This window comes from Prosopis cineraria, unplaced genomic scaffold (genome assembly GCF_029017545.1).
Source record: "Prosopis cineraria cultivar Desert tree isolate PC_DT_omini unplaced genomic scaffold, ASM2901754v1 PC5, whole genome shotgun sequence".
NCBI classification, from domain to species: Eukaryota; Viridiplantae; Streptophyta; class Magnoliopsida; order Fabales; family Fabaceae; genus Prosopis; species Prosopis cineraria.
This window is the reverse complement of record NW_026555336.1, coordinates 26,279,759-26,351,847: the sequence shown is the minus strand read 5'-3', so window position 1 is coordinate 26,351,847 and position 72,089 is coordinate 26,279,759. Positions and strand designations below refer to the sequence as shown.

At 30.0% G+C, this 72,089-nt stretch overlaps 2 pseudogenes; both read right to left on the bottom strand.

Moving 5' to 3' along the window:
* Nucleotides 1-4,199: 4,199 nt before the first annotated feature.
* On the bottom strand, nucleotides 4,200-5,841 carry LOC129310300 (7-deoxyloganetin glucosyltransferase-like; annotated as a pseudogene).
* Nucleotides 5,842-56,616: 50,775 nt separating this feature from the next.
* Nucleotides 56,617-59,387, bottom strand: LOC129311814 (7-deoxyloganetin glucosyltransferase-like; annotated as a pseudogene).
* Between the last annotated feature and the right edge of the window lie 12,702 nt (nucleotides 59,388-72,089).

The following is a 72,089-nucleotide window of genomic DNA, read 5'->3' as shown; positions in this document are numbered from 1 at the left end:
ACATGCATTTGTGGCTCACGAAATATGAAAAGCAAAGTGAGCGGCCTAATTATTAAAGTAACAGCAGAGGCACGTATTATTGTCAATAGTAGCAGTTTGTGAACCGCTACAAACCTAGGGGTGAAGTTCAAATTTTCAAATATTGTAGCTATTTTAAAACGGCTACATTCCTCTTGCCAAAATATTTCAAATTGATTTTCGAAATTTCAGGTCATATTTAGTGGTGATTTTCAGGTAGCAGTTACACAGCTTGTAATATTTTGACTTTTGTTATATCAATTATAAAACCGCTACTATATCTCTTGCTATATATCAATTATAATTACGGTAGTGATTTTCAAAACTGTTGCAAATATCATTGCTATAATTTTTTTTTTGTTGTAATATAACTCTGTAAAAATTCCGTCCAAATCTAACATTGAAATTAATTAAGCATATTTTTTGTGTTAATAAGCATATTTTATTTTCAAATCCAAACCAATCCAAAAAAAATATAAAACACCCAAATAATAAGCAAGAGTTAATTTATTTTATTTTGCAAATCAACTCTACCAAAAAAAATACTACCAAAAAAATTATAGTAAATAAGCATAAAATAATTTGACCATTTATTTTTAAATGAATAAATCTGATTTGAATGTCAAATAGTTAAATCTACAATCCAAGAAAGATAGGAGATGTACAATTGCCACTCATTTTTTATATGTGTAAATAAATAGTAAATTAATCTGATCCTATCTCGGAACTTGAATTCGAACGTGACCCTGAAACACATAATAGCAGGAAGCTAAGCACACCAAAGCTACCCTTAGTTATAGATATATATATATAATGATTTATTTATCTTTAGTAAAATAGGATACTATGCTATATCAGTATCTTTTAAAATATAAATTGGATACATGATTTGAATTTAAATTATTATTTTTTTGTTATTTTTAAGGCACTATAAATAGAACTAGGATTCTTAGTTATATTTGACTTCTGATAATTACTGAATATATAATTTCTGAAAATCTATCTTTTCCCTCCTCCTTAATATTTTCCCTCTCTTTTCCCTTTCTATATTTTGCATCAATTTTATATCGCAATTGTAGAAAATTCCTCAGTCTAATCATATCACTATGAGAGAGGATTCTCTCTTGCACCTCTCCTTCTGAATTTCTTTGAGTTCTGTTGGATTTATTTTCAGTGCTCATTAGGAGATGAGTCACTCCCGATGAGATCTAAACCATCCAATCTAAAATTAATTTAAATAGTTTAAATTTAAAGTTTTAAATTTATATTTTATTTTATATTTATTAAATACAAATTATAAAAATTTGATAAATCGGTCAATTTAGATTTAATTTAGATAATTTAAATTTAATGTTAAAATTTTTTAAAATTTTTATAAATCTACTATCCAAATTTACTTTGGATGGTTTATATTAAAAAATTTTAACTTACATTTTTCTAAAAAAAATTAAAAAGTTTCAATTATGATATTATCTTTATTTTTAATGTTCTATTTATCAAAATAAAAATTATAAAATTTATAAAAAATTAATGTTAAAATTTGGAATGTCTTGAATATAGCTTGATAATAAATTTATAAAAATAATAAAAATTTAATATTAAATTAAATTATCTAAATTAAATCTTTGTGGTTCGAATTTAGATTGTGGAGATCTTATAAGGGACAGTGAGCGCCAAACGCGGATTCACCTTTGTTTTTTTTCCCCCCCAATCACTTGCCACCGCGTGGCAAATGATATATTGGGCAAAGCCCACTTCTAGCCATTCAAATTGGGCCAAAGTGGCCTAAGAATATCTATAACCTTATTCTAAGCCTCGAGGTCCAATAGGCCCAACAGCATCTATTAACTTCGAGTTACCCAAATTAAATTACCAATTTGCATGATGTCCCCACCCCTAGTTTACCCTAACCCCAGTGGCAGAGCTCCGAAGAACAATTGCCAAGTCAAGCCGAGGATCTGATTTTGCCCGCACTATTTTTTCTTTTTTCTTTTTTTTTTTTTTCATACACAAACTTTTTTGGCCTCTGTATTTATAGACTCAAGCTTATCAATACCCTGATGGGCAGTTTCTCCAAATCTAATGGTCAAAACGCACAATTATTCACATCTCTCTTTAGTAGTAATTCTTTTGGATATGGTGGGCCCATGTGGCGATCAAATTTTGTTTTTTGTTTTTTTGTTTTGGTTTTTGTTTATTTCCTATAGGTTGTCCGAATCCAAAATTGACTGGTCAACGCATCAGAAAATGGCAAGGATTACTGACATCATGTTTTTCTTTTTCCTGGACTTGGCTTCCTGCGCTGCAGCTGGAGATAAATCTAGATCATTCCCAATTTTTTTTTAATATTTTTTAGCTGAATTCAGGAGATAAACTTGGACCTTCCAGATTTTTATATTTAGATGACCACGTTTAATATCTTTTATTTTATTTTATCAAAATAAAAAATTATATAAATTTAATAAATCTTTTTATCAATTTAAACAATCTAAATTTAATATATATGATTCAGGTATAACATTAAAATTTTGTATTTTTTATAAATTAATTATTTAAATATATTTTGAACAGTACAGATTTAATATTAAAATTTTTTTAATATTAAGTTTGGACTAATCATACTAAATCTGCTTTGTCAGACTGATAAATAGATTTACTAAAAAAATTTTATTCCCTCCATTAAAATATATAAGGTATTTTTAATCGAATCTCACTCCTAAAAAATAGTTACTTACTTTTAAATTAATCCTATTTTTTCATATTTATTCCTATTAAACACCCTATAATAAATATAAATCATTATTAATAGGGTCACTTTTGAAAAAAAGGCAATGATTATACTTTGAAAGACTAAAAATGTCTTACATTTTTTAACATTCAATCTCTCAAAAAATACTTTATATTTTTAAACGAAAGAAGTATAATTTATATAATTTTTTAATTTTAATAAAATAAAATAAAATAATTAAATTTAAATAATTCAGATTTATTGGAGACTTCCCTTGCCAAGTTCGTTCTCCCTACACCTTCCACAGAATGATTCATGTTGGATTGAGAGATAACGATGGAGGGTATTCTCCCTTTTATAGGGAGAACGACAAATAAGTCATTTCAAAATATTTTTTTTCCATTTAAAAATATAAAATATTTTTTAAAAAGTTAGATATTTAAAAATATAAAATATTTTTAATCTTTTAAAATATAATTATTGTCTCTTTTTTAAAAGTATCTAATGAATGGATTTATATTTATTATAGAATATTTAATAGAGATAAATATAAAAAATAGGTTAGTTTAAAAATAAATAACTACTTTATTAACGGATAAAATTTAATTAAAAATACTTTATATTTTTAATGGAGGGAGTAGAAAAATGACAATTTGGTTCTCTTAAATATAATAATGCCTGTTAAGTTTTTCTTTTTTGGTTTATAACTTTAATTTTAAAATTCACAACTTTAATTCAATAAATAATTAAAGTGGTTTAAGCATTCACAATCTTTTTCTTATAATTTTTTAATTAATAAAGTACAACATTTTTTTGGTTTATAATTTTGGTTTTAAAATTTACAACTTTTAATTCAATAAATGACTAAATTATTTTGGGCATTTGTAACATTCTCTCACTATTTTTCTTTAATTAGTAAAGTGCAACAAAACTTTTTTTCATTTACAACTTTGATTTTAAAATTTACAAGTCTAATTTAATAAATAACTAAAATAATTTAAACATTTACAACTTTCTTTCAATATCTTTCTTCATTCTGTTTAAATTAAGGAGTATTTGTTTGATTTTATCAAAAACTTTAATAACAATTAGGTTTTTTAAATACAAATGCATCATTTTTCATATATAATTGATGTATTTTAATAAGAATAGTACTACCTTTAAACCCGAATCACAAATTACATCTAAATTCCAAGAGGACTCGACCGCAATTTTTAAATTTTGTAAAATTTATTTGTAAATAAATCTCTTTTACAGATGTATACATAATTTTTCCTAAATAGAACTGTTATAAATAAAATTATAAATGGAATGATTCATGCTGGACTGAATTTGTGAAAATGAAGAAAGTATTTTATATATGTAATTATTATCACCGACTGAAAGATAAGATAACATCATAGCAATGCAAGGGCGTTGGAACACATACAATAAAACTGGCATATGATGTAAATGGAAATGGAAGCTCGTAATTAACACTAAGGTTTAACAAAATCTAAATGTTCTGATTTAAAAAAAAAACAAACAAACAACAACAACAACAACAACTACAAATCCCTCTACTTGGTAATAGTTTTACTTGCCAGAAGAACTTGTCGTACCACGGTCTCAAAATTCTGAAACGAAGATCCACCAGGTCTACAGGTTGCTTCCCCTGCCATTTTCATCCATTCAAGAGCCGCCTTCTTCATCTCTTTCCCCTTGTCTCCCTCCATTAATTCCTTCACAAGCTTCTCTACTCCTTCCATATTCACATCACTCTCTATCTCCAACCCAATTCCCCATTCTCTGCTCGCAAATCTACAATTCGTCTGTCGCTCTGCGAAGAACGGCCAACATGCCATAGCCACACCACCGCAGATACTTTCAATAGTTGAGTTCCATCCACTGAAGGATGAGCCAGAACTTGTTCTTGTGGACAACAACTTGATAACAGCCCTCTGTTTCTGGTTTCTTCGATGAATTCTGGAGGAAGAACTGCGTCATCGCCTGTAACAAGATCGGGTAGGATTACCCATAAGAAGGTTTTGTTGCTGTTAGCAAGTCCCCATGCAAACTCTATCATTTGCTCTCTCGTCATCACTTGATGCTCCCTAAGTTGACGTATACAACAGAGTCTGGTTCTTTCGCGTCTAGCCATTCCAGACACTCTGGTTCTTCCTTCCACAGCTTTGATCCGATTTGCTTCAAGTTCTTGTCAGTGATTTCGTTGGTGAGTAGATATAAGGGACCGATGGAGTAGATTGGAGGCAAGATGGATGATAGTCCTTCTAAAACGTCATGTTCTAGAGCATCGATCGTGTTCAAGATGATTGCAGAAGCTTTCTTAGCCCTTTCACACTCGCCAAGAATGAAGTCGAGCATGAATTCATCTGGGTTTGTGGTTCTCACAAAGCTTGGGATGTCCCTTAGCCGGATTTCCTTGATTCCTGGAATCCAATCTATCACAGTACTCTCCAAATATTAGAGTATGTTATATATTTTTCAACAAGATACCCAACAAGCAACAAGTTCTATTAAATACATAAAGCATAGAAGATAGTCTACCTTTGAGTGGTGTCAAGCCTTTGTCCATGAGTTGGCGGTAATGAACGTAGCAAAGAAACCCACAAGCACTAGTAGTCCAGAAAATGACCTCTGGGATGCCGAGTTCATCGGCAGCGGCCACCGTGAAGCTCATGACTCCATCGGAAACTATGGCGGTAACGGGAGGGACATCAGGGTAATTGTTGAGTTTGTTGAGGAGGTTTCTGAAGGGAGCTAAGCAAGTTATACGTGTTGACTCGCACAGGGAAGGGATGTCCTGTGTGGCGTCGACGACGACTTCGTCGGAGTCCGTAAGGCCGCCGGGGATGGTTTCGAAACAGAAAGAAGAGAGGCCATTGAGGGAATCAGGACCTCGCGATTTGAGAAGACGTTTGTGGTTGAACTCAGTGTTAACGAAGGCGATGTGAAAGCCATGAAAGTGAAGAAGCTTTGCAAGCTTAAGCATGGGATCGATGTGGCCCTGTGCTGGGTGTGGGATACACACAACGTGAGGCTTCCTTGAAGCAGGCAATGAACCCATTTTCCACTCTTATTATTATTATTTTTTGGTCTCCCTCTCTCATACAACTCACTCGAGGAAGATGATATATATATGCGAGAGGTTGTCTTTGCCCATGCTTGTGTATTTATAGGAGTGGGGCATCGGAATGACTGTTGTTTCCACATCGAGAAGACCTGATCTTGCAGCCGCAACAAAAACAAAGAAAAAACAATCTGAAGATATCTCTCTGGTATTACCGGTCAGGGCCATCAATATTAATTATATTGATGCGAACAGATAGCTGGGTACTATAAATTAATGTGAATTCAGTGTGCTGGGTGGCCGCTGGGTGAATAGCTTCCCCCATTGTTGGCATGGTGCAGTTTCCTTTGACTTCCATCGACATACTATGAATAAAAGTAAAAAAGGACAAACAAAACAAAGTTCAATCGGTGACGAAGTTTAATCTGATAATTACGCGGAGCTTACGATAAGAAGAGAAATCAAATAATAATTTTTAATTATATTTTTAAATCAAAGATTAAAGGGCATTTTTTAAGTTCTAAAGTGGGCGTAAAGTCCTAGATATTTTTATCCCTCAATTATTTTTTTTAAAAAATATTTAGTATTCTAAAATTACAAAATTTCCCTTTTAGCATTTAAAAATTATATTTAGACATTCTGCCATTAAAAAAATACACCTTTAACTATCAATTAGCTTAAAAATTACAACAAATGATAAAAAAATTATAAAAAAAGATCCAAAAAATTATGCATGGAAAAATGACAATAAAATTCCATCAAAATATAAATATATAAATGATAATTAAATATCTTGAAATGCCATAAGTCTTCTAAAATTTTTAGATACGTTTCTGACATAATGATTTTAAGTTGAATGATTAAATTGTCCCTTGTTTAAAATTAAAAAAAAAACAAGTTCATATGAAAAGTTGTGATTTTTTATTCCATTTTTACAATTCATGGAATCAAAGTTGTCTTGCTTAAACAAAAATTGTGACCAATTATTTTCATAACTTAGACTTCAATAATAAAAAAAAATTTCACATGAGAAGTTATGATTTTTATTCAATTTTTACAATTCACATAAAAAAATTGTGATTTCTTATTTCAGAACTTGGGCTTCAATAATAAAAAAAAATTTATGTAAAAAGTTATGATTGTTTTGTTTAATTTTTGCCATTCACATAATCAAAGTTGCTATTACTTAAACAAAAATTATAATTACGACTGGTTTTTTCAAAACTTATTTACCAATCATAAAAGAAATTTCACATGAGAAATTATAATTTCTTATTTAATTTTTGCAAGTCACAAAACAAAAATTGTGACTACTTAAATAAAAGTTGTTATTGAAAAAATAGAGTCAAACCTATTATAAATATTATAAACAAGGGTAGTTTAGTCATTTAATTTAAAATTATTAATGTAAAAAAAGTACCTAAAAACTTTAGCGGAATTAAGACATTTCAAAAAACTTGATTATCATTTATATATTTAAGTAATATTTTATGTCATTTTCCCATTAATAAGTATCCTAGAGAAAATCAATATCAATTAAGTCTCTTAAATTACATATAAATATTAATATACAATTTTTATTTTTTAGTTATGTAAAATACTAAAATATAATTTGACCAACTAATTTAATCAACTATTAGACAGTCAAGGGATCACAATTATTGACAACAGCACTAATAAAAAAATTAAAAATATTATATATTTTTAATAATACTATACAATTTAGATGTTAACAGTTAATTTTTTTTTTATTTTTATTGATTTCTACAATAATTATATTTTTATTTAAAAATAATACAAAATAACAACAACAATTTTACGATTCTATCATTAGCACTACTTTACTTAGATAATTTACTTCAACAAATTCTAGTTTCGGCTGTTATAATACGTAGCATATTTATTTTCAAAAATTACTTTTACATTTGTAAATATTTTTTCAAATATATTACTGAAAAATGTATCATGAATAATATCCCTTATGTACAGATTCTCTAAAAAATATTAATTTAGGATGAAAAAGAATTTGATTATTTTGTGTTTTTGAAAATTTTAAAAAATCACTATATTAGATTAAAACAAGTGTTAACGGGCCATTTCACCTTAAGCTATAAAACCAATAGTGTATGGGATTCTAAATTTAGTTTCTAGTATAATATTTTCTTTTAACTTTTGAAATTGTTAACAACAGTTAATTTTGACCATTAGTGAACATTATAGAAAATGATATAAAAAATTACAAAAAATATCATGAGAAAATTACTTATTGATCATTTCTGTAGTTTTTAATGTCTTTTTCTATAATTTATTATTAATTAACTATCAAAATTAACATTTATTAACTATATGAGCAATATTACATTATTTCAAAATGTTACAGGAAAATATTGCATCAAAACCAACTTAAAATTCCAAATAAACGTATAGCATAACGTTAAATTTGTCATTCAACTCCTAAAAAAATTATTTTTTTTTTTGAAAAGGTGAGTTTTTTTTTTTTTTTTTAACATCATGACAAATTGAACCATTGACTTCTCATCACACATAAATCCTTCCTTACCACCTAAGTTATGCCAGATAGGTTTAGAATATGCTCATTTTTCTCATATTTGGTTGAGGGTACCGTGTAAGTCAATACAAGTCAGATTTGTCTAGCTGTCATCTAGGTCCTTTATATTATTTAAGGGTGAGACTTTAAAAATGTGAAATTTTGATATATAAAAAGATTTATGATCAAAAGAAAAAGGATTCAATTGAAAAAAAAAAAGTTAAAAAAATAAATTTTTTCTTTTTAATAGCTTTGAAATGGAAGTAGAATTACCCTTCTCTTCTTCTCCTTGAAACCGGTGTTCATTTTTTGATCCCATTTTCAAAGAACTAAAAATAAAAATTTAGAAAAAAAAATCTTTTTCTAGTTGTGAAAGTGTTAAATGAAAGAACAAGATTTTTTCTAAATATCTCAAAAGAAACAATACAATAGATCATCCAAAGTATTCTCAAAAGGATTCTATTTCTAAAAAAAAAAAAAACTATCATTATCAAATCTTTTATTTATATTTGGATTGAGAAAAATATATGAATTGAATGAAATTCAAAAAGATTTAACAAAAAGTAAGAGAAATCCAATGCTTTATGAATCCGCCATTCCAATCTATTAATTGGAAGAATTGTTCATTGACAAAAAAAAAAGATATGATTGATAGAACAAAGCAAATCATACAAAAATAAAAAATTTAAAAAAAGAAAAAAAAGGTTTAGAGAGAAATATTTGTTATAAGAAAACAACTTATGATGATAAAAGATTAAAATTATAAAAAAATATTTGACAGATATTACAAAAAAAAATGTTTGATTATCTCGCAAATCACATTATTTTTTTGAAAAAATTATAATGAGGTCCTATAGAAGAGACATAAATATAGTCAGGTCTCAGAAATAAGGTAAATTATTTTAAAGTCTCATGGTCCTTAGGGGTGATTAATTCTGAAAGTGAAAAGATCCATTTGCCTTTGGCTGATTTAAAGGGAAAAAAAACAAAGGAAAGAAGAAAAAGGACTCATTTTTGAGCATGGTAGTACCTATTTTGAAACTTCCTACTCTGCCAATTATCGAACTCCCTCTCATCTTTGCACTGTTGCCTCTTTAATGTTCCCCTTAAAGATCAAGAAGCATCCTCTTCTCTTCCATTTTCCTCTTTCGATCACACCTAGAGATTGAAAGTAAGATAGAAAGTCAAACATAAACCTTTCACGTCTGATCTTCCTCTAAAATCTAGCTATGTTGCTCTATTGCTCTACCATTTATCCCTTAAACTGAGATCCATTCATCCCCTTGTTCCTTGCTCATTGTGAGCTTTATGAGAAGGGAATCTTAAATTTGCAAAAGATGACATTAAGGATATCGAAAATAAAGCCATTTATTATGAGGGAGAGTTCGACGACACCAAATCGATGCTTAAATTGAAAAATGACATCGTGCATGAAGTCGATTAGGTTGCTGTGGCCATTGTTAGGCAATTACTAAAAGGATTACTATGGTGTATGTGTTTGATTATTATTGTGTTTTATGTTTATCTGATCTTTGTTGTTGCATTGTTATTTGAAATTAAATTTTTTTCATTTTATTTTTAGATTCTGGATGTATTTAAACTTTGTGAGGCTTAATGGAGCTAGTATTATGTTTTTGGGTTGAAGTGCTTTTAAACTTTCCTAAGGTTTCGTAGAATGGAATCATATATATGAATCATGCTAGCTATGCGTGATTTGCATGTTGAGTTGTTCTATTATGGCTAAATACCAACATTTGTGGGATAAATGCCAAATTTTGTTAAAAGATGGTCTTAAAAGATTTGCATAAGTTATAATGTGTAGGTTATAACACTATAGAATCTAGATAGTTGTTTAACTTTGAAATTGATGTCCTTTGACTAATCAATTTGAATCACTTTATCAGTGTAAAAGAGGAAGAAGATAGGTTCTAATTGATTTAAAATTTCCTCTTAACTACTTTAGAAATTTATGGCGTATATGATTTGAAATAAGTAAACAAAGTGTGGCTACTATGAAAGAACCCATTTACTCATTTTTCCCCTTAAGGAGATATTTTTAACATCTTCATATGCAAACTGAGAGTAGGGAGAGTTGATGTTTATGGTATGTAATATGTCTTACAGTTTTGATGAGATAGCCATTGTTGTATGCCCCTGTGTGTGGAGATTTAAATGCTTCATTCTCCTTATAACATGCACAGACAAACATGTTCATGCACTTTTGAAAGAGATGGTATCTTACCACCATCATGTGTCCTTTTCTTTTTTGAGGATTACTTTAGTACAGCACTAAGTTAGCTCTCAGTGACGTGATGATTGATTATTGTGATTTAAATTATATAGTTATCTTGAAGGCCTTTGTCATTCTTAAGTCTTTGGTTTTATTTCTATATTTTGAAATCTAAATTTAACTAGTAGACTGAGAATCTTGATAAAGTATTTAATGGTGAGAAAACTTAACACGTGTGTGTGTGTGTGTGTTTATACTAACTATATATATATATATATATAAAATTAAGTAAACACGTATTTGCTGGTGATTGGTGATAAGTATGTTATAGGTAAATAACAAGTTCACTTAGAAAATTGACAAGCATGCATATATAGTTGTACATTGAGGTGGTAAATGTATGTCATATATGTTGTGATTCTTATTTTCCCTAATATTAAACTTTGTGAATTTTTCCTAATATTAAATATTAAATAATTATCTACTGGTGACAAGTAGGGTGAGGATAATAACAACTTGACTTAAAAAATTAACAAGTAGTATATAGGGAATAAACAAGTGAATGGTTATTTGCTGATGATAAGTAGGGTTAGGATATTAACAAGTTTACTTAGAAAATTGACAAGCATACATATATAGTTGCACATTGAGGTGGTTAATGTATGTCATACATGTTGTGATTCTAATTTTTCCTAATATTAAACTTTGTGAATTTTCAATTAATTGAAGATGAAGGGAGAAAGGAAGGTAGATATTTTTGGTTATGCAAAATTTGTTGAAGAATTCTATAAGAAGAACAAGGCAAGTATAAATTAATTGGGAAAGGATAGGAAGATTTGACAAAGGCGTGGGAGAAGTTGTCAGAAGTAAAGAAGGAGGAATATTCAAAGAAAGCAAAGGAGGAAAGAGGAGAGACATTTGCAAAATATATTGTTCCCTTCTATACTCATTGCTCTCCCAGTCAGTTTGCAAAAGTTGCAAAGTATGTTAAGGGAAAGGACAAATTAAGAAAAAGGTGCGAGAAAATTGGGTTTGACAAAATGCTCAATAGAGAATGTAAAAAAAATACATAAATATATTTGTGAAGAGTTGATACAGGCACTTGACCTCTCAACCTAAGAAATATGCATTAGAGGGAAAGCGAAAAAATAAATGCAAAGAATGTGCAAAATTTGATGAGCATGAGGACTGATGGCAAGGTGGTAATTGGAGAAGTAGATGTTAATGACAAATCATTCAAGAAATTAAAAGAAACTTACTTTAAAATGCCTTACAAGAAGATTTTAAAATGATAACATTTGAGAAAGAGGATGCTCAATTTGAGTTGTTATTTCTAATGTATACTTTGAGAACTCTATTGTATTCAACAGTAAGTATAGGGGTTAGTGACTGTGTTTTGAAAGTTGAAGGTTGTACATGAAACACGTAAAATAATTGTAAATATGACTGGGCAACATATATGTTTAATGAACTATACAATGAAGTGGATATGTAGAAGCAACAACTCAGTAAAGGGAAGATAATTGGAAGGAAAAATGTTGGAGGATGCATCTATTTCCTCATGGTAAGTGTATGGTTATAATTTATAAATTGATAGAATGCAAATCGTTTTATCTTGAAAGTAATGTATCAAATCTTATGCAGGTTTATTGCTTCTAATATTTTCCTCTTGTCCAAGAAGAAGTACCTAAGCCCGATGATGCCCTCACATATTAGGATGAGGAGAAGGTTGTTGAAAGGATAAAGGTAGATAAGTAGAGAATTTGAGGCATTACATGATCCCATGAGCACAAATGGTAGTTTATTTGCTAAGTTTTATCCAATATGTACTTTTAGTCACCTGATATGTACAGAAAGTGGTCCTTTATTCATGTACCAATTTTCACATGCTGAGACATAATTTATTTTGTAGGAAATAAGGAAGATGTATGCAATAGTAGTTTCTACACTTGGTGAGGAGCTGATAAACCTACAATTGAAGCTTCTAAGGGATTCATAAACTATTGAAAAGACAGAATAAGATGGTGATGAAATAGAAGAAGAAGCACATAAGGATTTTAAGGTGGATAATGAAGAAGAGGTAAAGAAAGCTGATGAGGAAGAAGATGGTGAAGGAAAAGATGAAGAAGGTGATGAGGAATAAGAAAAAGATGAAGAAGATTATATGAAAAGTTTGGAAGTGGGTAAAGAAGAAGATGAACAAGCAAATGAGGAAAAATTTGAAGCAAATAGGGATGATCGAGAAGAGAAAGAAGCAAAAGGGAGAGGAGAGCAGACAAATTCTATACATGAAAGTATAGATAAAGAAGAGAAAGAAGCAAAAGGGGAAGTAGGAGAGGTGAATATACATGAAGATAAAGCAAAAGAAAAAGAAGCAACAAAAGGGAATAGATAACCATAGATTGTCAAAGGAAAGGAACCTAAGAAGTCACAAAGGTATAAAGGACCTGTCATGAAGTCTCCATAGGTAAGACCTAATTAGAAGAGAAAACTAGCTTAAGAAGGATCACTTATTTCAAATGTGCATAGCATCTTGTGATGAAGATGAGGGAGGGAGGTAGGTTCTCACATTTGATGAAAAAACACACCAACTGAACTACGCTTCTAATGAAAGTCTCTTTGTTTTCTTCAACGGTACTTTTGTGTAAATGTATGCATATTTCTTAACTCGTGCTAAACTTCAATATTTTGGTAGAACCAGATGAATTAGTGATAGGATATGAAAATTATAGTCACTAATTTTTTGCTAATGTATGGATATTAACTTATTGCTCTTGTGACACTATTTTGCCAATTATAGTTTATGACAATGATCGCTAGAACATTGGTCGAAGACCAAAAAGAGAATGAAAAAAGAGTTAGTAGGCACATTTTTGGTTCAAAGTTCATGGTCAAAATGGTAAATAACCTTTGGACGTAGACCGTTGAAGACAACAACAAAGAAATACTGCTTGAGTATTTAGGATATAATATTAGAGATTGTGACTTTATATTTAGTCTTGCCCTATTCGTTAGTCATTAGTGGTACTATGTGTTCGAGATCAAAACGAAGAACTTCTATGTCTTGGATTCATTGGTTAGTATTTCTAAGAATGAAAGGAGAAAGAAAGAGAATGAGAGTGTTAAAAACGGCAAGAAGCTAGTTGAGAAAAAATAGGATAAGCAGATGTAAAGGAAAAGCTGGCATATACTTGTGTATGTTTGAATTGTCATTTACTTCATACTTACTTATCATTTCTTTATGCATAGTTGTTAATAGACATTGTTAACTTTTAGGCAAAGGGACTGCTTCCACTAAATGCTCCTTGCTATTAAACTAGATTTATTTAACAATGACACGAAGCCAGATGTAATATGGTCTAAAGTTCAAGTATAGAAGGATATGTGAGTATTATTGATTCAGTACTTATGTTTGATTTCCTCATGGTTATAATTGAGTTGATTGATTTAGTACTTATGTCATAAATTTTGATTATAGTCATTCTTATGTTATTAATGTCATCACATGGTTACAATCATGGGATAAGACTTACTTGAATGAGGATGGTTATATCATGCTAGAATACTCAGATATATGAATGTTTTGTCAACCACTTGAGTATAACATGTGAACTATAGATTGGTGATATTTTTGATATGACTGTTTTGTTCTTGTAGGATGACCTTTGATAGAAAAAGGTTGAACTATTGTGATGCCTTGTCAATCATCGCAATAATGAGAAAGAACCCATTATGATGTCTATACTATCAAGATCCTACAAAGACAAAAAGAGAATATAGAAGGGCTACCCAAGCCATGCATATTATTTTACGATCATTTTAGAATTACTTTGTAAACATTCTTAGTTTGTAAATGTACTAAAGGTATACTTACTTTATTACACAATGTCATCACCTTTTTAGACTCAATGATTATAGATATTGCACTTTCTAGTTGTTAAATATCAATTTGATTTCTAGTTTTAATGCTTATATCATGGTATTCACAAGTTTAAAGTTTTAATTAGGCCATTCACAACTAGGCCAGGGGGATTGACAAGTTGGTTAGCGAAATGACAATTGGGTGAAGGACATTCATAACTTACCAAGTTTTAGGTGTGATAAGAATATAAGCAAAGGCACAATTATTACATGGCAATCATTAACAACTATACAAGAGGGAATGACAACTGAGAAAGGGGAATTGATAAGTTGGGTAAGGGGAATGACAATTAGGTGAAGGACATTCAAAACTTATTAGGTTTTAGGTGTGAGAAGCATTTGAGCAAAGGCACAATTATTGCATGGCAATTGTTAACAACTAGGCAAGAAGGAATGACAATTGGAAAGGGGAATTGAAAAGTTGGGTAGGGGAATGACAACTAGGTAAGAGACATTCACAACTTACCATGTTTTATGTGTGACAAGCATATCAGCAAATGCACAATTATTGTATGGCAATCGCTAACAATGGAGATAGGAGGAATGACAACTAGGAAAAGGAAATGACAATTGGGTAGGGAACATTCACAATTTATCATGTTTTATGTGTGACAAGTATCGCACCCAAAAAATGAGACATGGACGGCGCCCGAGCGGAGGTCCCGGCCTTCGCAGTGGGAAATGCATGAACGAGGAGTTGCTACCAAGATTTTAAGGTAAATCTCGGGAAACCGATTAATAGAGGATAAGGGTGGTTTGTGAAATCAAAGAATAGATTCAGGAGTCAGTTGAGTGTGGGGAAGGTGTTAAGCACCCCTCAACACCCGTTCGTCAAAATGGTTACCTGAAGTTTGTTGTGCTATATTAATATGGTTTTAAAATTATTTTAATTATCCCTTTTATATTCATATGTTTGATATAAAAATGATAAAAATTAAGTGAGAAATATTTATTTATTTACGAGGAGGATAAACTTGACTCAGAATCTGACTGTGATGCCTACGTACCTTGTGATGGAGATCAAAGTCCACGTTGTTCGAGCTTGAAAGTTGTTGGTGAAAATATTTTTTAAAGAGAAATAATTAGAAATAATTCACCATTTTACAAATAAAACGATTTCTAAAATTTTGATATGTGTGTTTTAAATTATAAAAAGTAATTTAATTTTAATTATTTTCTCAATTTTTGAATTTTTTAGAATAAAGAAAAGAAAAGAGTTTAAAATTTTTTTCTTTTATGTTTTATGATTGGCAATTTAATCGCAGTACTTGCAGGACCTTATTGGTTCATATAGTAATGCAATTGTTCAAAATATTTGCGGAGATTTCAAAACCTCACATGATAAAAGAATTTAGTAATTTAATTTATTTATATTTTTAAGTGTTACTAATAATTTATTTAAGCATGTATGTATATGTTTTTAAAGAATTTTAATCACCATACCTGCAAAGCCTTTATTGACTTATACAGTAATGTAATTATCCTAAATATCTACGGAGATTTTAGAATCTCGCACAATAAAAGAATTTAATTTATTTAATTAGATTTTTAATTTGATTGATATAATATATAATTTATATATATTAAAAACTTAATTGTTATATCTACAGAGTCTTATTGACTCATACGATAATACGATGATCTTAGAAGTTTATGGAGATTCAAAAATCTCACATAACTAAAAGATATAATCGGTAAGTTGAACACAATTTAAATTCATTAATTTGGTTAATTAATTTTCTAAATTGTGTATTATATTATTATTTTCAAAAATCATTTATTTATTATAAAAATTGAAAATCACTATATCTATGAGGACTTATTATCCCACACGATGAGGTGATTAATTTAAGTCTCTACGAAGATTCTTGAAATCTCACATGAAATTTAAATAAATTATTAATTTGGATTATAAAAAAAGTGAATTAATTTTTATGATGGGCCTTCGGAACTAATATTAACATATAATTTTTGCTCTCATATCTGTAAAACCTTATTGATTTACATGATACAAGATTATCCTGAATATCTGCAGAGATACAAAGTCTCACACGATAACAGGATTAAATAATATTCACTTTGAATATATTTTAATACATAATTATACAATGCATATTTTTAAATATAAAAATCTTAATCGTTATACCTGCGAAGCCTTATTGACTCATATGGTAGTACAATTATCTTAAAGATCTATGAAGTTTTAAAAAAATTTCACATGACCAAAAGATCTAATTTGACAATATAGTTATAATTTAAATTTATTAATTTAATTAATTAATAGTATAAAAATGTTTATTATTTTATTTATAGAAATTTGTTTATTTGTTTAACATACAAATTGTGAATCACAATATCTATGAGGATTTATTATCCCATACGATAATGTGATTAATTTAAGTCTCTATAAAGATTCTTAAAATCTCACATGAAACTTAAATATTTATTATAAGATTGATTCTCATACCTGCAAAATCTTATTAATTTACACAGTATGAGATCATTTTAAATTTAAATGTTTGTGGAGACTCTTGAAATCTCACACTACAAATAAACCATAAAAAAAAAAAAACACACACACACACACACACATTTCTTTCTCTTTTATGCATTAGCCTCTTATAAGAAAATCATGATAACATATGGTAGAGCCTTCACTACCTCTATCATGATCCAAGAAGGCGGCGCCAAGACATGTCAACACATCATTGGTAGACCCATTGTAGCCTTTGAGTAGGGATGGCACGATTGAAATGAGGGAGAGAAGGAGCATGTTGACGGAATCTTCAAGGAGCTCCAGGCAACCCTCATATGCTAAATGTATGTGCTGATCCATTTGGACTTTAGAGATGACAATGGAGGAATAGAGGAGGCCGACGTGAATGTGGAAGAGGATTGGGGCTTGGAGAAAGGCCAGAGGTAGAGCTCTGTTTTTTTTTCATTTTTCTCGTCCAGCTTTCTTCATGTTCTCTCGGTCTCCTTCTCAGTTTTCTCCCCTATTTCTCATCCTCTTTTTCTTTTCCTTTCTCTTCCCTTTTTCTGTGCCTTTCCTCTCTAGCTTCTCTCTCTTTTGTCTATTTTTTTTCGTTCTCTTTTATGCTTTGTTTCTCTGCATGATCGAGTGTTTTTGGTCTTCTCAATCTTTATTTTTGTTTTCAGTTTCTCCTCCATCCTTGGTCTCTCATTCCTTCAATTTTCCTTGCCTAGACTCGCTCTCCTTTTTCCAGTTTTTCTCCATCTCCTCCTTTCCCTCCTTTTCTCTTCTTTTTTCTCTATTTTTTAGCCTCTCATCTTTGTTTTTTCTGCCAAAACAGCCTCTTCCCTTATCCTCTCAGCCTATATTTTTTTTAGCCTCCAGCCTCTTTCACGTCTCAGTTTTTTTTCAGTCTCCTCATCAGTTCTCCTTTTCTTTCAGTCCTTCATCCCTTTTAAAATAGAAACTAGGAAGAGCTTGCGTGTGAGGTGAGAGTTTACGTGCTTTCTCACTCTGCTCTACTGTGTGCATGCGTCTGAATTTTCTTCTGCATTTCTGTGCTTTTCTCTATGGTTTGTGCTTCATGTGTGTTGTTCCTACTTTCTTTCTGTGCATTTTTCTGGATACGTCATCTCTATTTTTTTTGTGTGTGTATTCCTTCTGCTTTTTATGTTTCTACGTGTGTCATGCATGTTTCTTTACTGTTGTTTCATGTCTTTATTTTTTCTATTTTCTTTATTTTCTGTTGCATGGCCGAAAGTGTGTGTGTACGCGTGTTTCATGTGTCCTGATGCTATATGTATCTGTTTCTTTTTTTTAGCCATTCTTTAATGCCTTTTTTTATTAATTAGATTGAGGGAGAGAAAGAAAAGTCTAATTTTAAAACATTTTTTTTAAATGAAAAACAAAAGATTTAAGGAGAGAAATTTAAAAATTATTGAGTTTCAAAAAAATTAATTCCCAATATCTTTGAACGGTTGGGATAATTTGAGAGAGATTTTTTTAAAAAAAATTTAAGCAAGATTTTTTTGACAATATAATCCTTAAAAAGGATTAAATTTCATTTTTGTATTTTTTATATTTTTTGATTATTTATTATTAAATTAAAAAAATACCTGGATAAAATATGGTGTTCATAGTTGTCCCTCTTTACTTACCTTTTATGTAAGTATATGAAAAAGTGTGCTTTTGAATTCTTACATAAGTGACAAGTAAAGATAAAACATGTATTTTGGTCGGCCATGCAATACCTATGAAAAGACCTAATTGCCCCCGACACGACAATATATGATTAAATGTAAGAGTATTGCTTAACAAACACAATGACATGATTTTTTTTTGTTTTTTTGTTTTTTTAGTGATGTGATGCAAATGAAAATGATCAATTGAAAAATATCCAAGCACAATGCAAGACTATTGGATAACAAACACAGTAAAATAATTTTTTTAATTTTTTTGTTTTAACAATGTGATGCAAATGAAAATAACCAAATGACAACAATCCAAACAAAATATATGTTGACTAGATGCCCCCTCTTCATTTGATTTCTAAGTGAGAATTTTATAAGATGATATTCTTATCACAGAAATGAATGAATAGAGAAACATGTATTTTGTTTAGAGGGGCAAGACTCTTAGGTACCTACAACTAAAAAACAACAAAAAAAACATAAAAAAAAAAAACAAAATAAAATAAAGGGTTTAAAATAAAATGTAATTCAGGAAACAAATAAAACAAAACCTCAATGGAGATGAATTGCCTATGTTCCAAAGGACCTGGTGGATGCCTGCCTTTACAAGGCTTGGAGGGTGCCTACCATGACAGAGCTTTAAAGAATTGTGCCAGCCAGTATTGGGCTTTGGGGTGCCTGTCGTGATAGGGCTTTCAAAGAATCGTGCCAGCTAGTACTGGGCTTTAGGGTGCGTGCTGTGACAGGACTTTTAAAGAATCATGCCAGCTGGTACTGGGCTTTAGGGTGCCTGCCCTGACAAGGCTTTTAAAGAATCGTACCAGCCGGTACTGGGCTTTGGGGTGCCTGCCGTGACAGGGCTTTTAAAGAATCGTACCAGCGGGTACTGAGCTTTGGGGTGCCTGTTATTACAGGGCTTTGAGGTGTCCGTCGTTACAAGGCTTTTAAAGAATCATGCCAGCCGGTATTGGGCTTTGGAGTGCCTGTTGTTACAAGGCTTTGAGTGTGCCTGCCATGACAGGGCTTTTAAAGAATCATACGAGCTAGTACTAGGCTTTAAGGTACCTGCTGTTACAGGACTTTTAAAGAATCATGCCAACCGATACTGGGCTTTGGAATGCCTGTCGTTACAGGGCTTTTAAAGAATCGTGCCAACTGGTACTTGGCTTTAGGGTGCCTGCCGTTACAGGGCTTTTAAAGAATCATGCCAGTCGATACTAGGCTTTGGGGTGCCTACTGTGACAGGGCTTTTAAAGAATCCTACCAGCCGATATTGGGCTTTTGGGTACCTGCCGTTACAGGGCTTTTAAAGGACCTAGTGAATTGCCTACCTTTACAAGGCTTGGAGGGTGCCTGCCATGATAAGGATTTAAAGAATTGTGCCAGCCGGTACTGGACTTTGAGGTGCCTGTCGTGAGAGGGCTTTTAAAGAATCATGCCAGCCAATACTGGGCTTTGGGGTACTTGCTGTTACAGGGCTTTAAAGAATCATGCCAGCCAGTACTGGGCTTTAAGGGTAGGAAAATATGAGAAACTCATAGGTGAGGTTTATTGTTTCTTCTCTTACTTCCTTGGGTTCTGTAATTTTGGTTTGCCCCAATCTAAATGGGGGTGGCCATGCATGTAATGGGGTGAAGTGCAATGCATGATTTTTTTTATTTACCCTAATTTAAATGGAGGTAAATTTTTATGTTAAGCACGTAATGAATAGACAATGCGTAATACATGATGATTTTTTTTTATTTGTCCCATCTAAATGCAGGCAAATTTTAATGTTAAGCATGTAAAGAATGGATAACGTGTAATGCATGATTTTTTTTTATTTGCCCTAATCTAAATGGAGGCAAATTTTCATGTTAAGCACGTAATGGATGGAAGATGCAAAATGCATGATGTTTTGATCAAAAGTTCAATTTTTTCATGCCTCCAATTTAAATTGTGACAATTTTGATGCAATGCATGCCATGAGTGATATGGAAGAGTAAATGATTTGCTTTTGATTTGCCCCAATTTAAATTATGGCAATTTTTATGCGAAATATGCAATGGGTGCGTAATGTATGATTGGCTATTTTTAAAAAAAAAATCAACTCCTCATTTACTCCAATCTAAATTGAGGCTCACTTTAATGTGAAAGATGCAATTTTTCAAGTCATGAGAAGATATAGAATGCTCAATGCATTGTAAAATGTATTTTTTTTATTTACAGGATTTTGATGCAAGAGAGAAACAAAACTTGAAATTAGCAAAATTCTAGGGTTCTTTTGGTCATTTACAACAGTTGGTCTCCCTAATGAAATTGTAAGTCAATGACTTAACAACTTTTGCCACAAGAATTGGACACTAAGGGGTCATACTTTTAGATAATTAAAACTATTTATTCCTCCCATATTGAGAATTTTCAAGGCAATTTGTTTACCCATATAAAATGCTTGTTAGACATGGATGTTTTATCTTGTCTATCTTTATCATCAATGTTTGTATGATCAATAAGTGAAGTTGGCACTAATTTGTATTTAACAATGTCAATGTAAACAATCATTATAAACAAAAGGCTGTGTCTGAAAATGAAATGGAGTAGACAATCAATGGAATGTTGGGAATATTTAGTGGCATCTCTATTTAGGTGCAAGAAACGTATGAAGAATAGGCATTCTGTGGATAAGCCAAACTGTGAAGTAGAAAGTGATGGAATGGTAAAATTGAGGACTACCTAAATTTTGTATAATGTGTCTTTGGATAGTATAGAGATAAAAGTGAATAAATATGGAAATTAAAAGGAGGGTCCCCTCTTTATTTTGTATGTCCCTTTGAAAATGACACAATTTTTGAGTAAAAGACCTTATGTTGAGCTATAAGCTTGCCCCACTTTCAACAATCTGTATCTTGGAATGGTCTCTAATAAGAAAACTACCCAATTATATTCAAACAAGTCAAATCTTAATGAGAACTTATGGGGTTTGTAATGTGACCTAGGTAAATGGGCTAATAAGATAAAAAGATATTTGGCTCAAAAGTTCTGTGCCCTTATAAATTCTTCCTTCAACCTTTTTCTTCTTTTACTCTAACATAAAATTATGCCAAAATTCACCTAACAAGAGAGGATATTCAGTGATTGTGATGTAGCAGAATAGGATAAAATTGCAGGTTAAAAATGGAAAGGAGTGATGGTTTAAACATAAGTGCAAAATCACAATGGAATTCTTTTTTTTTTTTAGACATGTGATCTTGCAAGACTTAGCATTTCTATGGAGTTATCATTGGAAAAGGAAGAAAAATTCTTTTCTATTTCTTCTTCTTCTTGTTTTTTTTCTTCCTTCCCTTTTCAATTTTCCTCTTCATGTCCCATTCAATGAGTGAGTGCTAGTAGAGGGATAATTTTCTTTTTTAATTTTCCATCAGTAAGAGTGTTGTTTTGTATTTTCTTTTTTTCTTTTTTTATTTATTCTTATCTCTTGAGCTTTGCTTTCATGAGCTTGGAAATGAAAAGAAATTATTTGAATGGATAAATTTGGAGGGTTAAAAAAAAGGCTTCAATTGGGTGAAAGAAAGTCTTGATCCTCTCTTGGAATTTGAAAATTCAGTATAAAAATATGTTTGAGTATCCTATCCCGGTGATATTTATAAATAGGTGAATGAAAGAAACACTATTCCTGGCTCAATATGGGTGACTAGGGGGAACTCCTTCAAGATTTAAGAAAGAAAAAAATGCCTCATATCTTTGACTTAACTTATTAATGATGCAAGCTATCTTATCTCTCTAATCAATCTCTTTGTATTTCTTTTTCTCTTTTTTTTTTAGTTCATTCACTCTTCTTCATATTTTCATGAACTAAGGGCATTTTTCTCAAATTGATCTTTTTCATATCCATTGTGATTTTTTTATTGGAAATACCAAACATTAAGGGAGTAATGGATGGGATAAGAGAAATTTGATGGTCAAGGGATAAAACAAGCAAACAGGGGTGTCAAATGGAAAAGCCTGATTACAACATTGACAAAGTTATAAGATCATTTTCAGTGATAGAGTTTGACCATGCAAACATTACATAATGTAGATAAGACATGTTAAAACAATCTCTTTGAATTCTCTCTTCAATGGTAAATGACCTTATTGATGAATGTAATTATTGGGCTTGATTTCTTTATCTCCCCTCTTTATTTTTTTAACCTCACAACTTGATGAGGAAAACTATGTGCCCCAAGTAAATGCTAGCATCCACATCTAACATATCATTTTTGATGGTCAAGGCAAGGGTATGAAAGTATATTGTGAAATGTTTATGTGCTTTGAATGGATGAGATAATGGCAATAGGCAAGGAGTGAGAAAATGACTGGCATTGTGGCAACTAAGGTGGGGGGCCATGACCTTCCTATGTAAAGGACCCAAAAATCCAATATTTCAAAATTTTCAAAGTTTTTTTTATCATGGCATGTGATAGGAAAATGCATGGATGAAAATGCATTTGTTTGCTATATATGGCCTTGCTCTAATAGATGATTATTGTGGAATCAAGTGGGGGTCAGGATGAAAAGATGTATCAATTTATTTATTTACAATTTTGCATTGGTGTAGGGGACCAATTTGAAAGAATTTTGAATCTCACTCAGAGACATAGAGTTTGTGATTGAATTGGAAGAATTTTGAATATCATTTCCATTGTTGTCTTATTAGTAATAAGGGTTAAATAAGCAAGTGTGCTTACTTGTGCCTTGAACCTTTATGCTAAGGAAAGAATAAAATGATTCAGCAATTCCTATAAAAAGGGTTTGGGTATTAAAAATATTATAATTTTGCAAATTCTCTTAAGTGATTATAAGGCTATCTCATTTATGCCAAACAAAATTTCCTTTCCTCCATATGCTTATTACATCATAGGGAAATGGAAATGACTATTAACCTACAAGGGATCAAAATCCCTACATGATTAAAGTCATGAAAGTAATAGCCTCATAATTTGTTATTGTTTTTTTAAGTGATTACAAGGCTACCTCATTTATGCCAAATAAAATTTCCTTTCCTCCATATGCTTATTGCATCATAAGGAAATGGAAAATAACTATTAACCTACAAGGGACCAAAATCCCTACATGATTAAACTCATGAGAGTAATAGCCTCATAATTTGTTTTTTTTAAGTGATTACAAGGCTACCTCATTTATGCCAAACAAAATTTCCTTTCCTCCATATACTTATTGCATCATAGGGAGATGAAAATAACTATTAACCTACAAGGGACCAAAATCCCTACAATTAAAGTCATAAGAGTAATAGCCTTATAACTTGTTATTATTGTTTTTTTTAGGGAGGAAAAAAAATCAAGGGTAGTTGGTGTTCAAATATATATGCACAAGAAGCAACTAATTTTTGTCAAACAAAGCTTAATTTTTCATTTGGGTAAATGAGAAATTTTCAATCTCCTCCAAGTGCTTGTTGCACTATAGGGAGAAAGGATTAACAATTAGCCTATGAACAGTCAGAACTAATACATGGCTAATGTTTCACTTCCAAAACAAAATGTTTTATTTACCCTACAACAAGAAAATTTGTTTGGCTAAATTAGCTAACAAAATGCATCTAATTTTCAATGTTATGAAATGAGTCTATAGTCACTAGGGTCAAAGACCCATGGGCAAAGCTTAGTTTTTTAATGCTAGCGCCATCCTTGTGACACATTAACATTGATTAGTGTAATGACATTCAATACCAGCTCTAGCATAAGGTACCTACAACTATTTTCCTTAAGGTAGCATGCACAAATGATATATCATGATGATGATAATGATGCAATAAAACATGCTCTCATTTTGTGTCCTATTTAGGAAGCTTAAGTCTGTTTATCTTTGTAATCATCGGGTATAAGCTATAATGGTTGGCTACTAGCTTTCATCTAAAACATGTAGTTCCTGGGTAGATTTGTTCTATCTAAAAAGTCTTCTATCCTAGGATTTATTCTATATATTATCTATCCTAAGACATGTTATAAAAATGAAAAGAGAGAGAGAAGAGAAAAAAAAGGGAAAAGCACACACAAATTAAAAGGGATAATAATAATAAAAGAAAAACCATATTATATTTTTGCATAACAAACTTATACAGGCTTGACTCTCTAACTTGTCCCCAGTGGAGTTGCCAACTGTCGCACCTAAAAAATATGACGCAGACGGCATACGAAGAAGGTCCCGCCTTCGCGGTGGAAACCGCATGAATAAGGAATCGCTACCAAGATTTTAAGGTAAATTTTGAAAAATTAATTAATGAAGGATAAGGGTGGTCTACAAAATTAAAGAATAGGTTCGGGAGTCGATTGAGTGTGGGGAAGGTGTTAGGCACCCCACAACACCCGTTTGTCAGAACGGTTATCTGAAGTTTGTTGTGCTATATTAATATGGTTTTAAAATTATTTTAATTATCCCTTTTATATTCATGTGTTTGATATAAAAATGATAAAAATTAAGTGAAAAATATTATTTATTTACGGGGAGGATGAACTTGACTCAGAATCTGACTCTGAGGCCTATGTACCTTGTGATGGGGATCAAAGTCCACATAATTCGGGCTTGAAAGTTGTTGGTGAAAATATTTTTTAAAGAGAAATTAATTAGAAATAATTCACCATTTTACAAATAAAATGATTTCTAAAATTTTGATATGTGTGTTTTAAATTACAAAAAGTAATTTAATTTTAATTATTTTCTCAATTTTGAATTTTTTGGAATAAAAAAAGAAAAGAGTTTAAAATTATTTTTCTTTTATGTTTTATGATTGGCAATTTAATCACATTACCTGCAGGACCTTATTGGTTCATATAGTAATGCAATTGTTCTAAATATCTATGAAGATTTGAAACCTCACACGATAAAAGAATTTAGTAATTTAATTTATTTATATTTTTAAGTGTTAGTAATAATTTATTTAAACATGTATGTACATGTTTTTAAAGAATTTTAATCATCATACCTGCAAAGCATTTATTGACTTATACAGTAATGTGATTATCCTAAATATCTGCAGAGATTTTAAAATCTCACACGATAAAAGAATTTAATTTATTTAATTAGATTTTTAATTGATTTATTTAATATATAATATATATATATATATATACATATATATATTAAAAACTTAATCGTTATATCTGCAGAGTTTTATTAACTCATACGATAATACAATAATCTTAGAAGTCTACAGAGATTCAAAAATCTCACATAACTAAAAGATATAATCGATAAGTTGACCACAATTTAAATTCATTAATTTGGTTAATTAATTTTCTAAATTGTGTATTATATCATTATTTTCAAAAATCATTTATTTATTATAAAAATTAAAAATTACTATATCTGTGAGGACTTATTATCCCACATGATGAGATGATTAATTTAAGTCTCTACGAAGATTCTTGAAATCTTACATAAAACTTAAATAAATTATTAATTTGGATTATAAAAAAAAGTGAATTAATTTGTATGATGGGCCTTTATTAACATATAATTTTTGCTCTCATATCTATAAAACCTTATTGATTTACACGATATGAGATTATCCTGAATATCTGCAAAGATACAAAGTCTCACACGATAACAGATTAAATAATATTCACTTTGAATATATTTTAATACGTAATTATACAACGCATATTTTTAAATATAAAAATCTTATTCATTATACCTATGAAGCCTTATTGACTCACACAGTAGTACGATTATCTTAAAGGTCTACAGAGTTTAAAAAAATCTCACATGACTAAAAGATCTAATTTGACAATATAACTATAATTTAAATTTATTAATTTAATTAATTAATAGTATAAAAATGTTTATTATTTTATTTACAGAAATTTGTTTATTTGTTTACCATACAAATTATAAATCACAATATCTGTGAGGATTTATTATCCCACACGATAATGTGATTAATTTAAGTCTCTATAAAGATTCTTAAAATCTCACATGAGACTTAAATATTTATTATAAGATTGATTCTCATACCTGTAAAATCTTATTAATTTACACAGTATAAAATCATTTTAAATTTAAATGTTTACGGAGACTCTTGAAATCTCACACTACAAATAAACCACACACACACACACACACATATTTCTTTCTCTTTTATACATTAGCCTCTTATACGAAAATCATGATAACATATGGAAGTAGAAAGCACCATGAGGTATATGTATATTATAAGCCATGATTACACATAAATAAACTACCACAAATGAACAAAGGTTAATATAAAGATTGAACCATGCCACCACACGTTGCATTTTTGTAAAATATGGTAACTAAAAAAATTGAAGGGCAATTTGAGAATTAACCATGCAAAACTAAATGTACCTAAATTAAACACGTTGGATATCTTAGAATACAAACCATTTTACAAACATAAACATCACAAGATGAAAAACTTGTCAAATTTTCAAAATTAATAGGCAAGCTTAATGATTAATTCTCAAGTGTCAAGAATCTCAAAACTTAAATAGAACTATACCTGTAAATCATTAAGAGACACAAGATTACACAATATATTTTATAAATAGCTAGTCAATAACTCATGTAAACTAATGCCCTTTATACGATATTGGAAAGAAAAGGAGAAAAGAGAACAATATTATTCAAGCAAGTCTTTACCTTTTAACTGTTATCTCCCTACATAACCTTCACTACCTCTGTCTTGATCCAAGAAGGCGACACCAAGACATGTCAACACATCATTGGTAGACCCATTGCAACGTTTGAGTAGGGATGGCACAACCAAAATGAGGGAGAGAAGGAGCATGTCAACGGAATCCTCAAGGAGCTCCAAGCAACCCTCCTATGTCGAATTTATGTGCTAATCTATTTAGACTTTAGAGATAACAATAGAGGAATAGAGGAGCCTGACGTGAATTTGGAAGAGGATTGGGGCTTAGAGAGAGGCCTGAGGTAGAGCTCTTTTTTTTTTATTTTTCTCATCTAGCTTTCTTCATATTCTCTCGGTCTCCTTCTTAGTTTTCTCCCCTATTTCTCGTCCTCTTTTTCTTCTCCTTTTTCTTCCCTTTTTTTGTGCCTCTTCTCTCTATCTTTTCTCTCTTTTGTTTGTTTTTTTGTTCTCTTTTATGCTCTGTTTCTCTGCATGATTGAGTGTTTTTGGTCTTCTCAGTCTCTGTTTTTGTTTTAAGTTTCTCCTCCATCCTCGGTCTCTCATTCCTCTAGTTTTCCTCGCCCGGACTCGCTCTCCTTTTTCCAATTTTCTCTGTCTCCTCCTTTCCCTCCTTTTCTCTTCTTTTTCTCTCTATTTTTTAGCCTCTCATCTCTATTTTTTTCTTCCAGAACAACCTCTTCCCTTGTCCTCTTGGCCTCTATTTTTTTTAGCCTCTAGCCTATTTCACGTCTCAGTTTTTTTTTCAGTCTCCTCGTCCATTCTCCTCTTCTTTCAGTCCTTCATCCCTTTTAAAATAGAAACTGGGAAGAGCTTGCGTGTGAGGTGAGAGTTTACGTGCTTTCTCGCTCCGTTTTGCTATGTGCATGCGTCTGAATTTTCTTCTGCATTTTTGTGCTTTTCTCTATGGTTTGTGCTTCATGCGTGCTATTCCTACTTCCTTTCTGTGCATTTTTCTGCGTACGTCGTCTCTATTTTTTGTGTGTGTATTCCTTCTGCTTTTTATATTTTTACATGTGTCATGCATGTTTCTTTACTGCTGTTTCGTGTCTCTGTTTCTGCTGTTTTCTTCTTTTTTTGCTGCATGGCCAAAAGTGTATGTGTACATGTGTTTCGTGTGTTCTGATGCTACATGTATCTGTTTTTTTTTTTAGCCATTCTTTAATGCCTTTTTTTATTAATTAGATTGAGGGAGAGAAAGAAAAGTCTAATTTTAAAACATATTTTTTTAAATGGAAAACAAAAGATTTAAGGAGAAAAATTTAAAAATAGTTGAGTCTCAAAAAAATTGATTCCCAATATCTTTGAATGGTTGGGATAATTTGAGAGAGATTTTTTTAAAAAAATTTAAGCAAGATTTTTTGAAAATATAATCCTAAAAAAGGATTAAATTTTATTTTTATATTTTTTATATTTTTTGACTATTTATTATTAAATTAAAAAAAATGTCCAGACAAAATATGGTGTTCACAACAAGCATATAAGAAAATGCACAATTACTGTATGGCAATTGTTAACAATTAGGGTAGGGGGAATGACAAGTCATTAAGGGAGAATGACAACTTCCTATTCATTCATTGTTAATAGGGCTTACATTAGTATTTACAACTTCAACACATAGAGTAGTTGTAGAAGCATCATTCATACATTTACATAATATTGACAACCTATTTTAAAAATAACAACATGGGCTATGTGGATATACTAACCTTTAGATGTATTTAAAAAAAATATCATGTGCAATTATAAAAAAATATTAGCTGCATAAACAAAAAAAGATGTATCTCCCTAGCATTAATCAACATGGATTAGGGTTCTTACAAGTCTTGAAAGTATGACCAACCTCATGACATCTTCCACAATGATAAGCTTTTTCTTTTGAAATTAAGATTCATGTCTTTTCATCTTAGGCCTTCTCGAAGGCCTTCTAATTTTTGGTGGCTCCAAAAAAGTTTGGGTTAACATATTTGACACTGTCAATGCACATAGATGTGAAATACCTTGTGCGGACACAGGCCTCATGCTAGGAGCATAAATTTTTTGTTATGATATTAACTTATAACATTCATTTATAAATGTGAACACATTTTCATGAACTAGCTTTATTTTCGCACATGCATGTATACAAGGTATTCCGCTCATTTTCTATGCCAAACAAATGCATTCATGTTTTGCAATATCTACATTCAAATGAATTATTTCATTAAGAGAAAAAGGTTTGTACTAAGACCCAATTTTCTTCATAAAATTATGCATGCAAATTTTTAGCCATCACAACTTCCCCCATCAATTTGGCCTCTATATTAGATCCTACCTTATCTTTCCAATGAATCATAGTCATTTTAGATGCCAATATCTTGTTTGCCAATTTCTCTTGATGCTCATATATTAAAACATTAACATTGTGCTTGTTTTCCTTCACAATCCAAGCGTTAAATGATTCAGCAAGATTTATTGTAATGTTTTCCCATTGTTTATAAGGAAATTGCTTTATGCACATTGAACTACATCCCCTTGAGCTTTAACCTATTGTGCCAATTATGGTCTGAATAATCTAAGATTTCCCATGGCAATATTAAATTCCTCATAATGCCTAGCATAAGTAATAGCATCAAGCAATTTGAGTGCATCCTCTTTGCTATTCCCCGACATCCTCTCTTACCTCTCTTGAATTTCACATATTCTGCACTAAAATTTTCCTTTATATGAAGGTAGCAATATGCATATCTCTTGCCACCAAATATAACTTGCACAACCCTAACAATGGCATTATGTCTATCAAAAAGTAATGTTATCTCAACTGATTTTGTGGTGTCTTTAACATTTTTCAAAAACCAAGGCCAATCTTTAAATGTTTCTCCATTCACATTAGCATATGCTAGTGGAAGTAAGTCATTATCCATATCATAAGCAGAAGCTACCAACAATGTCCTATTGTATGGACTGCTTAGAAGGCATCCATTTATATAAAATATGTGTTAACAACCTTCTAGAAAACCTGAAATACAACATCTATATCCAATGAATAGCCTCTTAAATTTATTGCTATCTAAGGTATCCCATTTTGCAACTGTTGTTAGATCAGTTTCCCTTAATCAATTAAAAATCTAAAGGATTACCATATAAGAATCTTGTAAAAGATTATGTATATCTCACAACGCTTATCCTCTTCTCCTATATGCTTGACTATAGGTCAATGCACACCATATTCTCTATATAAGTTTTTTTAATTTCATTTGTACTCTTATCTATAGTAGACCTCAAAGCATCAGCAATGATCGGTGATGTTAAATTTGACCTTGTCCGGTGTGAAACAATAAGCTTGTCTTATGCATTGTGGATATGCTCGCTATTGAATCTTTTAACCCTTAAAAAGTCACTATATTTTCCTATTGAATATGTTGCAATATTTCATAGATAGCCTTCAACCTTGCACTTAGCAATAACTTTTTTTGTATTATTCTTCTTAAACTTGTATGAAAACTTGTACTCAATGCTATACTTGTATAAAGTTTGTCTAAAGGCTACTACATCAGTAATCATTTAGCCCTTACCTACAAACAAGTCCTTCCATTTCGCTAAATTCATTTTAGGTATTGGTATAGGCATAATTTGTACAACATATTCTAATAGTGAGTCTTCAATCTCAAGACACAAACTAGATGGAGATAAAGAGCCTCCCCTAAACCTCCCAATAAATATTTATCCAGTAAAAAATTACAATCCGAACACATTAGTAATACTACATTTTAATATTTTCTATATTAATAGAAATAATTAACACAACTTATACATGTTGGTACTTAGTTGGGCTATCTATTAATACTTATGCAGTATCATTTCCATTTGTAAATATATATACATGTCTACTTTCTTCATTGTACTTAATTAAATATTCTACTCCATCATTATTAAGAAGATCTATAAGGTGCTCTTGTCAATGCTAAGTTTAAATTTCATCTCACTTCCACTGTTTTCAAACCCTATAATTAATGATAACATTCTTCTCATCTCTTCGTAAGTTGTCCCTTCCTTTATACTTCTTGTTCTTACACTCCTACCCATATATATCATACTACCTTGGCCATCATATGTAATTTTTTCTCCTATATGAAAAAAAATAATAGATGTTTTCTTAGAACTACTAGTCATCTTTCATGTCAACTTACACCATACACATATTAACAATTATTCATGGCATATTGATAACTTAATGTTCATCTATTAATGACACACACAACATATTCTCAACTTACACACCACACATTATATTGACAATTAACCATAGTATATTGATAACTTACATTTCAGCTATTAACAACATATCTTACTAACTTATGACAGAATCATCAGCTCAACTAAGTAGCACTATATTCTTCAATACACTATTACTAATGCAAGGCTAGTGACAACCTAAGACAGATTATCAATCGGGAGAGAGAGAGAGAGTACCCATGACTGATATACCCATGTGGAGAGAAAGTATAACCCTATTCTATCAACAAACCATAAAATACTAGATTAAATGATTAATAAGGAGTACTTGCAAGCCAATCTCATCATTTACCTACTTCTGTGAGATCACACTATCAAATTCTTTGAAGCTCAAAGCTGGATGCAAGAAGGTTCAAACGTCAGCCCTCTTCTTTGACAAACTCTTACCTACCTCAAACTAAAGATGATCATAAGAATGGGTTTGTCTTCTAGCTATTAGATCGCACTAACCACCTCAGTTGGTCTTCCCACTATCAGGCGCAAAATGTTTCCTCTTTCTTCTTTCCTTCACTTTTTCCCTTTTAATGAGCCAAAGGCAAATGAGTCCTTTTACTTCTAGAATTAATCACCCCTAGGGATCATAGGACTTCATAATAATTTTTCTTATTTGTGGGATCTGGCTGTGTTTAAGTCTCTTATATGGGACCTCTTTGTAATTTTTCCTATTTGTTTAAAATTTTTATAGAAAGGGTATATATAGGTATCTTTGTATGTATCATTAATATTCCTTGAACAATGCGCAACTTTTTCTTGAATCAACAAAAAAAACTCTTAATAAATACATTTACAATAATGAAACAAATGAAGAAAGAAATGGAAGTGATGAAAAAAAAATAAAAGTTTAATTCACCTTATTTCTACTATAAAAAAATCAATTTACAATATTAAGAATACCAATTCACAGAATTTTTGTGACATATCCTCTCTATCAAAAGAAAATGTATTTTACAAATTATCACAAACCCAAGTTATTAACTTATATAAGTATAAATTAAGATCACTTTTTGAATATCATGGAACACTCCTTTTTCTTAAGAAAGAAATAAAGAATTCTTTTTTATGGAATACAAGGAATATCTCATTCCAAATTAAAACATAAGAGCACTCTCAATTTTGTAATGAATCAATGGACAAATTAGTTAAAAAGTCATTATCAACACGATTTATCTCATAATAGATAGTCTAATTTAGTCTCCCAAAAATGGCAAAATAAAATGAATGAATGCCATGTGTCTCAACATAAAAATTTAATCAACATCATTCATATGAAAAAAAATAGATTAATTCTTTACAAAAAACAAGAAATAGACTCATTAACAAAAAAAATTAAAAAACAATGGGGGTATGATCTTTTCTCATATAAATCTATTAATTATGCAGATAAGAAGGACTCATATGTTTATGGATATAAATCTTCATTCCCAGCAAATAATAACCAAGCGATTTCTTATAATTCCAACATGCATAATAAAAATTGGATATGATGGATAATATTCCTATAAAGAATTATATAGTAAAAGATTCTATTGTAGATATGGAAAAAAATTTGGATAGAAAGTATTTTGGTTGGAAAATTCTAAATTTATGTCTTAGAAAGAAAGTGAATTTTAGGGGTTCAATTGATAGTAATTATTATCTTATGCTTCATCAAGAAATCAATCCATTAAATCAAAAAGGTTTTTTTTGATTGGATGGAAATGAATGTGAAAATAATAAATTGTTCTATAGTGAACCGGGACTCTTTTTTCTTCTCTAAATTTTTTATATTTTATAATTCATATACAAGTAATCCATGGATCACACCAATCAAATTTTTTTTTTTCAATTTAATGGAAATAAAAATGTTGGTGAAAAGAAAAACATCACGGAAAAGAAAAAAATAGATATTTTTAGACTATGGGGGAAAAACTCTTTGAACTAGCACTAATATAAGTCCTCTTAGAGTTGGGAATTATTTTTTGTTACTTTGTCCAATTGTGATGTTTATGTCTTGAGTATATAATTGCGTTATCAAATTTGATATAATTTCTTGGTCCAATTATAATATTTTTATTGTTATGTTTCAACTGTTTGATTGAAAAAGTTATTTTGCTTCATTTTGTCTTAACTTTAATGTTATTTGTTAATCATAACATTATGGACTAAAAATATTTATATTTTTAATAATACTCCGTCCATCCTAAATTATAAAATACTTTTTAGAAAAATTTTGCCTATCAAAATATGAGATATTTTAACAAAAATAAATTTTTATGAATAATGTCTTTTAATATTACCCTTCCTATTATATTCTTTCTCTTTAATATTCTTATATAAATAGAGTATTAAATGAAAAATATTTTTAAAAATTTATATTTTTATTTTAAAAGATAAAAGTTATAAAGTGTATTTATAAAGTATATTTAATGAACTTTATTGGTATGTGTATTTTATTTAAAAGTATCTTATAATTTAAAATGAAATAAGTAATAATTTAGATTGTTCATATTTTATTTTTTTATTATTCTATTTAGACTTTAGATCTTAATATAGTCTTTTAGAAAGTTATTTCTAATTCATTTGAGGTTTAATATATATGTTTTTGTGTGTAATATCATAATTAGAAACTTAAATTAAAAATATACACAAAATGATAATTTGCAAGTTTTAGACTCCACTCTAAGCCTTATCAATTAGGGTCAAATTTAAGAAAAATAAAAAATTTTGAAATATTAGATATTATGTGCTTAAGTTTATTAAAAATACATTGTATAGAGATGGTTCATGAAAACCAAACTAAACTTGAAAAAGCTTGATAAAATTAACAGAACTTGGCAAATTTTATTGTTTGTTTAGATAGAGGAAAAAAATTATTGAAAATATTTTCTCCCTTGTTCTATTTTACTTTAACCAAATAAGAAGAGACTACTAGAAAAAAGAGTGTATACATATAGCAATTATTTTTATCAATACATGATGATTTTTAACCAATATACATTCTAGTACTATATAGTCTAAAAGAAACTAAAACCAATATACATTCTAGTACTATATAGTCTAAAAGAAACTGTATAAAATTTTTAACCGCTATATAGTTGACATCTATATAATTTATATTAGTCTCAAGTACTTTGCAATAACTATATAATATTTTTCTCAAAATAACCATTATATAGCATCCTAATATATAATTATTATTTCCAAGAAATCGTTATATAGTTAGGCCCAAAATTAGTTATTTTTTACATGCTGCCTAGCCAACTAGCGGTTATTTGCATTCTTTTCTTAAAAAGAAAGAGAGACTTACATTTCTAATAGCCGTCTACAATAACAAAATAGATGGAAAAAATAAAATTCCATCAAACAATATTAGCAACAAAATTTCAAAACAAACCAAATTTCATATGCATTAATCAATATTATTCAAAATCCAACTTCATTTTCCTATAATAACATCTAAAATATATTTAAAAGTACTTTAGAATTGTCAAAAAATGCATATGCATTAAAATAATTACAAGAAAAAAAATTTCCAAATAAAACCTATTACAAGTTAAATTGGCCAAAGTTAACCAAAAACTAAAATTGGCCAAAGTAAGTATATTTTCCTAAGTATAAAGAACTTATATAAAGAATCAAAATTGAGCAAGCTAATGGTTGTGATCATTTATCTTCTTTGTATAGATTTTAATTGCTTGAATAAATCATGGGATAACTATTCAAAGATTTCTTCAATGTCAACTACAATATATTCCTCTATAAATATATCCTCAAAGTACTGTCATGCCAAATATAACAACAAGAATCAAGTTTAAATATATAATGTGCATAATATAATGTAACTTATTAAAAAACCACTACATAATCTTTAGGTTTAAAAAATTATAAAATGATTAGTCTATTTACTAGTTACTAAAAATAGCTGCTATCTAGTCTATGAGAGCATATAGTAGCTGTTTTCAAATAATCGTTATATAGACTTAGGGAAAAAAGTTTAAAAAAGAAAATAAGATTATTTAACATTTTTTCTCAATAGCCATTATATACTCCTTGAGATTATTTAACGGTTAGTATAAATAACCATTATATATTCTCCCACACTCAATCCCACCTCTTCTATATAATAGTTTCTGTAATAATTATTATATAAGGGGCATTATATAAAACCTTTTTTAGTAGTGAGAGGAAAATACCACTCCTTCATTGTTTTTAACAAAATAAAGGAACGAAAATTTATTAAAATTTTTCAAATCCTTCTCTCACTTCCAACCAAACAAGCGTAAAAGGGGACATTGATGATTACTCTTATTTTATTAAAGGGTCAAACTGAGGTCCATAAAATACGACATATACATAAAAAGTCCTTAAACAGTGATTAACTAAAAAATGAAAAATAGTCAAGTATTAATTATGACCTGAAATGATTTCAAAGTTGATTGAGAAAAATCTATCTGACTAAAAGTCAAAATTTGCGTTAATGACAGAATGATTCTCATAGCTATTTTGCAATTGGAAGAATGTCAAATTGAAGCAAGTAATGGAGATGAAGTAAAGCGAAATCCTTTCATTTGTTGAGAAGTTGCAAATCTAATGAAAAACAAAGGAAGGACATTCATTTGTGAAGGATGACGCTGCAGACACATCTGCTGGTGAGACGGTGATGATTACTCAAAATATGTTTATTTTATTATTTTATGTCGTAAAAGTAATTACTCATCCGTGAGCCGTGATGAATGCCTAAACATACGTTAGTGGGCCGACATACCTGTATTATATAAATGTATATACAGAAAAACACATTATGGGGCGGTGATTGCAAATGGGGTTAGCTTCTTTCCTATGACTTAAGTCTCCTCTGCGCCTCCTCCGACCCAAAAATGCACCGCATCAATTATGAAACAAAATTTGGACCATGAATTCACCAAACAATCCCAGCCTTTCATTACCATTTTATTTTGTTTTTCACTCTGCTACTAAAAATCTTGGGTTCCAGAGCGGGAAATTCATGTCTTGCCTCAAAAAAGTCTGGAGTTTGGGAAGAAATTCTCATAGAAGGAAAAAGGATTTTTCTGAAATCATACATTGGTGGGTGAAAACTTGTTATTTTCATCAATGAGAAAGAAGGGTAATGACCGGTATTGTATTTCCGCAAGTTGGGTGCTTCTTATTGTTAGAAGAATTTGTCTTTGGATTTATAAAATGAAAAAGCCAACATATTTATTTTCATTTTTCTAAAACCATTTATTATCGATGGTTACTTCTTTTATTTTTCGATAAACTTATATAGATACAATTTTATATATATGTTACTTCTTCGATTCTTCCTTTTACATATATACATGTGCTGGAAATTATTTTGTGGAGCTATATTTGTTTTATTTATAACCAATTTACTTGTCATAGGCTTATACAATGGATATAAATCTGACCCCTAAACTGAATCTTGAGTTTGACAATGTGGAGGAGTCATGGCAATTTTGGAGAAATTATGGTTGGAGAACAAGTTTTGGTATTTGAAAAAAGAAATTTAATTAGAGTAGAAAAGATGGTTCACATATTCATACTACTTATTTGTTTGTAGACAAATGAGATAAGAACATAAAAAATTCTAGACCAGTCAAGAACAAGCTGTACAGCTAGAAAGAGAGTTTTACAAGTAAATGGGAAATACAATATCAGTGAAGTTTTTTTAGATCACAATCATGACCTCCAGCCTTGTAAAGCTATTCACATGCATTGATCATATCATGAAATAACACCAACACAATCATTAGAAATAGAAACTATAGAAAAATCTAGGATTGCTCAAAAATTAGCATTTAATTTGATAAGTGTATGTGCAAGAGGTTGAACCAACTTGGGATTTACAAGAGTTAATGTAAAGAATTATCTTAATTCAAGGAGGAGACAAGCCATATCACATGGTGAAGCTAGATGTATCTTTCACTACTTTGGAAAAAAGAATGGCAGAAAATATATCCTTTTTTCATACTCATCAAATGGACTTGGAGATGCAAGTTACAAATGTCTTTTGGGCTGATGCACACATGCTAATTAACTATGGAGAAGTTGTTTCGCTTGATACAACTTATTGTACAAATCATGATCATAGACCTCTTGCTATTTTCTCTAGCATAAACCATTATAAAGGAGGGGTGATATTTGGAGCTGTATTATTGTATGATGAGACTATTGAAAGTTTCAAGTAGCTCTTTGAGACTTTCTTGCATGCACACAAGAATGTGAAGCTACTAACTATTTTTACTGAGCATGATGCTGCAATGGCACGAGCATTACAAGAAGTGATGCAAAAATACCACATGCCTTGTGCACATGGCATATTTCAAGGAATGCAATGCAGCACCTTAAAAAATTGAAAAATGATGAGTCTCATATCTTGAGTGATTTCAATTATTGTATATACCATTGTTGGGATGAGACAAAGTTTGAGGATGCATGGCAAAAATTATTATCAAGACACAACATGGGAGAAAACACATGGTTAATGTCCATGTATGAAATAAAAGAGAAATGGGCAAAATGTTATATAAAAGGCTTAAGGACACTTGGTATGAGATGAAAGTATAAATTCATGTGTAAAGAGTTGTACAAGTCCTAAATTGGATATAAACAAATTCTTTCAAAAGTTTAAACAAGCTATGGCAAACAAGAGTAATAATGAATTGCAACGTGAATTTAAGACACGTGATAAGTTGCCAAGGTTGATATTACAGAGTTCATGTATGCTTTGTCAATTTTCTAAAGTCTACACTCGACCTATTTTTGAATTGTTTCAAGTCCAATGTGATCCACATGATGTTACATGTATAAAAGATAGACATGAAAGGAAGAAAAATGATGATGAGGAGCACAATACAACCTTGTTTGATTATTTGTTCACCATGGTTAATAAGAGAGGCAAACATAGTTTGACATTTGATCCTTCAACCAAGACAATTACTTGTAGTTGCAAAAATTTTAAACAAGTAGGTATATTATGTTGTCATGTATTAAGAGTATTGTATGATCATGATATCAAACTACTTCCTAAGAAATATATAACCAAGAGGTGGACAAGAAAAGCACGATGTGGTGTAGTGTACGATTTGAAAGAAAAGAAAATTGAATTTGATCTTAAACTTGACAAGTCGAGATGATATAGGGAATTGTGCCCTATGTTTGTTAAGGTAGCTAGTGATGCTTTAGAAAGTCTAGAGGCATTCTCTATAGTTTATCAAGCAATATTGGAACTTACCAACAAAGTGGTGAAACTTCCCATGAAAGAAAAAGATAGTGATTGTAATTAAGATAATGGTGATGATAGTAATGATGGTAATGGTGGTAATGGTGATGGTGAAATCATTAGGTTTAAAAGAGAGATGGCAGAAAAACAAAAAAAAAATAATTGAGAAGTTGTGTAGAGGAATCAAGTAGAAAAAGATGAAGAATTTAGTGCTTAAAAGAAGCTTCCCAAGCTTCACGAACATCTTTAAAGGTATGCTTCTAATAACTTTCTCTTTAGGTTTTTTTTATTGTTTTAATATGCTTTTTAGGTAATTATAGTTTTTTTTTCAACTATCGTATGATCAAGTACAATATGATCCTATGATGTTGGATGCACCTGAAGAAGATACCTTAACAACTAAAGTACAACATGATCATGTAATGTCAAATACACTTGGATTGTAACACTTGTCCTGAGTGTTATTCAAAAATCACACAAGTCAAATAAACTAAGTGTGGTTAAGGACTTAATCCTAAAACCAACTTAGGAAACAAACCATTTAAATCACTAAGCAAATACACGATTGCAAAGTAAACATTTAAAACCTTAAAAAAATTATAAGTTCTACCTATAGTGCACGGAAGCAAGCTAGACAAAAGTAAAATAAAAAGATGCTGTCATGACAGCCCTCTCGAGCCAGCTTCTGGGAGGCTCCGTTCCGCCATCCGACCTCCGATTGAAGTAATTTTAAAGCTCACACGTCACATTCAAAGGTACTATAAATGTACCAAATTTTAAAGATTGATTATTTTTGCTATCATGATAGCTAAAAAGTTGTCATGACAGCACCTCCGGACTAACTTTCGGGGTGCACCATTTTATCATCTGACCTCCGATCAGAGCAATTTCAAAGCCCATATGTCACTTTTAAATAGTACTATTAGAATATCAAATTTTGGAAAGATCCAATGGACGAATTGAATTTCATGCATGTTGCAACATTATTAATTATTGCTCTCATGACAGCACTTTTACTGTCATGACTGTTCCTCCGGACCAAATTTCAGAGTGCGCCGTTTCTTCATCCGATATCTGATCGACATAATTTCAAAGCCCACACGAAGCTTATAAAAGGTTTTACTTGTGACCCAAATTTTAGAAAAATCCAACGGTTGGATTAAGATTTGGACACTCGAATGCAAAAGTACAGTTTTTTAGTAAAAATCATTTTCAAAATTGTCCAAATCTCATCCTAATGGTCACAAACTTGTGGGAACATTTTGGACACATCAAATAGGACTAAAAACACCTGATAGAATATTTAAATGATAGAAAAATTATTTATACCAAAATTTAACCACCCGGGTGCCATTTCCCAAAATAGACCCTAAATCCCCAAAATGCACAAATCACGCAAGAGTGGTCAAAAACTATTCCAAATATTATATATACATATGAATACACACGCTAAACATTTTCACTTGGCTCAGAGATCTCTATGGGCCCACGCATCCACTCTCTCTATCCAAGGTATATGTTTGCTCATAGCACACCATTTGTAATGCAACCACTTTGCATTTGCTTGTGGAATCACATATATGCCAAAATAAATATTTGCTTGTAGTGAAAAATTAGTCTACTAAATAAATCTATCAAAACCGCATACTATAGCCAAGTTTTCTAGCCACAAGTCTACAAGCAAACAAAAATTCATACACAAGCCATACAATCCACACATACTCACGCACATATACATAATTATATCCTACTGGCACCCTAATTCTAAATACATTACAATAGATTTGCTCAAAAGAAAGAGGTTGTAGTTCTTTATAATTCACAAACAACCCCTAGCTCTGCTCCTTTCCCCCATCCTCCACTGGTTCCTTCGCCTGGACCTGGAAATATTGAAAAGAAAGGGGTGAGACAACCACAGTCTCAATAGTAAAGAAATCTACATTGATTATCACAAAGCAAGCCATAATTGAATAAATGAATAATAAACTTAACATAATATAATTTAGCCATTTAAAATGCATGAATGCATGACCTAGGCCGGTATGGCCTCTCATGACCAACATAATACCCCCTGGCACTCTTTAACTCGCAGGTAAACTTTATACCTACGTGTACCTCTATAGGCACAAAGCATAATTTAAGTCATGATCTAATCCACTGAACCGCCTATGCCTCTTCGACGTGAATCCTGAGCAGTCAAAGCTAACTCCCTCCCAGAGCCAACTCGACTTGCTCTCCATGTGAGGGCTACCTTGGCTTAGGCACTCAACCTCATACTTCATATGTCGGATTCCCTCCCCCACTGAGAGGTGTCGAACACTCAATACACTAACCACTTTAGTGTACTGAGCCCACAATACGTAAGGCAACACTGAGTACTAGCAGTGTGCCATAGAATATCACAAGTCCACACCTTCTTATTGGTAAACTCCCACCAAGATCATGCCTTTTATTCGTGTCTACCTTTCTCGAGTATTGATCACTTCAACACTCTAAGGTAGTATAATATTTATAAATCTCCCTTAAATTGTTCCTTAGCCTATCTAAGGTACCTTACTTAGTTACACTTTTTTAAATGCAACTTCTATTCTTTATGATTACAATTCATGCAAACAAATTTCGTTTCCATAAAAACATTGTTGTTAAACAATTAGAAAATATATTTGCACTATAATCAAAGTAGTACCCCATAACCCATTATAAAACACATTTAATCTTTTAAAATATGTAATGCATGATAGCTAGTAATATTTATTCAAAAATAGCTAAAATAAAGTAATAAGAAATATAAATTTTCATGTTACCTCAACCCTTTGGTACCAAAAGGGTTCCTCTTTTATAAAATAGGGCTCAGCTTGTTCCTTAACTTCTAAACAAATTTCACCAACAATCCTTACAACATATAAGTGATCCACATCACTTATCATGTTAAATAGCATTAATGAAGACTATAACTCATACCACACAACTTGAGTCAATGAGTCATAATCCATCCTAATAGTCCATATATTAAACCAACTATTCATATAGTATCACTTAACCACCAAAATCATTTATTAGCCATCACTAGGCTAATTTTTAATTTATATAATTTTTAGTCAATTAAGAACCTTCACTTAGTGTCACCAACTTTCACCATTAGCCCTTATAATGAAAACCAAAGCTAAATTTAAATCTTATTGGGCTCAAATAGCAAAATTATAACTGAATCAATAGGCTTAAACCATTGAGGAGCAAAACTCAATCTCTCAAGGTTTAATTTGTGCCTAAAATACCTCTTTGCATCCAATTATCCACTCAAAATGTTAGATCATTATATGAAAACTCAAAACATCTTCCCTAGGATCTAAAGAAATAAAAGCTTACAAGAATAAAGCCTTTAGGATCAAAATTCAGAAATTTTCTCTTTCAAAAATTGAAGAAAATCAAGAGGAATGGAAGAGGGTTGAAGTAGGGAGTTTACCTATTGTGTAGCCAAGCTCGCAACGGTCGCAAAAACTCCTAGATCTAAGCCCAACTCCCTCTCATTCTCTTCTCTTCTCTTCTTCCTCTCTCCCCTTCGTTTATGCGTTTCTTTCCTTCTTTGTTTTCAGTTTCTGCATTCTTTTGCTCTTTAAATTGCAGATATTAGACTTTGGAAAAAATTACAATAAAGGGCCCAACATTTTTATTATAACACAAAAGCTCGGGTCAACTTTGATAATTTTTTTCATAGTTAAAAATCAAATAAAACTAAACTTTTGCTGAGAAAAATTTAAATTCTGGACCTCTATCAAATTATTCTAAAATTTAATTTAATTATAGATATTTTTTATTTTTTTAAAATAAAATCGAGTTTTAAAATTTTTGGGATGTTACATGGATCAAGTCAAATGAATTTTACCAATTCATTGATGGTAACTACAAAACACTCCAACTAGTTTTAGATCTAGAACATATATATTTAAACATTCTTTCTCTTTTCTCAAATATAGGCACCACTTGATTGTGATATGACATCAATTGAAGCAATACAATTCAACTACGAATTTACAAATGGTAAATTATAACAATTTCTAGATAAAATAATTCACTTTTATTCAAATCAATGTAACTTTTATTACACTTGATAGTTTAAAGACAATACAATATTTATTTGCATTTTTCATGTGCAAATACAGGTTCACAATTCAACAAAGATCCTTCTAAATGAAGTTATCTAGTTCAAATCCTCTAGTCCAACTGCTTCATTTCAATTCCATTTTCTTCCTTTTGTTCTAGCCATTACTTCTACTAATCCTGGGATGCTTCATTTCAATTACGGTTGCTTAGCTTCTTTTCGTCTCAGATTCCACTCAAGATGCTCTTGTTTTAGTCATAGAAGCCATTGGATAATTGTATAGCTTTTATTACTCTTGGATTGCTCTCTTTTGATCATGTAGCTCGGCTTCACAATTGGACTTTTGTTTTTGTACTACAAATATAATTTCATAGTATACAATCATTGTCATTATCTATCACAATGTATGAGGGGAAAAGTGTAATATATGAATTTACCACAAGTTCTATATTTTATCCAATTTATGCCCAACTGTAATACATTAAAGACTATATGTATATGTTTGTAGATACACCATGAAGTGATCAAGCTCTAAATATTGTATGGGTTATGGGCTTGGAATTGACTAACTACATCATTGCATATTTTTCTTGTAAAATTCTGCATATTTTAGCAAAAATTTCTGCATATTGTATGGCAAAGCAAAACTGCAAGTAGATCATATAAATTAAGGTGCAAGTTGTAATATATGCATATTGTATTTTGTTGAAAGTCAGACATAGGAATCAATGTATAATTGCCTTTTGTCCAATCCTAATTGCAACAATTAGTTTCGAGAAGTAATAGCCCAAACTAGATGCAACATATAAGGAATGTTAATTTAATATGCATACATATTGCTTTTAGAGTGTGGTATTTATATTAGAATCACATACTCAGGTAGTTACAGAGTTATAGTTCAGTAATGTTTGAGCACTTGCCACATATGCCATGTTCTTTCCTACAAATATAGGACCTTGATAGCCTTTACCTTTTAGCTAGGAACCATGCACACAAAAAAAAGAAAAGTTGAATTTATACATAACTCCATACATAGTCAACTCATATTTATCAAGAATGATTCCTGCCTTTCGCAGCAACTATCTATTCATGGTTCATCTCTAAACAAAGCTAGGAAAAGCTTTTTAGTTTATCTCTTCAATTTACTAGAGTGGATACTTTAAATTGCTTTTCTAAAGAAATTCAGGAACCTATGCGAATAATTATGGAAAGGAAGAGAGCATAAAAAGACAAACACAAACTATAAGCGATACTGTATCATTCCAATTTATTGGAACTCAAGCTATATTGACTTGCAAATCAACACATGAATTCATAGCTTTCAGACGAAAATTCATAATAATTTTTTTATCTAAGAAAATTCATAATTATGAACTAGACATAGTACATCAAGTAGCATCCTCCTCCGGCTCCAACTTAGGTTCGAAAGATTAAATTAAGAAAATTCAAACACACTCTGACTTGAAGAACAAAATAGATAAAATTCAAGTTTTGAAAAATAGAGAGAACTTTCATATATTGCAGTAGCAGAGGTTTTTCCCCTTTACACTCTTCCTTCCTTGAACCTTTAGATAGGATGATAAATCTCACTCTGTCGAGATTCTCAGATATGAGACTCAGACAGGATCTTTAATTTAAGGCAAAAATAAAGTAGTGAAGAATGATAGTGAACTAAACTAGAAATAAAGCTTTTTGCATTTGGCTGACAGTAAGAATCTACATCGTCACGTGATTCTAAAAAAGGAGCAATCGCAATCGAAAGCATAAAGCAAAAGAGTGAAAAACAAAATATATAATGATAATGAAATGCTGGAATTGTTTGGTGAAATAGATAGTCCAGATTTTGTTTCACAATTGATGCGGTGTGTTTTTGGGTCGAAGGAGGCGCGAATGAGTGTGAAGTCAGAGGAGGGAAGCTGACCCCATTGTGGGCAAATGGCCTCGTATTATTTTACTGTTGTCTTAGTAAAAATAAAAACAGTGAACATGACATGAATGATCTAGGCCTCTTAAGTATTATTTTAGAGTTTTAATTGTTAGAAGTGTGTATAAAAAATGTCTTTTAAGAGAGGATAACCTTCTAATTGATACTTAAATTTTTCAAAAGATTAATTTTACAATAATCAGACATGAAAATATTTTGGGTAAAAAAGATAAAAAAATAAAAAATAAAATTGATGTGAGTGTGAGGGCATATGCCCCTTTTTCTCTAAATAAGATCCAACCTGAATAAGTTCAACCATTAGAATTACCGACTCTATATGTATGTAGAGTCGATAATTCAAATTAAGTTTAAACCCACCTGAAAAAAGCTAAGGTTATGTTTAACTATATAAAACTTTTTAAAAAGATATGGTACTTTAAGGCTAATCCAAATAAGTTCGATTAGCTTGAATTACTAGTTGTAAATTACAAAAATAAACAAACAGGGATAAATTAAGTTAAAAGAGGGATTGGAGGAAAAATTAAGTTCTTGCAATTTATTTTATTTTAATTAGTCCTCATAATTTGATGAATTAAATATATTAATTTTTAAATATTAAAATCCTTAATTTTTTTAAAATAAAATTTAGCACTTTTATTTTTTTATTTAAATATTATGTAACTTTAAAATTAATTACATATTTTTATAACTCAAAATTTATATCATTAGATTATGTTTTATAAATAAATTTTGTATATATAATTTTCATACAAAAATAATATAAAAATATAAAAATTTTATATAATCAATTTTTTCTTTTTTTGGCTAAAAATATTAAATCATTTTTAGAAATTTTAAATTTTTTAATTTAATCATTCTCTAATAATTTTAACCTTCAAATGCTAATATATTTAATCAATCAAATTATAAGAACTTGATTAAAACAAAATAAATTACAAGTACTGAATTCAAAATCAATAAAAACTAGAAAGACTTGCATATTAATTTTCTCAAGATAATTTAGAAACTAATTCAAATTATTGATAAATTTAATAAAATTACCAAAATTGAACAAAATTTCCCCATCTCTGTGAAGTACTAAGGCCTTATAATTAGGCCTTATGAAAAAAAGGCAATAAGAAATCATTATCTATATATATGTGTATATATATATATATATATATGTATTCATATTTATCTTGTTTGTATACTACGCACATGTATATAAATGTGAATGTAAAAAAATGATAACAATATTTTTATTTCAAATATTAATAGACCTTCTATTTAGTACTAATATTATTATTGTTGCTTTCCTAATTCCTACCATTATATGGGAAGAAAAATTAGAAGTCTGCCAGGAAAATTCAAAAAGGGCAATCAAATCCAAGTGAGACTACCGACTACGTCACGTCATTATTGAATAATAATAAGAAGAAGAAGAACCACAACCCAATCTAAAATATTTTCTTCATATGTTTATTTATTATAACTAAAAACAATTTTAACATAAAAAAATTTTATATATTAATTGTTTATATATTACTAACAGATTATACAATATAGTAAGATTACTTGGGCCGAAACACCTGTCTATTGTGGAAATTTCAAAATTGATTGAACAAGAAGTTAAGATCAAGATGTATGGATTACAAGTATTACGTGATCATGACAAACTCCGGGAAAAAAAAAAAAAAAAGAGCGGGGGAAAACGCAAATACAAACATGAACATGCATTTGGGGCTTACAAAACATAAATAGCAAAGTGAGAAGCCTAATAATTAAACTAACAGTAGAATCAAGCATTATTGTCAATATCATTATCAATATAAAATATAAAGTGAGATTATACGCCTTTGTTACAAGTCTAATATGATGTGTGCTTGTACTATTCATATTTTAAACATAATGTAACAATTTTATGATTTTTATGTTATATATAAATATACAGAAAATTACAATACATTCATAATTGATATCATGTAACATGAATCTTATAATTTATCATGTTAAGCAAATAATCGAAGTCTAGTAGTGTAATAAAAATGATTAATGATTCCTCTTTGCTGCTATTTCAAGAACCAAATCAGACTGGTTGGATTGTTAGCTAAATTCATTGACAATTCAGTTTGGATCAAAACATAGTTTTTCTAGTTGAACTGAGTTGGGCCGAAGTTGAGCTATTATTAAATTAAGAATTAATAACCCACAGAGATTTTTAGTAAGTCAAGTGCGACTATACTTGAAATAAAAAAAAAAGGCTAAAAAGACTTTAAAAAACCACAAAAATCTAAAAATTGAATCCTATAAAAAGCTAACTTTATTTTTACACCCTTCACATGTATATAATAATATAATTTGATTTGGGATTATTTTTTTAAGAAAATGTTAACAATTATGATATAAATGCAAATACTTTTAAACATACTCATATATAATTTAACTAAAATACACCTATATTTGATAATTTATAAAATTATGACTTACAATTTAAGTTATGGTCATCCTGTTATTCTTGTGACAATGAGGCATAATATGAATTTATATATATATATATATATATGTTATATATTTTAAATATTATTTTTATTTAATTATTACATTATTGATTTAACTTCTTATTTAACTGATTATACTATAAAAACTAAAACTTTTGCCTTTTCGCCTTTTGGTTTGACATCAGACCCCTTTTTTTCTGAAACTCGTTGCTTTTTTGGTTTGACATTATTTGATCCCCCTTTTAGAATATGGAAAGAACGAATGTACTTATTTTTATATACTTAACATATTTATTTTTAATTAAATTAAAATATGTATATTTTTTATAGATTATATATTCTATAATAAATTATTAATAATATTATTAATATATTAAAATATACATGTTTTGGCTTAATTAGAAAAAATATTTTAAATATATAAAGTTAAGTATATAAGTCTTACACTACAAAAAAAAATGTTGCTTTGAAAAGCTCAATAATCTATCTCTAACTAGTAAAAAATTCATCTCTAAACAAGTACAGATAGATTTAGAGATGAATATTGCAATATCTCAAAAAGAGCAGTCGCTCGATAATCAACAACGAATTCTTTAAGTTGTCACTGATAGAGAATGATTTATTCTATCTCCGAATAAAAAATATCGCTTCTAAATTTTATAAAAAATTTGTTGGTATAAAATATTCTAAAAATTATATAAAATGATAGAGACGGAATAAAATAGTCTTTAAATCCATCTTAAAAAAATAAAAACTAAATTCTTCAAGTCTCTACTATTATGTCAGTGCCACATCGCTTGCCATGTGTAAATCAGTTGGTGCCACATTACTTGACAACTCACTAGTCACTTGCACATTTGCATATGCCAACTCATCTGTCCAAGTGTGGGTCATGCCATGTCAGCTGCCATCACATGTATAAAATATGCAAAGTTAAGATTTGATTCATTAACCTCCCACCGCCAAACCTTGGATCCTCTTTTTTCATCAATTTTGTCATTTTGAACAATTTTAATTTGTAATGAATACTAATAAATTTTAAAATAAAAAATACTTAAATGAAATATTTAATTTAAATATATGATTTTTTGTATTTAAAAATTATTTTTTATCAAATTTATTTAATATGGAACAAATTTAAAATTTAAAATCTTATAAATATGCTAGACATATATTAATACTTTATTCTATTTATCATATATTAAATATTATTTTATTTATATAATTTTAAGTTAAGCTATGTATCAATAAAATAATTATTTTCTTATATACTTTAAAATTTATTTTTCTTTTCTTTTGCTGAAAATGAACAATATTCATACACACACACAATTAGAATAAAAAATTATATTTTGTACTAAAATAATTAATTTTATTAGTATAAATATTATTTATAGTTATTTAAAAAATGAGAATGGTTAAATATGATAAAGAGAAAAAGAAAAAGAGAAAGATTTAAATAACGTGTAAAATGTTTTTAAATACCCTATAAATTTTGAAGATAATTTTTTGAATACAAAAATCAAATTTTTGTTGTTTGCATTGAATAGGAGCTCACTAAGTAATGATGAAATTTTTTCTACATCTTTTAAAATTAATTTTCATTTTAATATATTTCAAACATGTATTAATGCAATTGATAATTTAAAAATTAAAAAAATTAAAAATGTAACTCTGTCTCTAAATCTGTCCTTACTTTAAATTAGAGACGTATTGAGAAACAAAAATAATTACATCTTTAATATGTTTATTTCAATAATCTATAATTCCATCTCTAAATTAATAAAAATAAAATTATGAAATTTTAAAGAAACATAGAGAGGGGGTTAGAGAAGGTTAAATTTTTGTCTCTAAATTTATAAAAAATCTGTATCAAATTTAGTCTCTAAATTAAAAAAAATAAATTTAATATTAGAGATGAATTTGGGAATGATTAGTTTAAGGATGAAATTTATTCATCTCTAAACTTGTCTCTAATACTTTAATTTTTTTAAAAAAATAAGATTTTAATTAATAATGATAGAAGTTGAGATGGGTTTTGCAAGGCTTTTTTTAAAGATGTATATAAGTCATCTATAAATTTATCTCTATATTTTAAAATACTTTTAAATTAAATTCATCTTTAAAAATATAATTAGTCTTTATTTTCATTTCTATTAGAAAATATAATTAGATTGTCTCTATTTTTTGTCTTTATTTTAATAATTTTTTTTATAGTGTTGCCTAAAACATCTCATTTTTTTAGATACCACTGAAAGTGAGCTCAAACCATTGTGAACGTACACTTGGTTCAAGAGCTTATGGTTTTAGTCAAGGTGATATCGAGGCTCGAATGGCAGAATGATCATACTAATGGTAAAAGATTTGTACTGATAAAAAGAGTATGTAGTGATACGCTAAAAGTATATTTGGAGTCCTATGGTTTTACTCTCTTATGATTGTGCATGTTAATTAATAGTAGTGAATTATTCTGTCACTGAGATGTCTATCTCACCCCGAGGTTATATTTTATAGGTGAGGGCTCCAATAGGGACAAGGAGAAGAAATGGGTGTTTGAAGAGTAAAGAGCATAATTGTATATCTCTTCTGTAACATCTTAGTTTTTAATCGACTGATTAATTAAACCTAATTAGGACAATTAAGCAAGTTAAGGTGGTGTGTGGCCAAGGAGATCTAATAAGTATATTTGATGGTATTTTAGCCCTAATTGTGAGTCCGATACCAAGGTAGGCCACCGGAGCATTAGAAGGAGAAGAAAATGAAAAGTGATGTTGCTGTGCCGCATGCTGCGACATATAGATCATCTGCTATAGTGCACAGACACTTCTAATATGAGGGAGGACCTCTCTGTGCCATGCGTCGTGACGCATTGTGCATCCGCTGCAACACATGGCCATTTCCTACAATTTATCATATGCGAACCTAATACAAAAAAGAGAGAAGAGAAAGAAAAGAATGAAGAGGATGCACCAAGCTCTGCTAGGGTTTACTAATAGACGACATTAGGAGTATTTTAGAGGCTACAAAGACCCAAGGTAAATACCACACTCCTTAATCCCTCCACTTCTTCCATATTTATGAGTTTATAATTAGAGTTTGATAGTGGAAGTGAAATTTCAGTCCATATAGGTTATGGGTCCAAATTTATTGACTCAAATGGAGTTAATGGGAGTAAATTAGAGTATCTAAACTTAGTATAATGAATTTTTGGTGTCTTGGATTGTTGGTCACCATTAAGATCAAAAAAATCTCATTTATTATGGGTAGTTAGAAGACTGTGATGCTATTAATGGAAATTTAATAGTTTATTAATATTATTGGGGACTAAAGGTAATTAATGAACCCAATGGATACGCTCCAACTCATGTAAAGTGAACATTGGGTAATTTAAAAGTAGAGGATTGAGGGTTTAATGCTTGAGTTGATCACGTTGATGAAATTCAACTTGGTTGATTGTAGTTTTTAGCTCTTGATCACGTATTGGATTAAAAAATTCAAGCTTGGAAGCTAATAGATTGAGGGTAAATCTTTGACCTCTTAAATGTTTGAGGTAACTAGGAAAAACTCTACTTTAAGTAGTTATATATTAATTGATTGTAAATTGATTTTTATTGTGAGTGTGGCATACATGGGTTGATTTTCAATGTGAAAAGCATGTGTTAGTTTTGATGAGTATATAAAAAACTTGAATATGCATAAAGTTTTTGTGGCTTGAAGTGCAAATGCCTAATCAAGATGTTTTGAATATGAACATGCATATGTCTTTAGAAAGATAAATTTGATGGTGTGTTATAAATGAGCAATTGTGATTGAAAAATAGGTTTAAGTATTATAAGCGAAAGATAAGAAATTGATATGCACTTGGGTAGCACACAGTCGTGAACCTAACATGATTGTGGTGATAATGAGTAAATGAAAATAAAAGTGTGAAAATGAGTGAGTATTGATTATGGCATGATTAGTAGTGGGAGTTCACCTAAAGATTGGGAGTAGAGAAAAATTTATATGGTATTTATGCTGCCCTCTGATGCACAAGAGTATAGCCTTGTCCCACAGTTTGTTAAGGGACTGTCTCATAGTTTGTCAAGAAATTAGAACCTAATTATCTCCACTAGTTTAATGAGGAGAATGCCCTAAGGTATGAGACACTTCAGGGATTTGAGAATGGGGGAAGCCATGGTCCGAGAGTGAGTCTTATAATCTTTAATCGGGTCACACCTCATGATTGGTGAGCTTGGATAGTCCAGTTATACGAATGAAGCCCTATTCAATGTTATACCCCATGGTTTTAGTCTGAGAAAAATAAGGAGGTTATAATGTTAGTTGATCATTACCTACAAATATATGACGTGTCACACGTGTTAAGTTGTGGCAAGTCATGTGAATAATGGGTCATGGTCACATATCTAAGAATATGATGACAATGCACCTAGTATATGTGAGATAAAGAAGTCATTAAATGATAAATGATAAATTATAATATACATGAGCATGTTTTACACACTTAGTTCCTTATGCATATACTTAGTTTATAATTGATATATAATTGCATAGGGTAGGTCTAACATTGGTTATTGAGTGGCTAGACTCACCCCTTTCATTTAACACTTATCAGGCTCTAGCTCTGGTGTAGAGAGGGAGAAGGCTCAAAGGGTTAGAAATTAGTATATTCCTACTGTATGCCTTTAGCTTAGATTTATTTTGTGTAACAGTATATAAATGCCAATTCTAGGATGCATGCCATCTCACTTGCACTATTTTATCATTTGCAAATGTCTTATTTGTATTTTAGGCCTTACGTATTTATGTATGTTGATATATATATATATATATATGTTTATAAGGCCAAAATACTAGTGCAAGGGTAGAAATGAAGATTTGAATATGTTTTGAATGATTTAGGTGAAATACAATAACAATTTACCTCCCCCTTTGTTTTTAGTAAAATGGGGTTGAGAAGTGAATTTTGTTAGACTATTGTTTTAGTGCTTGTGACATGTTGTACTAATAGTTTTAGGTCTAATAGATATGGTCTAGGTGTTAGGAAATGCTTTTGGCACATGTTGAGGGTTTTGGGCACCCATTTTGTGTGAAAGTTTTGAAAAGTGGTTAAACTGTGTTTGGTGTCTAACTTCTTAGTCTGACTTGTTTTGGTGCCATTAGCTATTTCATATAAAGAGCTTTCTATAAATACCTAGATCATATCATTTGAACATTGGATGAAGAATTGAGGCACATAAGAAGTTTTCTAATTTTCCTGTTAAATGATAGTAGAATTAGTTGAATTTTAGTGCAACACGCCATGGTGCGTGGTGCCTGAGCCATGGTGCGTGACATAGAGAGCAACACGCTACAACACAGCGTGCACGAGCCACAGTGCACTGCTTTATCACAAATTATAAGAGTCATTGTTCACTTGTTTTTGATTTCTTTCACTCCTCCGAGGTATCCCGTGCTTCTGAAACTTATTTTACTCTGATATAAAGGATTTTGATTATTTAAACTCATTGTTATTTAGAAAACTTAGGATCCCTTGCTTTTGAATTTGCACTAAAGCTTGGTAATTATCTTTTTGAGTTAAGTCTTTGATTACCAGAATCTATATTGGTTAATTGTGTTTAGCAGAGTAAGAATATTACAACTTGCTATCCTATTACATCTTTCCTTTATTCTTTCTGGGTATTGTAATAAATATTGTCAATATATAATGCCAACTTAGAAATATGACATTGTTATGATTATCCCTTGATATGAATTTGTGATATGGGTGTGTGTATATTAGTCCAAGGTTGATGTTGTGGATTAAGTGTGTGTGCTTGACCAAGTTATACTTACTTAAAATGATTGATGTGCCAAAATAACCAAGTTGATATATGTGTTAGGTTTTATCTACCCCTTATATTGTTGTGAACTGGGTTTTTAATGATCATTTTGAGTGTGAATGCTTAATTGTGTGTTATGATTGAATTATCATGTTGTGTGTGATCCATTTGAGGTGGTTGAAATGTCTCTAAGGCTAATAGCATTTGGTATTGTGAGTTGGATACTTTTGAATGTGTTTTGAAGTGGAAACAAACTATTTTGAGTTTGAGTATCCATCTCTTAAACGAATGATTGTTTGAGTGTGACAGTTGAACCACCCAAATCGAGTGTCAGATAGCAAAACGGCGTGCTCTAAAAGTTTGGAGAGCTATCATGACAGCAATCTGCTATCATGATAGTAAATGCACACCGCAACGCATGGTAGTTGCACCGTGATGTAAGAGGCCTTCGAGTGACTTGTCCCTCTATGCCATCTATCACAGTGGGCACAGTTCACACCGTGACCAATGTGCCAAAATTTTTAAAAAGTGGTTTGTTTTAACTTAATTTGAAGTGGTTTGATTTCCATGCTTCCGTATTTGCTCTTAATTGATTTTAAATCATAATTTGAGTTCAAACACTATTTTAAAAGGGTTTTCTTAGGATCTTGTTATTTTAACTAATTATCTTTTAACCCCTTGGGTTGTGATAACTCCCTCTTAGAATTTGACTATTCCTAGTTATTACAACGGCGTATAAGAATGTTGTCCTGGTAATGTCAAGGCGGACATTACATAACTCTTATATTATAAAAAAAATTAGAACTATTTAAACTAATATTTACAACTTTTAAAAAAAATTTATTAGATACCTAATTATTATAATTCAATTTGTTAGGATGTATTTGTCATTTTTTTCGAAGTTCAACTAATTTATTTTGACCCAATCCTTTGGTTCTGTTGTACGAAAACAAACATAACAAAATTATTATTGAATTGTGACGCTAAATTACATGTTTGACTAAAACTTCGTCCACATTTATAACCATTCTTGCAAGTCACAGCTTGGAGTAACATCAAGCCTTTGTCTATTTATTATTCCTTTATTCATATATTTTTGGTGGAGAAGGGGCTTTGTGAATACATTCCACTCAACTCAACTAATACGTACTTATAACAAGTTATAAGTTTTAGGGTCCGTTTGGTTTTCCTCCGTTTCACGTTCAGAAAGTAAAATTTCACTTTCAGAAAGTTGAAAGTTGTTTGGGTAGAATATTTGGCAAAAAAGCACATCCTGAAAATACATTCAAACAGTAGCTGAAAGTGAATTTCTGAAACGTAACTATTTGAAGTTTTTGAAAAGTGGATTTGAAAAGTAGGATGTTATTTAACCATACTACCCTAAGTTTAATCTCTTATTTTTTATTTAAAAATAGTTAATTCATTAAAAATATAATTATCATTTTAATAATAATAATTAGGTATCAATTTTTTTAGTATTATAAATTGAGTAATTAATCATGTTAATTTTTTAGCATTAATGTATAATAAAAATTACAAATCTTTATTACATCTTTTAAAATTACAAATTAAAAATATAATAATTAGAGATCAAATTTTTAGCATTATAGACCAAAATTTATGTTATTTATAATCTTTATTACATTTTTTAAATATTTTGAATATATTACATTTGTATAATAAAAATTATAAATCATTATAAAGCAATTTCCTTTTTGGTAATTGCATATTCAAAAGCACATCTCACTATCACAAACCAAACAACTTTCAATGTATCAAACTGACTTTTGAAAAAATATATCCAAACACAAATTTCGTTACAACAACTGACTTTTATTAAACTGACTTTCACCAAATGAACTTTTGGCAAACTGAAAACCAAACGCACACTTAATCTAGATAAATTGAAACAAAGTTCTTTTCTCATGGATGTGTTACTTCTTGCAGGCAATTGAATTTGCTAAAGATGAGTTTTACTCCCAATATGTTTTCCTGAACCTTCCACATAATGATTCATGTTGGACTAAATGTGTAAGGGAGGGTATTCCCCCTTTTATTTTATAGAGAAAATGATAAATAAATCATTTTGAAATAGAGAAATAATAATTTGATCCTGTAAAATATAATAATACCTTTTATATTTTTTTGTTTATAATTTTAGTTTTGAAATTCGCAATTCTAGTTCAGTAAATAATTAAAGTGATTTAAGCATTTATAATTTTCTTTCATCATTTTTCTATAATTGACAAAGTACAACAAAGTTTTTTTGATTCAACTTTAATTTTAGAATTCATAATTTTGGTTCAGTAAACTACTAAATTGGTTTAGGCATTTGTAACATTCTCTCACCATTTTTCTTCAATTAGCAAAGTACAACAAAACATATTTTTTGTTCACAACTTTAATTTTGAAATTCACAAATCTAGTTCAATAAATAAATAAAGTGGTTTAGGCATTCATAAGTTTTTCTCACCATTTTTCTTCATTTTTTTTAAAATTAAAGGATATTATTGTCATTTAATCAAAAACTTCAATAACAATTACGTTCCTTGGGACTTAAAAAAATTATCATATTTTATGAGACTAAATTATTATTTTTTTATTTCATAAGGATTTATTTCTCATCCTCCCTTTTATACAATGAAGGACATTGTCCATAAATAAGTAATTAGAATTTAATTACTTCATAAATTTTGTAAATTGACTTATAAATAGAAGGAAAAATTATGTATAGGTCACATATGAAAGACTAACCTACAAATAGATCCTGTAAACTTGGAAAATACAATCAAGCATCGTGGACCAAAATATAATTGAAATTTTAAGTGAAAAGATCTTCATGACCCTAGTTACTAAAAAAAAAAATAACAATAGGCTGAAATCATATTTACCTTACTTTATAACTACAACTTTACAGTTTATAAATATAAATCCTTAATTCACAAGTCAGATTTTTTATTTTATAACAATATATTAAAATCATATTTACTTTTTACTTACAACTGTAATTTTACAATTTTTCAAGTGAAAAAATTCTTAATTCACAAGTCATATTTTATGTTTTATAAATAATATATTGAAATCACATTTACACTTTATTTACAATTACAACTTCATAATTTATAACCAAAAAATCTTAATTCATAAGTTATATTTCATATTTTATAAATATAAATGCATCATTGTTCATGTATAATTTGATATATTTATCTTTACACCCTTACCACAAATTATACTTAAATACCAAAAGGATTTGACCGTAATTTCTGAGTTTCATGAGACTCTTATACAAAGCTATACATAATTTTTCCTAAATAGAACTGTTGTAAAAAAAATTATAAAAGGAATGATTCACGTTGGACTGAATTTGTTAAAATGACCTGAAGGAAGCATTTTATACATGTAATTATATATCACCGACTTAGAGATAACAATGCAAGGACTTTGGGACACATACAATAAAACTGGCATATGATATAAATGGAAATGGAAGCTCATAATTAACAATAAGTTATAACAAAATCAACGTGTTCTGATTTAAAAAACAACAACAACAACAAATCCCTCTACTTGGTAATGGTTTTATTTGCCAGAAGAACTTGTCGTACCACGGTCTCAAAATTCTGAAACGAAGATCCACCAGGTCTGTTGGTTGCTTCCTCCGCCATTTTCTTCCATTCAAGTGCCGCCTTCTTCATCTCTTTCCCCTTCTCTCCCTCCATTAATTCCTTCACAAGCATCTCTACTCCTTCCCTCTTCACATCACTCTCTATCTCCAACCCAATTCCCCATTCTCTGCTCGCAAATCTACAATTCGTCTGTTGCTCTGCGAAGAACGGCCAACATGTCATAGCCACACCACCGCAGATACTTTCAATAGTTGAGTTCCATCCACTATGCGTCAAGAATCCTCCCACTGAAGGATGAGCCAGAACTTGTTCTTGTGGACACCAACTTGATAACAGCCCTCTGTTTCTGGTTTCTTCGATGAATTCTGGAGGAAGAACTGCTTTATCGCCCGTAACAAGATTGGGTCGGATTACCCACAAGAAGGTTTTGTTGCTGTTAGCAAGTCCCCATGCAAACTCCATCATTTGCTCTCTCGTCATCACTCTGATGCTCCAGAAGTTGACGTATACAACAGAGTCTGGTTCTTTCGTGTCTAGCCATTCCAGACACTCTGGTTCTTCCTTCCACAGGTTTGATCCGATTTGCTTCAAGTTCTTGTCAGTGATTTCGTTGGTGAGTAGATTTATGGGACCGATGGAGTAGATTGGAGGCAAGATGGATGATAGTCCTTCTAAAACGTCATGTTCTAGAGCATCGAACGTGTTCAAGATGATTGCAGAAGCTTTCTTAGCTCTATCTGATAGGGACGCGGAAGCAGAATCGTACTAGTTTAGAGACAGAACCTTGAAACAACAAAAACACAAGAACAAAAAGAAAGGGACGAAATTTATGACGGAAATAAAGAAAGGTACGAAGTAAACAATAGGACAATGACCAAGGAGAAGATCCTCTAGAGCACCTGCCTCTAGGAACCTCAATCTTCGAAGACACCACAAGAGTTGATCACGCTCTTGATCACGTCTGTTTCTCACACGGGATACCACCACAAAGCACTAAGGCTCACAAGAGTTATAAACTCAAATGAAAATAATTTCATTCAACTTCTGTGTTTTTACAATAGGGAGCATGCCTAATTTATATAAGTTCATAGAAAAAATATTTTCTAAAATTAAAACCCTAATTTCCTAATACTAAAAGGAGAAATAATATAAAATAATGATAAAATATTCAGCCACATAATTTAGGAGATGTGATCCTAAAATTATGGGATTACAAAATTTAGAAATTAATACTATAATTAATTCTAACCTTTGACTAGACTCAAAATAAAAAATCAAATCAAAAGACCATTAAAATAGGAAATAACTTAGGAGACAATCAAGGGATCATAAAGGATTTAAAATCACGCCACCCTTGACTTCTTTACTAGGATTTCATGCCTCCTTGCTTGCAAGAGGCTCAACTTGTAGTCTTCATTGCATTGGACTAAGGTCTGCATCTCTTGGGCTTGACTCTTCATAAGTTTGGATCCTAAATACATTATACACATATAGATGCTCTCCTTTGGGCTTGAGAGGAGTGCCCCAATGCTCTCCAAGCTCTTAAACTTCTTGCACAAGACTAAACAAGGCTTGCTTCATGACTTTAGTTCGGGCTCTTGTTATTGGACCTCCAATATGCTGTAATGAGTCTTTAGGTACGTTGGATTGGAAGTATTGGGTCCTTCTATGTCACCATGCTCATGATTACCATCCTCAAGCTTCGTTGCCATTAATGCTATGTCACCCGTGACATGGGGTCCATCACTGTCACACTCGCCAAGAATGAAGTCGAGCATGAATTCATCTGGGTTTGTGGTTCTCACAAAGCTTGGGATGTCCCTTAGCCGGATTTCCTTGATTCCTGGAATCCAGTCGATCACAGTACTCTCAAAATACCCATTTGTTAAATCGCTCGAATCTGGGTTAAAACATGATTTTGACCAAAAGAAATATTAGAGTATGTCATAGATTTTTCAACGAGATACCGAACGAGCACCAAGTTCGATTAAATACATGAAGCATAGAAGATAGTCTACCATTGAGTGGTGTCAAGCCTTTGTCGATGAGTTGGCGGTAATGAACGTAGCAAAGAAACCCACAAGCACTAGGAGTCCAGAAAAGGACCTCTGGGATGCCGAGTTCATCGGCGGTGGCCACCGTGAAGCTCATGACTAGGAAACTATGGCGGTAACGGGAGGGACATCAGGGGAATTTTTGAGTTTGTTGAGGAGGTTTCTGAAAGGAGAAAAGCAAGTTCTGCGGGTGGACTCGCAAAGGGAAGGGATGTCCTGTGTGGCGTCGACGACGACTTCGTCGGAGTCGGTAAGGCCGTCGGGGATGGTTTCGAAACAGAAAGAAGAGAGGCCATTGAGGGAATCAGGACCTCGTGATTTGAGAAGACGTTTCTGGTTGAACTCAGTGTTAACGAAGGTGATGTGAAAGCCATGAAAGTGAAGAAGCTTTGCGAGCTTAAGCATGGGATTGATGTGGCCCTGTGCTGGGTATGGGATACACACAACGTGAGGCTTCCCTGAAGTAGCCAATAAACCCATTTTCGACTCTGTTTTCCCGATACAACTCTCAAAGAAGATGATATATGCGAGGGCGAGGCTGTTTACTTGTCTTTGCCCATGTAGGTATATTTATAGGGGTTAGGCGCCGGAAGCGATATACATATATAGATATATATGTTTTTCCAGAGACGGATCCCATCTTGTGACCAAAAGAAAAAAGAATCTTGAGATCTCTGTGATATTATTGGTGGGGGCCATCAATATTATACAGTATTTTAAAAATCGAATCGATCAATTAAACTGGTTGAACAAGAAACCGATTCTTAATCCGACTTGGTTGATTTTTTAAAATCAGCAATAAGGAACCGGTCAACAACCGAAAAAGCTTGTCAAAAAGTAGAAAAACCAATTGAAAACATGACTGGTTTCCTTAAAAACCGGTCTAAATTATTTAAAAATTTTAAAAAATTAATTTAAAAATTAAGTAAAATAAAGAACAGTTAAAAATAATTAATATTAATCATGTATTTATCAACACTATATCATTTTACCAAATATTTATTAATATTTTTTTGAAAAATATAAATATTTATATATTTTTTTTATTTATTTATAATATATAAATTAATAATACATTAATTTAATGTCATTCGATTTCACGGTTGAATCAATAATTAGTTGAGTTCAATTATCGATCTGCTTTTTAAAACTTTAATATTATGTGAGCAGTGTTGGTACCGTAAATTAATGTGAATTGGAAATGTCGGATGGCCACTAGGGGAAGCTTTGCCCACAGTCGGCATCGTACGCTTCCTTTGACTTCAATCGACACACTCTGAAAAAGGGCAAATAAATAAATAAATAAATAAATAAATAAATAAATAAGACGCATTCAATTATCAATGACAAAGTTTAACCTTCTGACGCGGAGCTAACGATAGGAAGATTTTAATTATGTTTTTTAAGTAATTGTACCTGTGTTTTTTATTCTTTTTTTAATGATTTCTATATTAATTATATTTTTATATAAAAATAATATAAGATTAACAGCTTCAGTTTTATGATTCTATCACCGCCAGCCTCTGCTTTACTTAGATAATTTACACCAAGAATTTCTAGTTTTGCTCACTTGTTATATTCTCCCTGCGCAAACATCATTGTTAACCAAATTTTACTTTAATAAAATAGTTATTAATTAATTATCTTCAAACTAATATTATTTTTACATATTTATTTTTATTTAATAGAGTATTATATTTTAAAATAAATATAAAATAATTTATTTATTAAAGACATCTTTAAAAAATATATTAATTATATCTTAAAGCATTAAAAATATTTTTATATTTTTTAACGTTTAAACTCTCAATGAGAGTAGCATAATTACTTTTGAAATTTACTTTTACACCAATGAATTTTTTTCAAATAATATTGCGGACAAAGGTATCATGAACAATGATCCATTATATACAGGTTCTCTAAATTATATTGATCAAATAAATTATTATTTCTACCCAAAAAAGCTCAAAAATTTATTGGTGATAATTGTATTTGTTTAAAAAAAGCCTATATATGGAGAACTCATTAAGAAATATTTTTTTGTGATTACTTAGTGGAATTTATATAAGTTGATCTTATTATAAAAATAAATTTTAAACAATATTAATTTAGGAGGACAAAAATAATTTTATTATGTTATTTTCTGAATTTTTTTAAAAATTAGTACTGTATTACTTTGAAACAGAATGTATTCTATTTTCTTCTTTTATTAAAAAGGGTTTTTTTTTAACATCATGACAAATTGAACCATTGACTTCTCATCACGCTTAAATTCATACCAGATAGCTTTGAAATATGTTAAATCTCTCATATTGGTTGAGTGTCGAGTGTGGTCAACATGGGCTAATCTATGGCTGTCCATTTTGACTATCATGTTGAATGCAATGTTGGAACTAAATATGGGTATCATATTTAATAGAAATTCAAATTTTAGTCTCTCACGATATAAATGTTACCATTTTTACTGGACCTAATTTTCATTAGTTTTTAATTTTACATGTTGGTCTGGGGCAGAGTGTGCAGTCAACATGGACCAAATTTGCTTAACTGTTCATTTAGATCCTCTATTATTGATAATAATTTTAAAATCGAACCAGACCAAATAGTTGGACTTAATGGACTGCCAACCGATCCTTGTTTCAATTAGAGAATAGTTACAAAACCACCAACCGCAATGTTTACGTGAAAACTGAATGGCTCTTTTTTTTTTTTTTTACTTTATTCCAATTTTCAACTCTTTAAAATAATCTTCCTCACTTTTGAGACATTTTGATAAGTTGAAAATTAATTTGGTTTGTGCACTTTGTTTTAATTTTAACCCTATATTAGCATAATACATGCATTTTTCATTTTGTTGGGACATCTTTTTTGATAAATCATTTTCATTCTGTTTATATGTTTTAATTTGAATAAATATTTAGGTAAAAAAATCTAAATTAGTATAGGAATATTTGTTGTGAGCATTGGTATTGAATCAATTGATGTTATATTGTGTTGTGAGGTTTATTAACTCATAATTAGCTTAAAATATTTAACTTTATTTTCAAATTTTATAGTAATTTTATATTATTTTTTATATTTATATCATATATAATATTTTAAATTTAATTATTATGTTATTAATTTAACCGTATGTCTAATCAGTTAAACTATGTAAACAATAAATAATGGCATTTTTAGTTCAACGTCCAATTCAGTTTTGATTATTAGAGAGTAGGACCTCGAAAAATGTTAAAATATAATATGAGAGGATTTTTGAGCCCTAACCAGATAAGTCTGTAAAAATAGTGATCAGGCACGAACAAGCATTAATGGCTAATACGCCTCTTTGGACTTAAGAATTGTTTTTTTGTTACTTCTGTCCAACTGTGAAATTGATGTCTTGGATATATATAATTGAGTTTTAAAATTGGATATAATTTCTGTGTCCGATTGTATTTGATCAGGTTGTTTGGTTGGAAATGTTGTTTTGCTTCATTTTGTCTTGGCTTTCACGTTATTTGTGAAATATAATATTATGAACTACAAATATTTATATTTTGGATGATAATGATTTAGATCATTTATATTTTATATTTTATTATTCTTTTTAGACTTTAAATCTAAATACAGCCGTTTGGTCATTTAATTTTAATCCTTTTAAGTTTATATATGTATTATCATAGAGTTTTAAATTAAAAATATACAAAAAAATATATATGCGAGTTTTAAATCCAAATCCAAGCCTTATCAACACTAGGGTTGAATTTGAGAAAAATGAAAAATTTTAAAAACTATTTAAAAAAATTAATTTTTTTGTCTTTTAACTTTTAACTCACTTGTAACTCAATTTTTTAATTGTGATTCGCTGTAATTCAATCCCTCAACTATAACTCATTTTCGACTTAATCCTTCAACTTTTGATTCACTTATAATTCAGTCCTTATTTTTATTTTTTAAAAAAAATTTCTTATCAAATAAGAAAAATAAAAGAAATGCTCATATATTATTCTAAAATACCTTCCTCTTACTTTTTGATGTAAGATTTAAGTTAACATAAAAATAAGAGAATTAAGAAAAGTTGAAAGACTAAATTATAAGTGATTTAAAAATTGAGGGACTGAATTATAGAAAAGTCATAATTGAGGGATTGAGTTATAATGAGTTATAATTAAGAGATTGAGTTACAAAAAAATTATAATTAAAGCATTGAATTATAAGTGAATTAAATTAGAAAATTAAAAAATTAATTTTTTTAATTATATATTATGTGTTTGAAATTTCAAGCTTTAAGTTTCAACTTGTAAGAATCAGACTCCTTGCATGTGGAATCGTGCCCGACCTTTTTACTGCTCACGTCATTCGGTGCTCGTCACTTGCCCCGAATGCTGATTAAATGATCTTCATAATTTATTCAAAATAATTTTTAAATATTTTTAATATTATATTTATTAATATAAAATACAAATTTTTAATATTAAATCTGTACTATTTAAAATACATTTAAATAATTAATTTATAAAATTTATAATTTTTTAATATCAAATTATATGATTTAAATTATATTTTAATTGTTTAGAATCTATCTAAATAGTTAAATTATAAAATTTTTAATATTAAATTAAACTATTTAAATTAAATTTATACTAATCAGATTGGCAGTCAATAGGCTTATGAAAAAAAAATTATATCTATTTTATAAATTTATTTTAATAAATATAATATTAAATTAAAAATGTTGTAAAATTAATTTAAATGAATGTTAAATATTATTTTAAAATGAAATGAAAGGTTAGGACTCTGATGAGCCCTCGCTGCGCGCCAAATGCGAAGGCGCACAAAATTGAGGGTTGGGGAACATGACAGGTGGTTGGAAACTTGGGATCAGCTGTGTGAAATTGTGGATAAGGCGATAAGCTCATAAAGGACAATTTATTATTTAATATTTAATATTTAATTGATTAATATTCATTTCAATTTTATTTATAAGATACATTTTAAATATTTATTTACTCCTTTTATTTAAAAATGTAAAGTATTTTTTAAGGAGTTAGATGTTTAAAAATATAAGGTATTTTTAGTCTTTCAAAATATAATCATTGCTTTTTTTTTAAAAGTATCCCTATTAATGAAGGACTTTTTATTTATTGTAGAGTATTTAATAGAGATAAATATAACAAAATAGGGTTAGTTTGAAAGTAGATAGCTATCTTATTGAAAAGTGAGATTTGATTAAAAATACTTTATATTTTTAAACGGAAGAAATAATCTTATTTATAAATAATGATGTAACTCTTTAGATAATATTTAAAACATATTTTTAAAATTATTTATCATAAAAAATATAATATTATTTTTTAAATTTATTATAAAAAATATATTTAAAATTATATATATTTTTATCTCTTATATTTTTTTTACATTAATATCAATGAGATTATTAAAAATATTTATAAAGTGGGACGAACGAGTAATTATTATTGCCTTTCAATTCAATGTATACGGTTTTGGTCAAAACAAAATTCAATGTATACGGTCAATTTGGTCGTTCATTTGAAAACCACAATGATAAAAAAAAAAAAATCTTTGGTTTTTGGGAAAAGAGAGACAGGAAAATTCAAATCTGACATCTGACGAGGACAAAATCTTCTCTGACAAATGAGATTTTTCTAATTTTTTATTGCAAAGGGAGAAAAAAATAATAATAATTAGTAAATCTTCTCTTTTGAGTCCGGGATCATCTTTAATCAACCGAGAATCAAAATTTCATTTTGAAAACGTGTCCCTTGGCTCCTATTTATTCATTTGTATTACTTTATAAATTACGTGTGATTATTTATATAATACTTAAAAGATATTTTTAAGATTATCTTTTACAAGAGAAAAAAAAAAAGGTTACCACACAATTTGAATCATGAACTCTAAATTTAAGAACAATTTGACTTATAAACTTTTAAAAAATATATTTTATATTTTAAACAATTAACATTGGGATAATTTTAATCTTATCGTTAAATTTTAATAAACATCCGTCAAATTAGAACCTAATATACAATATTTGTTTAAATTTAATAGTAAAGATAAAATTACCTCAAGTTTAATTATTTAAAATTTAAAATGCACATTTAAAAAGTTTAGGATTCAAATCATCCCTAAATTTAAAATTTAGAGTTTAAATTACTTATTAACCTAAAAAATAACATGCCATCATTTTTTAAATTTATTATGTGGGAACATATTTGGAATTTACACATTTTTATTCATTTTACTTTTCTTTTTGTATCAACATTAATGAGATTGGTAAACATAATTTATAAAGAAGATTGGAGAAGTATATTGTATAGAGATGGTTCACGAAATTAGGGGTGCTCAATTTGCATTCATTTCGATTGGCCTGATTTCATCTCAATTATTTCAGAACAGGTTTTATCCTAATCCAAAAATAATTGGAACAAGATGGGAAAAGAGTTTTTGATGGGACATGGGATTGTCTTTCGAATGTCCCGTCCCATCTTATCTCAAATATTTTATATATATATATATATATATATTATTTTTTATTTTAAAAATATATATTAAATATATTAATTATATTAATATAATTTATATTGATATTAATTATATCAATTATAATTTCAATAAGTACAATTCTTATTTAAATTTAAGTTTTTTATATTAATAATTTTAATGACACAGAGTAAGTAGTACATGATAATATATTTTTATATATTAATATAATTTATTTTTATATCAATTTATTTAATAACTTTTGCTTATATCATATTTTTACTTTATTTTTAAAAGAATAATTAACTTAGCATATTTTAACTAAAACATATCTCAACTAAAGAAGAAGAAAAACAATTTGATATTGTACCTGATTTGTCTGTTATTATTGCTCTTATAGTTTATATATAACTTATAATTGCTATCAAAATGCTATACACTTGTAGTTGTGGTTAATATAATTCAATAATTAATTTTAAATTGTTGTAATTTATGTACTCTTATTGTTTTAATTTTAAACTTAATAAATTATATAATTTAAAATTTTAATACATGTTATTATTCAGATCTTTTTTTCATATTGTCTGATTTATTAGGATGACAGGACCTCTCGATTTTATCTTGGTTTCGTCCTTATTCCTAGCGTGATGGAAATAGACACGGGATAAAAATTTAATCTCAATCTTTTTTCAAAATAGGATACAAAATAAAAGTATTTCTATTTTATCTCGTCCCATCTTGTGAATACTCTTACATCAAATCAAACTATATATTGACAAAACTTGATAAAATTAACAAAACTTATCCAATTACATTGTGGTTGGATGGAGAGGAGATGCAGAAAAGATTATTATTATTATTTTCCTTTCTTCAATTTTTCTTTAACCGAATAAGAGAAAAATGCTCTCTTTCATTTTTCTCTAACCAAATAAAGGACCCAAAATTTATTAAAAATTTTCATATCCTCCCCTCACTTCCAGTTAAACAAATGAAAAAGAGACTGCGATGATTGGTCAAAATATTTTTATATAGTTTATTAAAAAATTATTTGAGAAATTACTCATCAGTCGCGAACGCCCATTCATATTACATGGCGGCGATTGCAAATGGCCTCTCCCAAGAGGAGACAAAATAAATAAATAAAAAGAAAAAAAAGCAAAAACTGATCCGATCTCCGCGCTACGGAATTGCATTGATGGGCACCGTGTAAATCAAGAACAATCCTAACTCTTTATTTCATTTTATTTAATTTTTATTATTCATTTAAATTATTTTTTAAATATTTTTAATATTAATTTAGTAATATAAAAAATTTTAAAATTTTAATATATCTGTTTATTACTAATCTGTCAATATAAATTTAATTTAACATTTTAATTTAATATTAAAAAATTATAATTTATAGTTCTATTGTACAGATAGACTTTATACAGTTTAAATATAATTTAAATAATTTTATTTAATATTAAAAAATTATAATTTTATAGTTCTATTGTACAGATTGACTTTATACAGTTTAAATATAATTTAAATAATTTTATTTAATATTAAAAAATTATAAATTTTATAAATTAATCATTTAAATGTATCATAAATAGTTCAGATTTAATATAAATTTTTTATATTTTTATTTTAATAAATATAATATTAAAAAAATTTAAAAAATTAATTTAAATAAATGATAGAGATTAAATGAAATTAAAGTGAAGGATCAGGATTGCTACTAATCGGTGCTTATCGCAGATGCGGACGCCCAAGCTTGAGCGCACACACCGTTGCTTTTTCAAATAAAACTCTCCAATAATTATAGAAACCGCCAAACAGGGATTAATTAAGTGAAAAAAGGGGTTGAGGATAATTGAGAAAATTAAACCTCATCTCCTTGTATAGTTCCTGATAGCTTGATTTAATTTTGAATTATCTCTCTATAATTTATTTTATTTTAGCCAGACTCTTATAATTTGATTAATTAAATATGTTAATATTTAAGGGTTAAAATCCTTATACTTTTATTTTAAAAAATAAAATTAACATTTTTTATTTAAAGATTATATAGATTTAAAATTAATTAAACAATTTTATAATACAAAATTCATAAAATTAGGTTATGTTTTTTGACATAACTTTTTATATAATTAGAATTTTCATAAATAGATAAAAATATAAACATTGCGTTTAATCAATTTTTTTGCCTTTTGACTTATGTAACATCCTGATTTTTTATATAATAAAGAAATTGTGGAATTTAGGTTTTGAGAAAAAAAATGATAATAATAGGAATTTATATTATTTGAGGTTATTTAGAAATAATATTATGGTTAGGTATTAATTATAAATTTAAAAATTTAAATTTAAAACCACATAAGCAATATTTAGTTAAGATATAATACATAAATAATTTTTTTTATGTGTGTGTTTAAAAAAAAAGAGAAGGTAGAAGGAACAAAAAAAAGGGGGGTGGAAGGTTGTTGTTTCTAAGTCCCACATTGGTTAGATGAGGGAAGAGAAGAGGTGCCTTCATGTATAAAAAGGAGGGGGTGTGTGCATTAGGAAGCATGAGAGGCTAAGCTGCAATTTAGAGAAAATTGTAACTTTGGCCCAAAGGTTTGAATAATTAAATTCAAACCTATAGTTTTTTTAATATAATTTTGGGACTCACAATCCCATTTTTATATTATTTTTCTCTCTTCCTCTCACGTTGCTCGGCGTTTTCTCGCAAGGGAGGATTATTTTCTTTTTCTTCAGGTATGTTCTAACTTTCCTGTTTAGATTAGCATTTAAAAATTTATTTAATTACAAAATTAATTTTATAGTTATTTTCTAAATAATATTAGCTTTCTAGTGATATGATTATTTTGTAGGATAGAGTAAATATTTTGATTAGGATTTTTTATAGGATAGTTAATCTGATGATATGATGGATTAAAATATAGGTTAAAAACTCTTAGGGATATAATAAATATTATAGAATATTTTCTTGAGGTTGAAACTCATGTTTAAGAATTTTTGAGTTAAAATCTAGATCTATATGGTTGAATTTATGTGGAATCTGAGATGTAGGGATAAACCTCTGATTATTAAATATTTATTTAAGTATGAATAGGTATTTTTGAGGTTATAGAAAGGTGATTTGAGGTTTCAGGATAATTCTAAAATTTTTAATTTATTTTTGAACGAATTTTTAGAATATAGAATGATGAAATTGTGATACTAGAAGTGAATTGAGGATAAAAAAATAGTTTATTAGGGTACGAGAATTTTAGAAAAGAATTTAGAAAGTTAAATGAGGCATAAATCTTAAATTAGTGTTAATATGGATTATAGATCTAAGACTTTCTAACTCTTTAAATTAGAGTTATTTATTTTAATGTAAAATTAATATATAGTATTGTGAAATAATTATGTAGATTATATTGACAAAGATAGTGGTGAAAAGGAGTTGTGAAGGGGAACTTGTTATTCAAGACACAAGGTAACCATTATTAATGTGTTGTGATGAGTGTGTTTGTGAATGGTTATGTGTTGTTTGTTGTTTGGAAAAACTATGAATTATTGAAAATAAATACTGTTATATACTTGTTTGAAATTATTGCCAAGTGGGTCAAAAATTTATTTTTATTTATCATGATGAGATATTATTGTTCGGATATATTCCTGTTTGGATATTTGAATGATGCATGACTTGTCAGGGTATTTTAATGTATGGTGTTAATGGGAATTTCTGTTCGGTTAATTATTACCACGTGGTAAGCCCTCATTGGACCCAATGAGTGGCGTGTCGCTTGGTCCAACTCACCTTTGGTCGGGTGATTTGGCGTCCGAGCATGGCGAAAGGAGGATATAAGGTGCAGTCATGCAAATTAAATACTTGTTCGGTTTGTTTGAAAATATTGTTCGGTTAAATGTTTTGTGTGCCCACTTAGCAATCGCATGATTAGTTACAATCCGCATGCATCATTACATATTAATTTTTGGTTACTGGGACTTTTAAGTCTCATTCCCCGTGGTTAATATTTTTACAGGAGCGAGTCCGGCCGAGAAAGCACCAGAGGTGTAACTATGGTGTATGAAACACCATCTTTTACGTTGCCTCTTATTTTAGATTATACAATGTATCTTGTGCCAACTTAGGACATATCTTCTTTGTGAAGCATGTAAACTCTAATCCTTTTTATTAAAAGTATTTATATGACCAAGAGGATTATGTTGTCCCTCTTGATTCATGACCTAATTTAAAAATCATGCCATGAGGATCCTGTCTGTCCCTCATGGTTCTAATTGCTTTTTTTGAGATATTTTAAGACCTGTGGTATATTGTCTTGGATGTATCATGGTAAAAATTTTCTACCATGATAAGGGTATGATAAGGGTTCAATGAAAAAAAGAAAGTAAAAAAAAATTTTTTTGTTGAATTAATAATTTGCGAAAAATCGGTTTATAAATTTGAGGGTGTTACATATTGGTATCAGAGCATCATGTTTCGAGCATATATTTTAGTAACACTTATTTAAACTTTTGTTTGAAACTATTATTTGTGTGAATTTAATATGTATTTATTATGGTGGTGCATTGCATATAGTCGGTTGGCAATATACATTGTTATGGTGCTTCTCATTGTATGGCCATTATATAGCTAGGCTAATTTTATTATTTATATCTTGTATCCTTTAGGAGGGGAGAGAAAATGCCTGTTACTCGTGGTAACTCAGGATTCCAACATGAGCACCTGCCACCGCCACTGCCAAATGAGGAGCCTGACTTGGCGGAATTAAGAATGCTTGTAAAAAACATTAACAGACAAGGTTCAAGGATACGAACAAGAGTTGACGGAGCTAAAGAGGCAAAAGGTAACTGAAATGGAGATAGGGCTCATGTTGAGAGTCATGTGGGGGAAGGCAGTTCCTCACATCCTGCCACTCGAGAGATCATGAGTCTAGAAGGAAGGAAATTAGGCAGGAGGAACAGAGAGCCCCACCGACCATTACTGATGTGTGGGAAACTGTTAGGAAGTTTAACCCTCCTACGTTTGATGGTAACCTTAAACCATCTGTGGTAGAGGAATGGGTGAAGAAACTCGAATCCATCTTTCGAGTAGTCACATGCACCAGCAATCAAAAAGTACAAGTAGCATTAGTGCTCCTAGTGAAAGGAGCAAGAGATTGGTGGGAGACAGCAGGGCCCAGGGATGATTCTACACTCACCTGGGAGGAATTCAAGGAAAAATTATTCAGGCATTACTTTCCATCAGAGTTAAGGTCTGAGAAGGAAGCGAATTTCATGCCTTTAAGCAAGGAAACCTCGATGAGGACACATTCATTGCTAAGTTTCAGGAGTTATCTAGATACTCCACGTACCTGCAGTATAGGGATGATTCTGAATGGAAGGCCAAGCGCTTATTGGAGAAGGCTAGACCAGAATTGAGGGAGACAATTGGCTCATCTAGATATCCGAGATTATGAAATGTGCATAAAACTACAAGTAGTAGCTCGCAGTAAGAAGGAGGTCGAGAGAGAGAAGAGGGGTTATTCATATAGTAGACCCCCAACCTACCCTCGACCCACCGGAGGCATTATGAAGAAAAACCATCAGGGTTCGAGTAGCTCATGGAACCAAGGAAGGCAGAAGGGTCCATTTCAAAGGGGCCAAGGACAGAGGAGCTATCATAGTAGTTATCACGGGTCACAGAGGAGCCCAACAGTATCTACCCCTGCCCCGAGTACAGCGAGCTCTCAACAGTGCACTAAATGCGGGCGTCGTCATTTCGGACAGTGCTGGGTCTGTTACATTTGTGGGAAACCCGGTCACATTGCAAAGTTTTGTGGGGACAACCAGGGCTCAAATATGAAGAACCCTTCCCAACATCCTACTGTCTCTGGCCGTGTGTTTGCTCTTACTCAGGACACCATGAACTCCCCAGATGCCATTAGAGGTAACATCAAAATCCTTCATCATGATATTGTTGCACTATTTGATTCGGGTGCTACACACTCTTTTATTTCTGAAACTTGTGTAAAGAACCTTGATTTGCCTGTGTGTATTTTACCTTTTGATATGAATGTGTACTCTACTCCTGCGGGAGAATCTGTAAGGACTGCTAAGGCATGCCTTAACCTAGTAGTCGAGTTTAAAAATAGGAAAACAACTATGGACTTAATTATCCTACCACTGAGAGGTATGGATGTAATTGTGGGAATGAATTGGATGGCTGCAAATGGTGCTATCCTAGATTGTAGAGAGAGGAGTGTGTCTTTATCTTCTTTGTCGGTGACCCCAGTCGAGACTCAAGATCATGTTTTCTTGTCGGCGGCGCAAGTTGATAGATGTATGAAAAAGGGTTGCCAAGCCTACATGGTTTTCTTCTCTATCCAAGCTGAGATTGATGAAGGCGTGAAGAATATCCCAATTGTCAAAGAATTTGCGGATGTATTTCCAGACGAAGTCTCCGGTTTACCCCCAAAGCGCGAGGTAGAGTTCTCAATTGAATTGGTACCCGGTACAGGGCCAATTTCTAAGGCTCCTTATCGGATGTCCCCTTCAGAGTTAGCAGAACTGAAAAAGCAAATTGAAGAGCTACTTGAGAAGGGTTTCATCAGACCGAGTGTTTCACCTTGGGGATCTCCAGTCCTTTTTGTAAAGAAGAAGGACGGAAGCCTCCGATTGTGCATTGATTATAGACAATTGAACAAAGTAACCATCAAAACAAATATCCACTTTCGAGAATCGATGATTTGCTGGATCAGCTTGTGGGATCCGC